This window comes from Lichtheimia ornata (assembly GCF_029851405.1).
Source record: "Lichtheimia ornata isolate CBS 291.66 chromosome Unknown scaffold00104, whole genome shotgun sequence".
NCBI classification, from domain to species: Eukaryota; Fungi; Mucoromycota; class Mucoromycetes; order Mucorales; family Lichtheimiaceae; genus Lichtheimia; species Lichtheimia ornata.
The window spans coordinates 1-66,488 of record NW_026695424.1 but is presented as its reverse complement, the minus strand read 5'-3'; the positions used below and the strand labels follow the sequence as shown (position 1 = coordinate 66,488).

At 43.6% G+C, this 66,488-nt stretch overlaps 28 protein-coding genes across 28 annotated transcripts in view; 13 read left to right on the top strand and 15 right to left on the bottom strand.

The window, feature by feature from the left end:
- O0I10_011924 (uncharacterized protein) overlaps positions 1–960 on the bottom strand; it is a gene marked incomplete at both ends in the record, with an annotated part of 1,312 nt that extends 352 nt beyond the window's left edge. Inside the window, 4 exons of the mRNA XM_058491883.1 lie at positions 1–488; positions 549–712; positions 769–843; positions 903–960. The exon at positions 1–488 is cut by the window's left edge and continues 352 nt beyond it. Of these exons, the coding sequence (XP_058337371.1) occupies positions 1–488; positions 549–712; positions 769–843; positions 903–960 (785 nt within the window). The remainder of the gene's footprint in view (positions 489–548; positions 713–768; positions 844–902) is intronic.
- Positions 961–1,295: 335 nt separating this feature from the next.
- O0I10_011923 (uncharacterized protein) lies at positions 1,296–2,417 on the bottom strand (the record flags this gene model as incomplete). Its single annotated transcript, XM_058491882.1, has 3 exons — positions 1,296–2,036; positions 2,108–2,277; positions 2,360–2,417. 3 exons carry the CDS (start codon positions 2,415–2,417, stop codon positions 1,296–1,298), a joined length of 969 nt encoding a protein of 322 aa, XP_058337370.1.
- A 491-nt stretch (positions 2,418–2,908) lies between these two features.
- O0I10_011922 (uncharacterized protein) lies at positions 2,909–3,586 on the top strand (the record flags this gene model as incomplete). Its single annotated transcript, XM_058491881.1, has 1 exon — positions 2,909–3,586. The coding sequence occupies one exon, from the start codon at positions 2,909–2,911 to the stop codon at positions 3,584–3,586; it is 678 nt and encodes a 225-aa protein (XP_058337369.1).
- Positions 3,587–3,732: 146 nt separating this feature from the next.
- O0I10_011921 (uncharacterized protein) lies at positions 3,733–4,253 on the top strand (the record flags this gene model as incomplete). The annotated part of the gene is made up of 2 exons (XM_058491880.1): positions 3,733–3,933; positions 4,005–4,253. The coding sequence occupies 2 exons, from the start codon at positions 3,733–3,735 to the stop codon at positions 4,251–4,253; spliced, it is 450 nt and encodes a 149-aa protein (XP_058337368.1).
- Positions 4,254–4,437: 184 nt separating this feature from the next.
- Positions 4,438–8,909, bottom strand: O0I10_011920 (uncharacterized protein; the record flags this gene model as incomplete). The annotated part of the gene is made up of 22 exons (XM_058491879.1): positions 4,438–4,581; positions 4,660–4,914; positions 4,972–5,087; positions 5,152–5,428; positions 5,495–5,647; positions 5,712–5,741; positions 5,801–5,979; positions 6,029–6,075; positions 6,137–6,491; positions 6,545–6,600; positions 6,655–6,696; positions 6,761–6,781; positions 6,840–6,877; positions 6,933–7,030; positions 7,219–7,255; positions 7,315–7,516; positions 7,586–7,895; positions 7,971–8,084; positions 8,144–8,246; positions 8,303–8,559; positions 8,617–8,638; positions 8,742–8,909. 22 exons carry the CDS (start codon positions 8,907–8,909, stop codon positions 4,438–4,440), a joined length of 3,024 nt encoding a protein of 1,007 aa, XP_058337367.1.
- Positions 8,910–9,300: 391 nt separating this feature from the next.
- Positions 9,301–10,052, bottom strand: O0I10_011919 (glycine cleavage system H protein; the record flags this gene model as incomplete). The annotated part of the gene is made up of 5 exons (XM_058491878.1): positions 9,301–9,401; positions 9,471–9,602; positions 9,671–9,731; positions 9,815–9,897; positions 9,959–10,052. The coding sequence occupies 5 exons, from the start codon at positions 10,050–10,052 to the stop codon at positions 9,301–9,303; spliced, it is 471 nt and encodes a 156-aa protein (XP_058337366.1).
- A 1,487-nt stretch (positions 10,053–11,539) lies between these two features.
- Positions 11,540–14,813, top strand: O0I10_011918 (uncharacterized protein; the record flags this gene model as incomplete). The annotated part of the gene is made up of 6 exons (XM_058491877.1): positions 11,540–11,783; positions 11,856–12,097; positions 12,168–12,608; positions 12,673–13,034; positions 13,094–14,554; positions 14,609–14,813. The coding sequence occupies 6 exons, from the start codon at positions 11,540–11,542 to the stop codon at positions 14,811–14,813; spliced, it is 2,955 nt and encodes a 984-aa protein (XP_058337365.1).
- A 1,097-nt stretch (positions 14,814–15,910) lies between these two features.
- On the top strand, positions 15,911–16,691 carry O0I10_011917 (uncharacterized protein; the record flags this gene model as incomplete). Its single annotated transcript, XM_058491876.1, has 4 exons — positions 15,911–16,052; positions 16,123–16,158; positions 16,215–16,251; positions 16,313–16,691. The coding sequence occupies 4 exons, from the start codon at positions 15,911–15,913 to the stop codon at positions 16,689–16,691; spliced, it is 594 nt and encodes a 197-aa protein (XP_058337364.1).
- A 3,489-nt stretch (positions 16,692–20,180) lies between these two features.
- O0I10_011916 (aspartate-tRNA(Asn) ligase) lies at positions 20,181–22,109 on the top strand (the record flags this gene model as incomplete). The annotated part of the gene is made up of 5 exons (XM_058491875.1): positions 20,181–20,245; positions 20,310–20,439; positions 20,505–20,562; positions 20,634–21,627; positions 21,710–22,109. The coding sequence occupies 5 exons, from the start codon at positions 20,181–20,183 to the stop codon at positions 22,107–22,109; spliced, it is 1,647 nt and encodes a 548-aa protein (XP_058337363.1).
- Positions 22,110–22,412: 303 nt separating this feature from the next.
- On the top strand, positions 22,413–25,460 carry O0I10_011915 (uncharacterized protein; the record flags this gene model as incomplete). The annotated part of the gene is made up of 11 exons (XM_058491874.1): positions 22,413–22,471; positions 22,542–22,728; positions 22,796–22,995; positions 23,058–23,324; positions 23,399–23,698; positions 23,762–23,808; positions 23,861–24,127; positions 24,181–24,329; positions 24,381–24,716; positions 24,778–25,347; positions 25,413–25,460. The coding sequence occupies 11 exons, from the start codon at positions 22,413–22,415 to the stop codon at positions 25,458–25,460; spliced, it is 2,430 nt and encodes an 809-aa protein (XP_058337362.1).
- Positions 25,461–25,700: 240 nt separating this feature from the next.
- O0I10_011914 (uncharacterized protein) lies at positions 25,701–26,194 on the bottom strand (the record flags this gene model as incomplete). Its single annotated transcript, XM_058491873.1, has 3 exons — positions 25,701–25,850; positions 25,928–26,074; positions 26,138–26,194. The coding sequence occupies 3 exons, from the start codon at positions 26,192–26,194 to the stop codon at positions 25,701–25,703; spliced, it is 354 nt and encodes a 117-aa protein (XP_058337361.1).
- Positions 26,195–26,425: 231 nt separating this feature from the next.
- O0I10_011913 (uncharacterized protein) lies at positions 26,426–28,716 on the bottom strand (the record flags this gene model as incomplete). The annotated part of the gene is made up of 6 exons (XM_058491872.1): positions 26,426–26,656; positions 26,714–26,887; positions 26,956–27,576; positions 27,651–27,752; positions 27,817–28,191; positions 28,258–28,716. 6 exons carry the CDS (start codon positions 28,714–28,716, stop codon positions 26,426–26,428), a joined length of 1,962 nt encoding a protein of 653 aa, XP_058337360.1.
- Positions 28,717–29,036: 320 nt separating this feature from the next.
- O0I10_011912 (uncharacterized protein) lies at positions 29,037–29,949 on the bottom strand (the record flags this gene model as incomplete). The annotated part of the gene is made up of 3 exons (XM_058491871.1): positions 29,037–29,180; positions 29,242–29,740; positions 29,828–29,949. The coding sequence occupies 3 exons, from the start codon at positions 29,947–29,949 to the stop codon at positions 29,037–29,039; spliced, it is 765 nt and encodes a 254-aa protein (XP_058337359.1).
- A 2,057-nt stretch (positions 29,950–32,006) lies between these two features.
- O0I10_011911 (uncharacterized protein) lies at positions 32,007–32,757 on the top strand (the record flags this gene model as incomplete). The annotated part of the gene is made up of 4 exons (XM_058491870.1): positions 32,007–32,009; positions 32,179–32,242; positions 32,319–32,669; positions 32,738–32,757. 4 exons carry the CDS (start codon positions 32,007–32,009, stop codon positions 32,755–32,757), a joined length of 438 nt encoding a protein of 145 aa, XP_058337358.1.
- Positions 32,758–32,863: 106 nt separating this feature from the next.
- O0I10_011910 (uncharacterized protein) lies at positions 32,864–34,156 on the bottom strand (the record flags this gene model as incomplete). Its single annotated transcript, XM_058491869.1, has 4 exons — positions 32,864–32,918; positions 32,976–33,204; positions 33,264–33,936; positions 33,992–34,156. The coding sequence occupies 4 exons, from the start codon at positions 34,154–34,156 to the stop codon at positions 32,864–32,866; spliced, it is 1,122 nt and encodes a 373-aa protein (XP_058337357.1).
- Positions 34,157–38,376: 4,220 nt separating this feature from the next.
- Positions 38,377–39,081, top strand: O0I10_011909 (uncharacterized protein; the record flags this gene model as incomplete). The annotated part of the gene is made up of 4 exons (XM_058491868.1): positions 38,377–38,410; positions 38,467–38,552; positions 38,637–38,775; positions 38,834–39,081. 4 exons carry the CDS (start codon positions 38,377–38,379, stop codon positions 39,079–39,081), a joined length of 507 nt encoding a protein of 168 aa, XP_058337356.1.
- Positions 39,082–39,390: 309 nt separating this feature from the next.
- O0I10_011908 (uncharacterized protein) lies at positions 39,391–41,403 on the bottom strand (the record flags this gene model as incomplete). The annotated part of the gene is made up of 2 exons (XM_058491867.1): positions 39,391–40,757; positions 40,821–41,403. 2 exons carry the CDS (start codon positions 41,401–41,403, stop codon positions 39,391–39,393), a joined length of 1,950 nt encoding a protein of 649 aa, XP_058337355.1.
- Positions 41,404–41,814: 411 nt separating this feature from the next.
- O0I10_011907 (uncharacterized protein) lies at positions 41,815–42,345 on the bottom strand (the record flags this gene model as incomplete). Its single annotated transcript, XM_058491866.1, has 1 exon — positions 41,815–42,345. The coding sequence occupies one exon, from the start codon at positions 42,343–42,345 to the stop codon at positions 41,815–41,817; it is 531 nt and encodes a 176-aa protein (XP_058337354.1).
- Positions 42,346–42,569: 224 nt separating this feature from the next.
- O0I10_011906 (uncharacterized protein) lies at positions 42,570–43,981 on the bottom strand (the record flags this gene model as incomplete). The annotated part of the gene is made up of 4 exons (XM_058491865.1): positions 42,570–43,561; positions 43,634–43,787; positions 43,867–43,917; positions 43,970–43,981. The coding sequence occupies 4 exons, from the start codon at positions 43,979–43,981 to the stop codon at positions 42,570–42,572; spliced, it is 1,209 nt and encodes a 402-aa protein (XP_058337353.1).
- Positions 43,982–44,642: 661 nt separating this feature from the next.
- Positions 44,643–48,353, bottom strand: O0I10_011905 (uncharacterized protein; the record flags this gene model as incomplete). Its single annotated transcript, XM_058491864.1, has 2 exons — positions 44,643–47,347; positions 47,411–48,353. The coding sequence occupies 2 exons, from the start codon at positions 48,351–48,353 to the stop codon at positions 44,643–44,645; spliced, it is 3,648 nt and encodes a 1,215-aa protein (XP_058337352.1).
- A 173-nt stretch (positions 48,354–48,526) lies between these two features.
- O0I10_011904 (uncharacterized protein) lies at positions 48,527–49,063 on the bottom strand (the record flags this gene model as incomplete). Its single annotated transcript, XM_058491863.1, has 4 exons — positions 48,527–48,625; positions 48,685–48,713; positions 48,774–48,920; positions 48,973–49,063. 4 exons carry the CDS (start codon positions 49,061–49,063, stop codon positions 48,527–48,529), a joined length of 366 nt encoding a protein of 121 aa, XP_058337351.1.
- Positions 49,064–49,669: 606 nt separating this feature from the next.
- Positions 49,670–52,633, top strand: O0I10_011903 (uncharacterized protein; the record flags this gene model as incomplete). Its single annotated transcript, XM_058491862.1, has 16 exons — positions 49,670–49,717; positions 49,781–49,853; positions 49,909–50,031; positions 50,089–50,192; positions 50,256–50,471; positions 50,536–50,676; positions 50,739–50,809; positions 50,859–50,979; positions 51,042–51,215; positions 51,273–51,707; positions 51,773–51,883; positions 51,946–52,029; positions 52,084–52,215; positions 52,267–52,329; positions 52,387–52,447; positions 52,503–52,633. 16 exons carry the CDS (start codon positions 49,670–49,672, stop codon positions 52,631–52,633), a joined length of 2,088 nt encoding a protein of 695 aa, XP_058337350.1.
- Positions 52,634–52,753: 120 nt separating this feature from the next.
- Positions 52,754–54,945, bottom strand: O0I10_011902 (uncharacterized protein; the record flags this gene model as incomplete). Its single annotated transcript, XM_058491861.1, has 8 exons — positions 52,754–52,972; positions 53,037–53,177; positions 53,229–53,362; positions 53,424–53,743; positions 53,821–54,386; positions 54,448–54,618; positions 54,692–54,786; positions 54,885–54,945. The coding sequence occupies 8 exons, from the start codon at positions 54,943–54,945 to the stop codon at positions 52,754–52,756; spliced, it is 1,707 nt and encodes a 568-aa protein (XP_058337349.1).
- Positions 54,946–55,198: 253 nt separating this feature from the next.
- On the top strand, positions 55,199–56,500 carry O0I10_011901 (uncharacterized protein; the record flags this gene model as incomplete). Its single annotated transcript, XM_058491860.1, has 3 exons — positions 55,199–55,399; positions 55,456–55,576; positions 55,638–56,500. The coding sequence occupies 3 exons, from the start codon at positions 55,199–55,201 to the stop codon at positions 56,498–56,500; spliced, it is 1,185 nt and encodes a 394-aa protein (XP_058337348.1).
- Positions 56,501–59,215: 2,715 nt separating this feature from the next.
- Positions 59,216–60,501, top strand: O0I10_011900 (uncharacterized protein; the record flags this gene model as incomplete). The annotated part of the gene is made up of 6 exons (XM_058491859.1): positions 59,216–59,321; positions 59,392–59,477; positions 59,533–59,593; positions 59,651–59,718; positions 59,801–60,250; positions 60,310–60,501. The coding sequence occupies 6 exons, from the start codon at positions 59,216–59,218 to the stop codon at positions 60,499–60,501; spliced, it is 963 nt and encodes a 320-aa protein (XP_058337347.1).
- A 224-nt stretch (positions 60,502–60,725) lies between these two features.
- Positions 60,726–63,515, top strand: O0I10_011899 (uncharacterized protein; the record flags this gene model as incomplete). The annotated part of the gene is made up of 9 exons (XM_058491858.1): positions 60,726–60,858; positions 60,910–60,954; positions 61,012–61,714; positions 61,791–62,325; positions 62,381–62,641; positions 62,709–62,813; positions 62,872–63,042; positions 63,109–63,321; positions 63,381–63,515. The coding sequence occupies 9 exons, from the start codon at positions 60,726–60,728 to the stop codon at positions 63,513–63,515; spliced, it is 2,301 nt and encodes a 766-aa protein (XP_058337346.1).
- Positions 63,516–63,596: 81 nt separating this feature from the next.
- Positions 63,597–64,866, bottom strand: O0I10_011898 (uncharacterized protein; the record flags this gene model as incomplete). Its single annotated transcript, XM_058491857.1, has 9 exons — positions 63,597–63,859; positions 63,919–64,036; positions 64,095–64,121; positions 64,176–64,271; positions 64,333–64,369; positions 64,434–64,541; positions 64,601–64,645; positions 64,710–64,744; positions 64,816–64,866. The coding sequence occupies 9 exons, from the start codon at positions 64,864–64,866 to the stop codon at positions 63,597–63,599; spliced, it is 780 nt and encodes a 259-aa protein (XP_058337345.1).
- Positions 64,867–64,983: 117 nt separating this feature from the next.
- O0I10_011897 (uncharacterized protein) lies at positions 64,984–65,890 on the top strand (the record flags this gene model as incomplete). The annotated part of the gene is made up of 5 exons (XM_058491856.1): positions 64,984–64,986; positions 65,049–65,192; positions 65,270–65,395; positions 65,451–65,519; positions 65,579–65,890. 5 exons carry the CDS (start codon positions 64,984–64,986, stop codon positions 65,888–65,890), a joined length of 654 nt encoding a protein of 217 aa, XP_058337344.1.
- Positions 65,891–66,488: the final 598 nt, after the last annotated feature.

Sequence of the window (66,488 nt, the reverse complement as noted above, 5' to 3'; positions counted from 1 at the left end):
GCTGATACTTGCAACTTGCCATCTTCTTCTTGAACAACAACAGCATACTTTTTCACCTCCATCTTGTACGTTTCGGCAACAAATACAGTAGACTGGCTCTTGTCACACTCCACGCCATTGGGAAACAATAAACCACCCTTGACCTTGTAAGCTTCTTGCGATGTTGCATTGTAAAATCCAAGACTACCAAGTGGGATACGTGCATAGTTTTCAATGACTTTGGGAATACCACGAATAAAATGGTGGTCGTTTGTAAAGAAAAAGGATCCATCGTTGCCCCATGATGAAATGCTGTTGGGTGTATGGATAAATGGATGACGAATGGTCTGCACATGGCGTAGTGCATCGGACACTATTTCAAACACTTCAACAGATGCAGGTGCATGATGCGCGAGATTGATGATATATAAGCGATCCTTGTCCAAAGTCATTCCCAATGGGTGAAAATCCGAAGATCCTTCAAAAATCTTGCGCACAGTGGGAGGATCCTATATACGGTTTGTTACTATAGGAATAGCGTTGCCATGGAGACACTCTTTATTACTTGCCGACATGTAATCAATACGCCACACGTGACCTTGCTCTTCACGTTCCTTAGGTCGATGTACATCCATCACCATGTTGTCATAGTCTCGTGCAGGATCACAGCTAGTGTAAGCAATACCAGGTGCGGCAATAATAATGTCCTCGCAGTTTCTGAAACCAAGTGGTCCTATCCAACACCCCCATTTCAACAATCGCGAACGAGACAAGGCACAATCAACGTACCCTCAATTCTTTGACATTGCTTATTGTCGGTAGGTTCTATCGTGGTGAGGTATCCCGAAAGATGTATCCATGGGTCTAAAGATATGTATACACTTAAGCGAGGTGTTGATGATGATTTGGTAGTATCAACATACAAAGATGGCTGGCTAACAATGCAGCGCCTACAACCAACAACGCAAGTGAATAGCCCATATGTAAAAGAGAAAGATAACATTAGTCAACAAGCCCAAGTCATTCCAAATAAAGGCACAATAAGGTTACGCAACCAAGTGAACTAGCACTTTTTTTTTAATTTGATTCACAGAAACAAGTAGCAGTAGTAATGGGTTGTAGTAGTAGATATCAACAGCAGAACCAGGTGTGATGAAAAAGAGTGGGTGGGCTTGAAACAATAGGATGATTATGTGAGGTGAGTCGAATTAGGTGTGAAGATTAATAGCAGCGTGTTGTAAATGTAAGAAGATGGGAGGTGGGGAGAGTGCATTAAGTTGGTATGCTGTGCAACATGACAAGTGATAAGAACATGTTTAGAAAAGGAACCAAGCGGCGGCACCAGCCAAACCAGCAACCATAGAGCCGACAACACGAACGGTACCAGCAGCTGAGCTACCAGCACCATTGCTTCCAGAAGCCTTTGCAGAGGAGGAAGAGGAAGAATGAGCAGCGGAGGATTGTGCTGAAGATGTAGCAGCAGCAGCACGAGTGGGTGCTGCCATTGAGCTACCACCATGACCGGAACCAGAAGCAGCAGCGCTGGATGACATACCACCGCCAGCAGCTGATGACATGCCAGCAGAGGCAGCAGCAATCATATCGTCATCTTCAGCAGCTGAGGGAGCAGCAGAAGCGGCATGGTAACCACCCTTCTTTTTGCCACTCCATTCATCATCATCATCATCCTTGTCCCAAGAGGAGCCGCCCTTCTTGCTATCCCATTCGTCATCTTCATCATCATCCCAGCCGCCCTTCTTGCCGCCCTTCTTCTTGTTGTCCCATTCATCATCATCTTCGTCATCCCAATCGCCCTTCTTGCCGCCCTTCTTGCCACCTTTCTTCTTGCCACTCCAGCCTTCATCATCATCTTTGCGATAGCCACCTTTCTTGCCACCCTTCTTGTTCTTCCAGCGTCCTTTACCACCCCAGCTTTCTTCCTTGTCATCATCCCAAGAGGAGCCCTTCTTGTTGCCCCATTCGTTTTCTTCGTCATCCCATTCGCCTTTGCCACCCCAGCTTTCTTCACCATCATCGCCCCAGCCTTCCTTCTTGCCCTAAAATAAGGTACACACACACGTGAGTAAAATGTTACACACGCTGTTACAGCTGCATAATAAAAACTTACAGGGAAGATAGGCTCAACACGTGTGGCATAGGTGGTGGTGTAAACAATCACAGGAGGAAGAGTCTCCACTTCAATGTTGGGATCAGTGAGAGCAGGTCGTTCAACCCATTCATCTTCATTTTCAAAGTCGGGGACCCATTCTTTTTTGCCCTCACCCCAACCATCAGGCTCTGTAATAATAATGATGATGATGATGCAAGGTTATTAAGGTTTGATACATACACAACAACATGGGATGATGATGATACATACTGGCAGAAACAACTGCAGCGGAAGCAGCAGCAATGGCGAGATAGGTAGTAGTCTTCATGATATGTATGTATGTAGTTGTAGTAGTTGTAGTAGAGACACGCGCGCAGAAAGAGTGGAAATATCAAAAACGAGTGTAAAGAGAGTATTTAGTGATAAAGGAACGTAAGAGTGAAGGAAAAAATCACGTTGAAAGACGATGAGATGGGTGGATGGCAACCTGCTTTTTTATCCTGTTGGCATGCAAAATATTCCCGATGGACAGGATCGAAAGCATTCCTTTTACTGCTGGTGGTGGTAACAAACGCATAAGTTCCCGATAATAATCCAGGCCGTAGATCTCTTGGAAACGCGTCTCCCCTTTGAACAACGCTACATTGATGACTAGATGTGTGTGTGTGTATTTGCTTGGTGCATGAATTATATCCGCATCATGTAGCATTTATTGGTGATGTGTGTGTGTGTGTGTCTCAATGAAAGGATGATTTATGCTACACTATACATCACACCTCCGCAGGGCCGCAGCCCACTTCTTTGTATCATCTTTGTTCCATGGGTTTACCACCACCGAAAATGGGTTCCAACGACCTTCTTGCCGAAGCACAACAGCTCATCAAGAAAAAGGACGACATTGAGGCACAATTACGTGAACTTGAAGAGAGTCTCCGCATTCAAGGCGTGGGTATGGATCAACCTCTTGTTGATGCGGGTGGGTTTCCACGATCGGATATCGACGTTGTTGCTGCACGTACCTCTCGTAATCTCATTCATCGACTACGAAACGACCACAAGGATATCATGAAGGAGATTGAACAAGCCTTGCATGCAATACATCAAGCAAGTCGAGAAGAAAAGGAAAAGGCAGCAGGCACCACCACCACCACCACCACCACCACCACCACATCATCATCATCATCAAGTCAACAAGCGTCATCTACTACAACTCCATCACTTGTACCTTTTGCACGTGTCAATGCCGTTGCACCTGATTCTCCAGCCTATGAAGCAGGGTTACGTCGTGAAGACAAGCTTATCAAATTTGGATCTATCCATGCAGCCAACCATGATCGATTACAAGCATTGAACCAATTGGTGGGCCGTAGTGAAGGCATTCCTATCCCTGTCATTATTTCACGAGGTCAAGACAACCAACAACAATCATTGACGTTAACACCACGACAAGGATGGGGTGGACGAGGAACATTAGGATGTCATATTGTACCATTATAATAGTAGTAGTAGCATGTAGCATGTAGCAATAGTTGTTATCATTCACAGCCAATCATTCTTTGCAACATAAAGCGCGCACGCTCACACATTCAAATTCATCTCCCCTCTTTACACACACACACAGCTTTATTATATACAACCCAACCATGACCAAGCACCTGTTCGCCATTGGTCTCATTACATTGTTATCAGCAGCTCATGCTTTTGCAGCAGGCGATGAAGACGTGTTCGAGTTGCAACCCGAGATTCACCACGCGTTTAGACCTGCAGAGTCAATGCCGCCTACATGGTTCTCTCAGCTATTTTCTCTCATTGCCCTTTCCCCATGGATTGTCTTGATGGTGGGCGTAAGTGATAGCTCAACGTATGTGTGTGTATGTGTATAGTAAGCTGAATTTGCTCTTTGCTCTCTTTGTAGTGGCTCGGCGTGGGTGTTACTCCTGTCAAGGTCCTCGGTCAACTGACATCAGGATCCAGCAGCATGCGTCCCGTATCCATCATTGCATTTCTAGCCTCCCTTGCCTCTGTCGAATACCTCTTTTATCTTTATTGGACACGTCTCAACATTTTCGAAACCCTTAGCTACCTTGTCTTCCTACTTGCCATCACCTTTGTCACTGGTCAACGCGCCCTTTCCCAAATCCAGGCACATCGAAAATCCTCTTAATTATCTTTGATGGATGGGGGTGGTTTATTACACACTTTTGGTATAAAAAAAAAGAGAGAAACGATTGCATAAATGGAATGTGCGAACAAAATGATGATATGAATGTGTGTGTGAGAGTGAGGGGGAATATAATGCACAATGCAAGCAAAATACAAAGATGGGATGTAGTGAGAGTGAAAGAAATCTACCGGTCGTTTCGAACATTGACAGGTCGATCGCTATACAAGGTGGCTGTAAATTCACCAGCAATATTCTTTTCATGTGTGGCGAGTACGATAATATAGCCTGTTTGATTCTGGCTTAGAACCACTTCACTGGTAGCCACACCCTAGAAGAAAAGTATACATGAGCAACAATCATGGTTTCCCCCCACCCTTTCCTTCTTAGCAATGCATTTAAATCTTACCTGTACAACATTGGTATATGGGCCAGAGGTTGCCACTTCTCGTCCAAATAAATCGGTTGGGTGTTTCTCGAAGATGGTAACATTGATGGATGGCACAGGCTCAATCTTGTTGGCTTGCAAACGCACCTTGACCGTTGTCAATTCTCGAATCTCCAAGTGATAGCGTGGGTTGTTGCCATAGTGACCGTAGCTAGGACACCCCATGGCACTGTATCCGCAAATCCATTCACCATGTAGCACCTTACGGAACATTCCCTATGTATTCTATCATTAGATTGAAAGCATTGGGTCGTGTCTATAAATAAAGCTTACAGCGCCTTCAGCCGGTATAGCCTCCGTATGGATCTTGGTACTGGATGCCACCGTCAAAATAAATTGTCCAATAAGATCAGGCTCAAAGGTGGACGCTACCACCGTATAACTACCGGCTACAACAATAACATCAACATCAATATCCATATACCCCCTCATCCTATCCCACACACCACTTACGTGCAATTTGAGCAAGCTCACAATAACAAAATCCATGCCGATAAGGTCCTGATTCTGCAAGCACATCGCGTACCGATACACTGGATACTCGCTTGCCACCTTCCACAAGCATCAAATGCACAGCAAATGATTTAGGTGCTTCAAGCATCAATAACAATCCTGCATCCGCTGCGTACTCTTCAGGAACTGGAATGTCGATTTTCCATTGGGGGTTGTTAAGATACGTCGGCTTGGATGCATTGCCACCTGCTGTTTGTTCAGTCCATTGGCCAACAATCTATTTTTTTTCCATTGGGTGAGCCATTCTATCACTTTTCCATATCTCCCCATCTTTTTTCTTTACCTTTTCTTCAATGGAATAGCGCATAGGGACTTCGGCCAAATTGATGGGAGCGAGTGACCAAGCTCGAAGAGTGAAATACAATGATTGAGCCTTTTCATGCTGTGATGCCACAATGGTATATTCGCTAGTGCCAGGAGGAGCATTGAATCGGACCTAACAACCACCATCCATGTTTAGTACACATATACGTCCATGCAACCTGCAAGAAAACACGTACCAAGATATGGGGGCTGTTGACATAGGTACCCTGTAGAGGTATGAGTTAATCTCTTTTGCATTCAAGCTCCCCCCCTTACTTTTGCATACCTCTTTGAAGGGATCTCCTGGATAATAAACACGTTGACCACCGGTGTTATCATAAATGTGTAGCGTGATGTAATCAGTGTTTTCCTCTGTCACCATCACGTGCTTGGACAAAAGTAGCCATACTGCTGCTGGCTTTCTATCAGGGACGGTGATTTGCAAACTGAATTGAGGATTGTAGCCTATGGTTTCATGTTAATAAAGAATGCAAAAATAGACAAGCTCACTTACCCAGATTGTAAACATCCTTCTTGGGACCAATATGGCCATGCCATAACCTAAAATAAAATAAGCAACCTTCTTCATAGGGGGATGTGTGTGCATGATGAATTCACTTACGAATGCAATACATAGCGGTGTGTGAATGGCTCTGGATTCCAATTCAAGTGGATGGATGTAAAATGCGTACACACGGATTCAAAGTCGATCCAAAAGATGCCATCATCATTTTGCTCTGCGATGTAGGGATCATAGTTGAGCGCGTTTTTCAAATCATGGGTCCAAGCGGCCGTATCCAGATGACTAAAGGGGCCTCGCCATCGTTTGTGGCTCCATGGGTTCTTGACTTGCATAAATCGCTTGCCCTGAACTGTTTTGATATCAATGACGGCATAGGCATGGGTGGGTACCAATCCAAGATGATCCGCTTCGTCTTCAGACATTTCACCCGTCGCAATCGTAACGAGAACATCGCCTATACATACCATTAGACATTCTTTTCAATTACATTCTCGCGGTCACACTTGCCATATTTTGATCCTTCAAGAATCCGATCCCATACTTTGTCTGATACGAAATGTTTGCTATGGCCCACTTTAGTGTCATGAACAACCTTATTTGCAAGATGACCTACTTACTCATGGATGAAAATATGCTCCGGAATCCAGCCAGTGAGTGAGCTAATGAATTCATGTTAGAATAAAAAGTAGCCTCTTGGTCATAACCTTGTTTTGAGATACTTGCTACAAGTCAATCCCTGAGTTCCTATAAACAAATATGAGCATAATTATAATATAAACCATGTCGCGTCCAATATACGTACGATCCAGGGAAATCATATCCGCCCATGAGTTTCATATACTAAGAACTCGCTCAATCACATGCACAAAAGTCGTTTTGAGTAGAAGATGCTTACTGCTTTTTCAATGATGCTGGCCCATAATTCCTCCTTGTGGGTAGAAAACGTGCACATCAATGTTCCATCACGTGACACCGGTAGTAAATCATCCACCACTGTAGAAAATTGTAAACAAGGGATCGTCATGCATACTTTTAAAAAATCTGCATACCAATCTAAAAAAGTGCCCCCAATCAGCAACAATCAACAACCCTTGTTTCTGCAATCCACCTTACCTTTCGATGAATTCCATTATGGAATAACTTGATGACATATTTTCCGTTAGGATTGTAGCAGGGCTGACCATTGATGTCTTGTGGATAGATGCAGGAGGTAATCAACTAAGGAATGGGCCAGCGGTCAATCGCACACATACACACATCCAATGAGTATGATTTACCTGTTGTTTGTATTTGCGTTCATAAGCTGCAGCGACACACAATGATGCGACAAAGGAACAATCGGTGACAACATCTTGAACAATGCTTGTGCTTGAGATCAATCGGATCAATTGTGGGTTCTTCATGAATTCAGTGGGTCGTTTCCATCCTCCAAATTTTGCCATTTGCTTTTCAGAGAGTCGAAGCGTGCCATCCGGATCACTAATATCAGGGTATCTGTAAATAACTTTTTTTCCCTTGTGTAATCTACTACGCCTCTCTAGCACATACATGAAACGATTGGGGTATGCAAACTTTTCTTTTAGATCGGTATCATCAATCCATGGAAGGAAAATGTTGTTATTGACATTGGAGCTGTATTTGAGGACTTCGAGTTCTGCCGATGATAAACGCTGTGCAAGTAGATCACCACCCGTTGTACTATTGCTGCTCTGTGGGCTGTCACATGTTCCCGTTTTGCCGTTAGGGTATGAGGAAGACTCGATGGATACGGCGGATCGATTGGATCGAGTGGATGATGTCGAAGAGGCACGATGTCTTCCAAGCACAGGCCTCGTATGCGCTTTCTCATTTCGAACACCTGCATGCAACCACGTTTAATTGGATATAGCTCTACCATCATCATCATCATCATCCCATGTGCCGCCTCACATACTTAGCAATTGTGTCTTTTGATGCATCGTCATTGCCTTGAGCTCCTCTGCCTTATCCACAGCATTCAGACACATGTTTTTTGCAAAGGCTCGACGCTGAGGATCATGACCAAGATCTATGATAATGATGATGTTGTTATCAGCTATTCCAAATCAACCTGTTTTATGTATATACCTTCGTATGCCTTTTTGTACCAGTCAGCTGAATCCATGTAGTACTCCAACGCCTCCTCGACATGTCCCTTTTTATCATTCACTTCTCCTTGGATCATGGAAAACTAGATCAACATGGATGTAAGTTATCTTGCTGCTATTCCCCTTTGTCAATGTATACCTTGCCCTTTTGAAGATGCCAACGAATTAAACGGGCCTCATCATCATCCTCGTCATCCTCATCTCCTTCCACTTGGTGATCATCCATATCATCGGGAACGTTGTACAAGCGATGCATTTCCGCGTCAGGATGGGCTGCTGCTGGGACACCATTGGCGATACCCGTATTGTACCGACTCAATTGCTCACTTCGATGCACGTATTCATTCATCTTTTGTTCAAGCTGTTGTCGTTCAATCCGGACATCTTGATCGCATACTGTCAAGTGGACTCTATTAGACTTTTATCTTTTCCCATCATCCTCGTGATACTTACATTCCATCAAGTCTTTAAACATCTAATATTGCGCGTCGTCATGGATAAAAGTGTGTGAGTGACAAACTCTTTTGACGTTTCAAGGGGAAGGGGGGGTGGAAAGAAAGAAAGAAAGAACAACCAACCTCAATGACCTTTTTGTATTGCTGTGATGCCTGAACGAATTGGCCGAGACGATCGAGTTTGATGGCGAGACATGCTGCTCGATAGGTTTCTGTATACAAGTCGTGGTGATGGGTTGCAACTGAAGACTGGAGACGAGATGCTTGCACAGATCGTCTTGAATGGTTCATGAAGACATGCAACGGGGTTGTGTCAAGTGAAAGGGGTTGTGGTAGTTGTGGTGGGGTATATAATATGATAAATAGGACAAGATAAGGAAGAGCAAAGGAAAAGAAAAAGAAACAGCAAGAAGGGAAAAAGATGTCTTTCACACACACGCACACACACTCGGCACTCTCAAACAAAGCACACACACCCAATATGCAGGAAAAAAAAAGATGATTGCTGATGAGTTGTATTGCATTTTTATACTCAGCAAAGGGGATGCGCGAGAGAAATAGGATGCGGATGGGAACATTTGCGAGATAGGGTGTGTAGTAGTAGGTTTTAAGGGTGAATCGGGAAACAACAATCTAGCACTTGGATACATTAACTACTCATGGTTTATACATAATGGAACGTTTAATGATCCTCTTCAGCAGCACAGTGCTCAGCATAAGCCTTCTCATCCATAAGGCTCTCAATTTGCTCAGGGTTAGAAAGCTTGATCTTGGCCAACCAACCTAAATAAACATGATCATGTCAATAATCCTTTCCCTTTAACTTCCATTCTTCATCCTCCTCTATCATACCTTCTTCTTCAGGGCTGGTGTTGATCAAAGAAGGCTCGCTCTCCAAAGCCTCGTTGACGTTGACAACTTCACCTTCGACAGGGGAGTAAATGTCACTGGCAGCCTTGACGGACTCGACAGCACCAATTTGTTCTATAGAAAGAAAGAACGATGAGTCTTTTACATGTCCCTATGCTTTACACTTTTTTCGGATCACTTACCCTTGGTGCCAACGGTCTTGCCAACAACAGGGGACTCAACGAACACAACATCACCAAGAGCCTATTATGATCAGGAATGCATGAGCTATCGTTTTTACCCCGCATTTACGCTTGCGTGTCGTCGTCGTCGTTGTCGTCGTTTACCTTTTGGGCATAATCAGTGATACCGATGGTACCAACACCATCCTCAACAGAGATCCATTCGTGGTCGTCGGTGTAGCGCTTGGCTATGAAATATCGTTTAGAAACCATGCAGCTATATAAAAACGTACTCTTTAAAACACTTACTGGCATAAGTGCGGAAAGCAGCCAAGTTAGCGGATTGGCGCAAGACAGGAGCGTAAGGACGCATAACACGTGCGGACAAGAGTCTCAAGGCCATTGTGTGAATGAGTAGTTTAATGGAGAAGAAGAAAAAAAGTGGAAACGTGGGGGAGACGAGGTGCCCGGCACACGGCCTTTTTGTATAAGGCTGTTTTGATTTTTTTTGTCACCGAGTCAGGTTGACTTTGGAAGCCGCTATCAAGTAGTTCCCATAAGAGGTGTACTTTACTTGGACTGCTATTCCACCGAGCCATCTATTCACTGTACCCCTTGAAAAAATTATACCACACACCCACTCACTCACGCACTCACTCATACATACATTCATAGTAACAAGCATCTCTTCTTATTACAATAGGCACTGTATAAAGAATGACGTGATACGGGTTGCATCCCATGTTTGTTTGTATATAGAATGGCGTAGGATCTGAGTGATTCATTGTAGAGATGCAAGTGCCTGAGCTGATTCTTACGGAACAAAGCGTCCATTAAAGGCAAGCCGGATCTCCCTCTCCGCCATCACCTATCCCTGTTCGAGTCATATGATTGGATAGATCGTGCTCCAATGGTGAGATCTCTCCACTCTTTTTCTTCGAACATACCATATCCATCCCAATGTGTATATTAGTCGAGAAATCGTGTGAGTTAAGGCTCGTGCAAGGTATTCCTTTATCGCTTTATGGGGCATTACCACAAGAACGAGGATGCTCTTTTTCTCTTGCATGCCTTTTGGATTTACTCTAACCTATTCATGCATCATCGTCATCATCATCATCATCAAGCGGGCTTGGGGTTAAAAAAGTGGGCCCATTAGCTAGTGGTCTTCTTATTATGCAACGCATTCCTTCCCGGATCAAAGCGTTCCTTCACCATCACAATACATACACACGCGCGGATCAGTAATCGTATCTTTGCAATAGATTGACGACTCCCGTTGTAGCTAAAAACCGCTTTTGCTGCGACGACAACAACTCGACATAATAGCACTGGCCTTTATTGTACCTTATAGATAAGAAAATCAAGGATGAAGATCGAGCTTGACAAAAGCATTTGACCATGCATAAGAAGAAACAATGAATAGCCAATGGCTCTACGTACAAGTTTTACCAATGAGCACAAGATGATCGAATTATCGGAGTGTACTACAATCCCCAACACGTGCATGAAAGGTTCTCACAAGGCCAAGGCTGCATTCAAGGATATGGCTACAAGACTCCATAACGTATAATCGCTTTATTAATAAACGTGAGGAAAGCACAAGGCAATGGGTTTGTATATATGTAAAAGAGCTGAGCAATTGGATAGGATTGTAGCATTGGTGGTGGGGTCCTTGATCAAGTAATTGGTAAAGAGGATCAACTCATGGGCAATATGATATGAAAGGGAACAATGGTATCATAGCAACGCATGCTCATCTCACGTGTGTATGTGTATGTATACCAGGAAGACGGGACATTCAAAAAAGTCGGACAAATTTGATGGGAGGGAGTGTGGAGTAGCTTGCTTTCAAATGCCCGCATCATCATATCGTGGGTATCTACGTCCATGTCCAAATACAACTGGGATCAGATCCGTACTCAAGTAAAAGCATTCCGAGCAAGGGCGCATGCCTCCTACCCACTACATGCACTTGCCACTGTCAAGGACTTTCATATTGATGGCAACCAACGCAAGATTTACTTTCTCTCCAACAATCAAGCCATCGATGGCACGCTCACCCGCCACCTCACGCTTTATCAAGTCGACTACCACGACATTGCACCATCTCTGGACGAGCATGAACCCTTAGGCAAGTAGAGAATGCCACGTGAATGGATGATAAACACTGACAGCAGGAACTTTTATTGCTTATCGTCAACAGCATCTCAAGAACATCCCTATATCCAGGCACTCTCCAAACGCCCTATTCTAGAATGGTCACCCGTGTTTTCTCAATACCTGGTTCCAAGCGAGTCCAATGTCCCTGTGGATGCCGTATTCCCTTCTCCTAGTGATGCATCATCAGGGCTGTATCCCATTGAAAGCATCGCACATTATCAAGTGATGGATGATCAAATCTTGTTTTGTTCTGGCAACGCTGTCTATTTGGGTACATTGGGTCAGGTACTATATAGAGAGAGGTATCATGGATATGAATGATGATGTTGGCATGCTAACATCGATACGGTCTTAGATCCCTATTTTATTACAGCAACAGCAACAGCAACAACCGACAAATTCATCACCAGCAACCCTTATTCCTCCTCCTCCTACTCCTGTTATGCAGCAGGGCTCTCCGTCAGAATCACCGCCTTCTCCGAATATGAACGTAGTAGATTCATCGTCGCCAAAGCACCAAGCAACGTATACGCGTCAACAAAATGGTAGCAACAACAACAACAACAACAACAACAACAACAACAACACTACTTCCAGCACGTTGGGCAATACATTTCAATCCCCTGTTCGAAATGATGCAAAGCTCGGTGGCGTCAACAATAATCTCATTGCCTTTATCCGCAATCGTGATATTTGGGTAGCAACAACGGAAGGCTACGAGGTACAATTGACGACAAGTTCACTACAAATGGATGATCCAACATTGTCATCGGGCACTTCAGAGCATGTGATGCAGGTATTTATACATTGTGTAATGATTACATCCACCCCACCCCCTTTACTCACCATCATTGGATCAGGAAGAATTCCAAAGGTACACTGGTTATTATTGGGCACCAGCATCAGCATCATCATCAACCGATCCAATCAATCGAATCTTGTACTTGGAGACTAGTGAGAAGGATGTGGATGTCGTGGTGATTGTGAAACCAAGATATGGGGCAGCCATCCATCCAGAGCGCAATGCAGCTGAACCCGTACGATACCCAAGGGCTGGTACACCCAATGCTGTCAGCGACTTGCAAATTGTTGAATTTGGATCGGTGATACCAGGGACAACTACTAGGATTGTGCGAAAGCGATTATGGCATGGTAGCATCAAGGATGTATTTCCCTGGTGCGAGTACATTGTAAGGTTTGGTTGGCTACCTGATGGACAAAGGTAATTATTGTGAGTGTATGTTTGTGATAGAGGTTGCTTATCCTTTCTTCTTTTATTAGTGTATGGGTTCAAATTTTATCGCGTGATCAGAAACGCATGGCTGTATTGCGAGTCGCTTGTGATCAATTTATCACTGAATCAGATTATCGACAACAACAGCAACAACCACACACAACCCAATTCGAGATACTTTGGGAAGAGACATCTTCAATATGGATCAATGTAGCCGACGCCTTTTATTTTCTCAAATCTTCTACACCCGAATGCGTTGAGTTTATTTGGCATTCTGAACAATCAGGCTTTCGACATCTTTACTATATATCAAAACGATCCTCGGCTGCCGCCTCATCCATTACTCAGTTAACAAGTGGGGACTGGTGCGTCACGGATCATCCAATCTATGTTGATGAACAACGACACCTTGTTTATTTCATGGCCAGAAAAGATACACCTTTAGAATCTCATTTATACGTCACCCATTATCGTCGACAACATCATCATCATGATCATCAACAGCCCCTTATTTCTCGACTTACACGACTCGGCTTTAGTCATAGTGTTGCTATGGATACATCGGCGGGTGTTTTCATTGATTGCTTTTCCAGTTTACATCACACACAAAGTATCATTTTGCAACATCTCGAATACCATGACAACAACAACAAATTACCCACCGTGGCGGAAGATCTTACAGCGCTTGTGTTTGCAATACCCCATACAAAGGAAGATGTTGCATGTTGGATGATGGAAGATACTGAGCACACAATACGATCCTCTCCTCGCGTCCTTGCGACACCCACACCCTCTGACGGGAGTGGTCGTCGCCATTCATCGAATAGCGGCAGCTTTGAATATTGGCATGCACTTAAATCAGGCAGCTTTGGCATGTATGATGCAGAAACACAAAGCGTTCCTGCTGGTGAAATCTTCTCGTTTATCAATGCGGATGGTGTGCGGCTTTATGGTTATCTTTACAAGCCAAGGTACTATGAACCAGGCACAAGTTACCCTACCATCTTGTACATTTATGGTGGACCCAAGACGCAAATGGTGACGAATGATTTTCGACTGGCAAGGTTACAACGTTATCTCATGTCCGTGCACTTTGGATTTGCTGTGGTGGTGATTGATGGGAGAGGATCTTCAGATCGTGGGCTAGCCTTCGAATCGCATATCCACCGTCGACTTGGCAGTGTTGAGATTGATGATCAAATCCAGGGTCTTTATCATGTGCATGATGCCAAAGTGGGTGCCGAAGCTACCTTGGATGGCAACATTGTCAGCGTCATTGATTTGGATCGTGTGGGTATTACTGGATGGTCCTATGGTGGCTACCTCAGTCTGATGGGATTAGCACAACGACCCGATGTTTTCAAAATGGCCATTGCAGGTGCTCCTGTAACACAATGGGAATTGTACGACTCGGCTTATACGGAACGGTACCTTGGTCTTCCTGAGACAAATCGTGCTGGCTATAAAGCAGGTAGTGTGCTGAATTGGGTAGACCAGTTTCCCGATAGGTAAGCAATTTCTCCACCATTGCCATTGTCATCATGTATTAATAGATTTTGTAGTGAACACCGACTACTGATTGCCCATGGGCTGATTGATGAAAATGTCCATTTCGTGAATACTGAGGTGCTGGTATCTAAATTGGTCAAGCACAACAAGCCGCATTATCTTCAAGTTTATCCTACTGAAAAACATGGCCTGAGGCATGCGAGCGTAAATGAACATTTTGAGACCTTGTCGTTCTTTTGGTTTGTAAATTATTTGTAATATATACCACCCCACAAAGCTTCGTTTTGTTCTTTACAAGTTGGTGCATGAACCTGTTTCAGGGAATCTATGTATGTGTGTGTGTATGTGCTATTTATGGAGCCTACGCCGATTTAAGTTACCATTGGCTCGTCTATGAGAGTGATCTAATAATGATGATCAACACCCACACAGCGCGTGTATGTAAAAAGCATCCTGCAAATCCAATTATCATTCGCGACTATCCAACTCTGGAAGGACAGGTGACGTACCCATAAAAAAAGTCATGTTTATATGTACATACATACATAGAGCAGCGTTGTTTATCTTGTTGTGCAGGGAGGCTCCAAGCTTTATCCTAGTATAGTTCACACCCACCCACCCACCCACAGCACACCAGCAGCAACCAAGGGATGATTTCGCTTTTCGTTGCAGTAGCAAATACCTCCTGCTGTGCGGTGCTACATAGCGAGGCACACATCATCCATATGCAATAACTCCTTTGAACATGCTATAGTACCGTTCATGTATGAAAATCGTCATCCTCATTGTTACATACAAGAATACATCTCCACTTACCTGTCAAAGCATCAAGATAACATGTTACAAGATGATGATGCACGGCAATCAATAATGGTAAACCGGATTTGGTGTAAGCAAAAAGAGTAAAGCGGGGGAGAGAAAAGATGTGTCTATAATGATCTGCATACCACCCCCCTTTAGTGTAAAAATGATGATGATAATAATGAGAAAGCAAAACCTTGACGATACCCATTCAAAAGTGAACAACGACAGCATCACTCTTTAGCATTATTTTGATAGCAACGATAGTGTTATTATCTTCCCGGCATGAGAGCTTTCTCGCCCAACCACGAACCACCCCCCAACTCTTAGTTGGGAACATGGTGTTGGTGGTAGTGGTAGAAATAGGCTGCTTGGCGTGCAATGCACAGGAGAAACTATGTATATACACGGGCAAATGGCGGGTTTTTGATTTCGCCACACATACACACACACACACACCCATATCTACCTCATTTAATGTGGTGTCAAACCTCACCTTTTTTGCCCTTCTTTATCCCGTTTCCCTTTTTTTTACTTTTCGCTCTCCTTTTGCTATGAGCGCTGGAGTAATGCGCTGGATACGTAACAAAAAGATCACAAAAAAGAACACAATACAGGTGCCTGCCGACACTTTACAAGAGGGTAAAAGCTATCTTCTCAGGGTAACGTCTGGTGCACACATTGCTATCTTTGAAGGTCGATTTTGATCATCCATTTATGCAACGCAGACGTCCATGTTTATCTATTATTGTTCTTTTTTTTATAGGCATCCACGAAGACTTGTATTCATTCTTGCTCTTGCGTAAGATACTATTATCATTGCTTTGGATATGATTCGCTCATAAGGTGAGATTTCAGGTTACACAGGTGGATCGATGCGATGGGTGAATACCAGGTACATTGCATACATTCATATACGTAAAGGTGTGTGCGTGCTAAGAACTTCTTTTTTCTAGTTACTTGGTCGGTGACTTTGATGCATTCGTGGCATTCGACGAATTATCCAATCCATTGATTGAATTATGGTACCAACTTGGCGTTAGTGTTGGGCAACGTTTACCGGTGCAATGGTTTATCATGTTTGAGGAAGCGAATCGAAAACAACGTGAAGCCATCTCGGATGATACGACAAGCGACATGATTGAAAATGCTATACAACCAACAAAGCAAGATAACAACAACAATACGATCAAATCGACTGAACGTCCTCGTCGTATTGGCAAAGCCGATTCAAAGCGTACAAGAAAGAAAAAACTCCATCCCTCTCGTCATAGTGCAGCAGCAGCAGCAGCAGGATTGACGGAACGAAAGAATTCATCATCCTCCTCTTGTTAAACCATCGTCCTTGTTTGCGAATTTGATATACTTTTTCTTTTCCTAATACCTACATAACTAAGCATGAAATATACATATACTCTATGCAACCAACCAACCCCCTCTCTTTTGTGTGTGTGTGTCATCAATCACATGATTATCATTTGGACCTCTTTTTATTAATGATCGGTCATTCCATGTCATCTTTATTATTAAAATAATTGAATGTTGATAAGATAAAGTAATCCACAAAAGGAATAGGAGATAACCAAAAAGGAAACGAAGACCAAAGAGATGACGGAAGAATAGTAAGAGAATGTTGTTAGTATCAGCAACGAAAAAACCACCATACCCAAATACAAATACTTACCCCCACAAGCAAAGCAAGGAGGGAACGCTGGGATGGACCCAGCTGCCGATGTCCTCTACCGGTCAAGGTAGGGAGGCGGGAAATGGCTGTGCCGTTGTTTTATCCCTACTATTGAAAGATGTCAATATAAATCATACATCAGATCCAACTTGAAGACTTACCTTGCTGAGGATGATGGGGAGGGGGGGAGGAAAGTGCGGAGGCGAGTGACAAAGCTAATGGCGTTGGACTTGGTAGCAACAGGTGACAGCAAGACGTTTGGGAGGGTGGCCAACTACAATGACATGGTTGCAATGAGTACATGGAAGAAGCATAACTTGAATGAGCCAGCAATACGAACCCCCGAGATGATGTGTGTATGTGTGTGTGTGTGTGTGGCCAAGAGATAGTTGGAAGATAAAGGAGCGTGAGATAGAGAGCGTGTTCAATATTATATATCGTTTCTCAATGAGCACGGTCCCGCGGAAGGCGCCAGAAAAAAAAAAGTCATCCCGTCATTCATGCGTCAATCCACACAGCATCCGAGAGTGCAGAAAAATAAAACAATGAGTCATCTTTATCGCACCTATGGGATCCCCTCGCAGAAGAACAAGATAAGGATAAGAATGACATTTGTTGGGGATCAATGCATGAATTCATGAGCATCACGAGTGACAAACGGGAGAAAACATGAGTCCAAAAGTATGCCTCGACCTACATGGTCGCGTGTACAAACAAAAAAAAAGTGTCATTGTTGATACTTCATTGGTGTACGAGGAAGAGATAAGCAATGGGTAATACATGAATCCAAAAGTATCAGCAGTGACAAGGTGGGGTGGGTCTCCGATGACCACATCTTGGAGGAAGAAAACCGTTGTTGATGATCCACCATTACTTTGTGAAAAGAAGACAAGCGAGGATGCGTCATTGTTGATCCATTGACGGTTGGCATCAAGGCGTTACAGGAATGTGGAAAGGTCACTGCATGAATCAAAGGATGCCAAGAAAAAAAAATACATTGTGTCAAAATCTAGGGGTCAATCTCCCCCTCCCCACAAACACAGAATCCCAACAAGAAACACTATTGTTGATGTATGAATCCATTGGTTCACGGAGCTACGAGATAAGGGTGGCGTGTCATTGTTGATGCATGAATCCATAGCTCAATGAGTATACGAAAGTGGAATGTGGCGAGGTCATTGGATGTAGTAAAAGTACCCAGAGTAGCGGAAAAAGTTGTATGCGTCATTGTCTGATTCTCGGCCCACATAGCCAAATGTAAGGAAAAAACTATACCTGATGCATGAATGTATTGGCTCATGGAGTAGGAGATAAGGGTGGCGTGTCATTATTAAGTCATGGACTCCAGGCTCATGCATGAGAAAGGGAGAATGTGAGGGGGGTGGTCAACACAAACAAAAATTATCCTGAGTAGGAAAAGAAATGTCTAAATCTACATCTAGACTCACACGGCCCCACATAGAAAAAAAAGCTATTGTTTGTACCTGGAGTATGTATGAGATAAGGGCGCGTCATCTTTGATGCATGAATCCGTAGCTCATTGGGTAAGGGAAATGGAATGTGGATACCCGACAACAACAAGAATAAAGACATCATGTCATTGTCTCATTCTCGGCCTGCACAGCACGCTGTAGAAAAAAAAACTATGGTTGATGCATGAATGCACTGTCCAAGGAGCATGAGATAAGGGTGGCGTGTCATTGTTGAATCATGGACTCCAGGCTCACGCATGAGAAAAAGGAGCGTGTGTGTGGGGGGGGGATCAACACGTAAACCAAATCTATCACGAGTAGCGAGGGAAAACAATAGAAAATGCCTAGACATCTAGGCCCGTATGGCCCTCCAGCAATAAAAGTTATTGTTTATGCATGAGTACACCAACACATGTTATGAGATAAGGTGGCGTGTCATTGTCCATGCATGGATCCCAGGCTCATGTAGCACGAGAAAAAAGAGAGTGTGGGGACAGCACAAGAGTAACGTGGCGGGATAAGAGAAATAACAAACGCGCCCACATAGCCCTTTGTATGTAGCAAAAAAAAACTTGCATCACAATGATGCATCAAATTACGTTTGTTAGCTTCCCTCCTTCCCCTATCGATTAGAAATCGCTATCAATTGAAGAGGATAGCAGCAACAAGCGATGATGGTTGACTCTCAGTGATATTTCAGTAACCGCATTACATGGATCAATGTACTGGAACTGCATGAGCGTGTCAAAAAAAAGGGATCCCGGAAAAGCAGCAGCATCAACATCAGCAGGTGGAAGTCTCAAATGCGGGCGTCTTCTTTTTCATGCTCTCAAAGAAAGGACTCTTTTTAATCCCGTCACAATGACGCATCAGATAGATTCAACTGTTTGCTCCCCCACATTCATCCCTATCGATTCCCAAAGGAAGGATACTTTTTTCTCCCGTCACAATGACGCATCAGATTTACAATCATTGATCACTTACCCTTTCCCTATCGATAATAAATCGCTCTCATTTGAAGAACATAGCAGCAATCAATAGCGATGGATGGATGGTTGTGAATGACATTTCGGTGATCCCATTATACATGATTCAGTGTGTTGGAAGTACAAGGGTGCGTCAAAGGGAGGCCATGTAGCAAGCAAATGAGATGTTACATTGCATGCATGTTCGCGCATAAAGAATCTCTCCTCTCAACGCATTCTTACAAGTATACAAATCTATATTATCAAAATGATTGTGCTCTGTAATGATGTTACTCTTTCAAGTATACAAAAAAAGAAACCCAGATAAGACATCGCCATCGCAGCAGACATCTTCCAGAATACTTCCAAGCGAATCCTTGCAAGCGAATAAAAGCAACATATAAGTCACTATGTAAAAGTAAAGTAAATCTCATTTGGGGATGAGCGGGTCATTTGCAGCACACATAGTGGTAAGCCTTTCCACACAAAATCGACGTTTACGAGCGAAGCGAGCAGTTGGCGGCCTAGTAAAAGTATGTGTGATGATATCCTGATCCCAATGGGGCATTTCATTTCTGTATATGTATGTGAATGTATAAGCAAATCAGCGTGAGTAACAGCCCGGGCCGGACCAGGCGCCACTAACAAGTGTATAAAATTTATTCTAGCGCGTAGCCCCACCTCTCCTTTCGTTTCGTCGACAATGTCAGAACCTACAAAGGACCCCGTTGAAGAAATCACTCAAAAGACTGAAGAAGTTATCCTTGAGTAAGTATAAAACAATACGCCATTGTTGTCCAACCCCATTCGCTAATGCCGTAATGTCTTGTAGCGAGGAAGGCAAACCTCTTTCCAAAAAGGCCTTGAAGAAGCTTCAAAAGGAAAAGGAAAAGGCCGAACGCAAGGCTGCTACTGCCGCTAAGCTTGCTGAGGAGAAGGCTGCTCGTGATGCTGCTAATGTGGTATGTCTCTTGTATTTCAATGAATCCATCATGCCCTTGTACTTAAAAAAAGAAACACGTTATAGGACTTTTCGCAAGACCGTTATGGCAAGCTTCCTATGAACCAATCCCAATCTCGTACTGGTAAGTGCTACATCATGAAAAGAGAGAGGAAAGGTGGGGAATGATATTCAATTGTGTGAGTTCTTTTTTAGATACCAAATATGAGGACATTACTCACATCAATGGGGGTCGTGCCGGTGAATCGGTTGTGATCCGTGCTCGTGTGCACACTTCGCGTGCTACTGGCAACAAGATGTGCTTTTTCGTTTTCCGCCAAGGTGTGTCTACTATCCAAGGTATCATCACTGCCGATGAAAAGACCATTAGCAAGCCTATGGTGAAATTCTGCGTTGGCATTCCTTCCGAATCCATTGTTGTTGTCCATGCTACCATTTCCAAGCCTGTGGATGAAGTCAAGAGCTGCACTATCTCGGATGCTGAACTTGCTATTGACAAGATTTACGTTGTCTCCGAAGTCAAGGAACGCATTGTCTTTTCTCTTGAAGATGCCTCGCGTCGTGAAACGGACTTTGAGCAAGAAGACAGCCAATTTGTTCGTGTCAACCTTGATACGCGTCTCAACAATCGTGTCCTCGACTTGCGTACGACGACCAACAATGCCATCTTCCGCCTCCAATCAGCCGTTTGCTTGTTGTTCCGTGAATTCTTGATTGAAAAGAAGTTTACCGAGATCCACACCCCCAAATTGATTGCTACTGCCTCTGAAGGTGGCTCCAACGTGTTCCGCGTCTCTTACTTTAAGCAAAGTGCTTACCTCGCTCAAAGCCCTCAGCTGTACAAGCAAATGTGTATTGCTGCCGATTTTGGTCGTGTCTTTGAAATTGCACCTGTCTTCCGTGCCGAGGATTCCAACACCCATCGTCACATGACCGAATTCGTGGGTCTCGATATGGAAATGGCTTTCAATGAGCACTATCACGAAGTCGTTGATGTCCTTGATGAAATGTTTGTTTACATCTTCACCAACCTCAAGAAGCGTTACAGCGTCGAGATTGAAGCTGTCAAGAGACAATATCCTTTCGAAGATTTCGAATTCTTGCCAAAGACCCTTCGTCTCAAGTACTCTGAAGGTATCCAAATGTTGCGTGATGCCGGTGTTGAACTTGGTGACTATGATGATTTGAGGTATGTGTGAGATGGGGGATGATTGCCCACATCCATCGATAGATACACTGACACGTAGCTTGTTACACACACATGATAATAGCACCACCAACGAAAAGTTGCTTGGCAAGCTTGTCAAGGAAAAGTACCACACCGACTTTTACATTTTGGACAAGTTCCCTCTCGCTGTTCGTCCTTTCTACACCATGCCCGATGCAGAGAACCCTCAATACTCCAACTCTTATGACTTTTTCATGCGTGGTGAAGAAATCATGTCTGGTGCTCAACGTATCCATGATCCCGATTTCTTGGTTGAACGTGCAAAGGAACATGGTGTCGATATCTCTACTATCCAACCTTATATTGATGCATTCAAGATTGGTGCTCCTCCTCACGCTGGTGGTGGTGTTGGTTTGGAACGTGTTGTCATGCTTTACCTTGCCCTTGGCAACATTCGTCGTACCAGTCTCTTCCCTCGTGACCCCAAGCGTCTTGAGCCTTAAGATCCTCCTTGCAATAGACAATAATAAACCAACACATCAAATGTTTTTTGTATATATAATTTATTGCTATGGATGGGGTACGTGCTTAGGTTTAACATGTGAATCCTGCAAGATGCGGACGTGTGTCAAAAGGGAATTGGAATGCCGTACACACATACACAGCCCTCCTCCTTTTGTTCCTATCTTTTCCTCTCTCTCTCTCTCTCTCTTTATCTTTAACCCCCTTCAAATCGCATCATCATGATCGATAGTGATTTATCCTCTTTACACAGTCTCACACAATCCCATCATATGAACCGACGTATGGGTCGTCCTCGAAGTCTGCTACCCGATCCAGACGCTCCTAATCTAGCTGTCCGATGGTAAACGATTATCCCTTCATGGTACACCATGTACAAGTCATTGATCCTCTGCACCCCATTCCATTGCTAGGTTCCATGCTGTGGATAGCCCAATTTCAGATCCCATTGTGAATCGACGAGCACGAAGCGGCACCAACTCATCACGCAGCAAAGGCACCAGTAGCCCGGCACCACCTGCTTCTCCAAAACGCACACCACCCAAAGATTGGATTCCATTCTCTAAACGTGATTCGAATGCGCTTGAAAAGGCGTATCAGGTACGCGTATAAAGGATGTGTGTTGTATACGCCAAGTTTGGGGGTTAATAATAGTTTTCATTATCAGAACAACGATGTGCGTGCAACCGTATTAGTGAACGAAGATCATTTGTTTGAAGTGGATGTAACACAAAGAACCATCAGCCCTGTGTATTGGGAAGGTCCCGTGTACGAAGTGCGACGTGCAACTTGGTTTATGCAAGGTGATGGCTCCAAATGGGTTCCTTGTGAAGAGAATTTGGCAGAACAAATCGAGCTGGGTTACTAGTAAGTAGTGATTGATTTCCCTCTCTCTCTCGTTTTCTTTGTTAACATGACATCCATTCAAGCAAGCATAAACCTTGGTTGATTACTGAAGATCCACCCATGACACCATCCTCCACAACAACAACAATCAACAACTCATCATCCTCCACCACTACCGATTCAACGCTCAAAGAGGAAGAAGATCTTCAACGATCGGACACTGCCATTGAAGAAAAGAAGCTGGAACAGAAATTGGAACAGCAACCTGTGGAAAAGCAATGGAACTTGTTGGGCCCTTATCTTGGACAATACATGGTTTACACAGGCACCAATACTGCATGGTTACTCTAGTAAGCTCAAAAGAAAACATGTTTTGACATGTGTGTGTATGTGCTCATTGTTTACATGTTTATGTAACAAATAGCAACACAGCGGGAAGCAAAATAGCCAAAAGCATTATCACACGACTCACCAACCGATCCAATTTGGGCGGCACACGCTTGTTGCGAGGATACCCGGAGGTGGAAAAGCAAAGCAAATCAAAGGCAACAACCCATTCACCCAAACAACCAGGAGCAGCAGCACAACAAGAACGTGGCATGAAACCTGACGAGAAGCTTGCAAATGATATGACCATGGCAGAACAAGAAATGGAGGATTATGACAATGAAGATAGTGAAGAGGAAGTTAGAAGTATTGATCATTTGGTCTTTGTGATTCACGGGTAAGTTATCGTTCTCGATGATCATTGCAAAGACGACGGGGTTGTTGACTTGCATATTATTAGCATTGGTCAAAAGATGTCCGAGAGGATGGGTCAAAACTTTACACATGGTAAGGCTTATCATATATACCTGGTAGAATGATGGCTCACTTTTTTTTCTAGATGTCAACATGCTGCGAAAGACACTCAAATCCGCCTATTCCACAGCCATTGCAGCCACTGACAATCCACAACGACCCAATGGCATTCAAGTCCTTCCTATTCTTTGGCGGCATGAAATCACATTTGGCATGGCAAGTGATGATGAAGAAGGCGTGGAGATGGATCTTGGAATGATCGGTGCCGATGATGGTTGTCCCACGCTTGATGAGGTGACTTTGGATGGTGTACCCAATATTCGTCTAGTCGTCTCTGATGTCCTTCTCGATGGTATGTATTATACTTTGTCCTCTTTTATGATGATAACTCATTCCCTATAATAGTACCCTTATACCTGACACAAAAGTACCGAGATCAAATGACATCCATTATCACACGAGAGATCAATCGCGTCTATCGTCTTTTCGTTCGAAGGAATCCTGATTTTATTGAAAGGAATGGCAAAGTGACCCTACTTGGTCATTCTCTCGGCGTAAGTCTCGATCTCTATTTCTGATGGTTGATTGACTAATTTGCCTTTTAGTCTCTCCTTGCATTTGATATCTTGAGCACACAACCAGAACAACCCCTCACAAGAGAAGCTCGTACGCTTTCCATGCTTGATGATTTACAAGCATCCTCCATGGCTATGGACAAGAAGTCACCAGCCTTGTTATTCCCGGTTCGAAACTTTTTTGCGGTGGGCTCCCCTCTCGGTGTGATTCTTTTGTTACGAGGATACAAGATTGCATCTCGAAAGTGTCTTGAAGAGGATATGGCGAATGGCAAAGTGAACAATTTTGGTGACATGTCCAAATCCTCGAGTACGGTGTCCTTTTGTTACCCTGCTGTTGAAAACCTATACAATATCTTTCACAAGGTAAAGTATTATCATCCCTCTCTATTTCCATACACATGAAATTGACCTCTCTGGGATGTAGTCTGATCCAGTGGCGTATCGACTTGAGCCTTTGATTGCACGTCAACATTCTGCCAAATTGAAACCGGTGCCTATCACGTATATCAAGGGCGGCTTAAAGAGCGTGATTGATGCTGGCTTTAGCGTGGGGTCCGGTATTGCCAATCGAGCGGGTGCCATGTATGAATCGTTCAAAATGGGATTAACAGCCAACTTGTTTATGCGTGGATTGGGTCTTTCAAAGCAATTGGAGGATGATATCAATCAAGCAACTGCTGCTTCTGCTGCCGCTGCCACTGCCGCTGCCACTGCTGCCAATCCAGAAAACAACAACAACGAGCTTACTACGGGTAGCAGTGAATCCCTGTCACCTGAATCGGATGAGCAAAATACATTGCGTTCTCGGTCACGGAGTGATCCTTCATTGACAGACAAGTATCGGAAAAGAGCTGCTTCATCGGCAAGTGAGACTTCAGGTGCAGAGAAATTGAGGATGTTAAATCAAACGGGTCGTGTCGATTTTTGTTTGCAAGAAGGCATCTTGGAGAATCCTTATCTAAGCGCATTTAGTGCCCATATGCAATATTGGCAGGTAAGTGAAAAATGGCATCTATAGGTGATTGCTTCATTTATTGACTGTTTCCTACACCTTTATAGGATTTGGATGTAGCTGCGTTCTTGGTGAGAGAAATTTACAGAAACTAAGTGCTATTGCATTCACGAGCCCACACGCACGCACGCAAGTCGAATCACTCCTCCTCCCTCCTCTCCAGCTATGTGTTGCCAGGATACAAAGATGGATGAAGAAACATCGCTGCTTGATTGAGATGATATATATACCTTTAGGATATTAGAATGAATCCACTGTACATTACATCATACATTTACAAATGATTTCCCAACAATGCCAAATGTTTTATACAATCTCATGTAAAATTCTATTATCTACTGCTTGTGAAATGCATTCATGACGCGATCTTGAGCAACGGTTTGGGGATCATACTCTTTGGGTAACTCGAGACCCACTCGCTTTGCTGTCATTTCGAGCTTTTTCTTTTGTTCCATAACAATGGCTGTGTATCGATCACGTAGTTCCTATGCATCATCAAAATCGTTTTAATGATCCCCTTCGAGTTGACAGAAAAAAAACCGCCCATTTGGCAAAAGTATACCTTGTGTTGTCGTGAGCTCTTGAGATAAGTCAACACATTCTCTGCATTGCGATTCAAGCTCATGATGCGTTCGGGATCGGTGACACCCTGGTTTTCACGGTAGATAGTCTTCAACTGCTTTGGGAAAACGTCATTGCTCTTGGCAAACTAAAGTGAATACTTGCATTAGTGATACGATCGCAACCCCCGCTCAATGTAGACCCTATCAACCTGTCGATTGACTTCACGCAAGAGATGTCGGTAGGTGGAAAGTGTGGATGCTTGCATGTCAAAAGGCAAAGGGGTGTGTTATCGTTGCGAAGAATTCAAAGCCAGGCAAAATCCACCGCCCCATTGGCATTCACGTGACCATGGAGACGAGTCACCTGTGGTGGTAGTCATGACAATATGGTTTTTCTTTATAGGAACGATAGAGAATGATATACAATAGATGATGCTGGTAGATGGGGAATGAATACATGAAATAAAAAAAGGGTGGGATTTACAATAGAACAACGACTACAGGCTATCAATATCAATTTGTTTGCCATTGCATAATTCTTTTTCAAGCTCTTTTAACAAATACTCGTCATCATCATCATCGTGCACAGGGCATTGCCAGGAAGAACTAGAGCTGGACGTTGTGCTTGTTTGTGTGCCTTCCATAGTATCTTGTGCCTTGTCGTTTTCAGGTTTCAAGAGTGCTTCCAATGTCCCATTCTCTGCATGTTGAAGGATATCTTCGTACTCCTAAAACACAAATGAGTGAGCCCACTCGCATAAAAGACAATGGATAGGTATACTTACGCCTCGATATTCACCACCCACGAACACTTGTGGTACATGTCCCTCACTCGACCTGTTATTGCCGTAACGTTTCATATGCTCCACGGCCATTTTGCTTGTTGCCACGTCCACCACTTGAAAAGGAATATTATTGTTCTTGAGCAGTTGTTGTATGGTATCTTGATGGCGTTTTACCTATATGTACAACATTTTAGTATACAACTCAAAGAGATGAACGTCTCTCGACGACCAAGATAAATTACCAAGGGGCTACCAGAGACGGAGGAAATGTATAATTGGATCTTTGTATTGTTGGAAGGTATCAAATCAGGTAATGCTTCATCATCATCGTCATGTGCTGAAGACTGGATTTGCTGTGAGTATGCATTGTTGGTCTTTCGAAGAATGGATAATGGTTGCGGTGGTGGCCATGAAACAGCTTCGGTTGGTAAGAAACGTGATGTCCATGGTTGTTGTTTTGGGTGATGATGTTGTGGCGATTTACCCGCTGCTGCATGTTGCATTTTGTTATTATCATCTTGCTGTTGTACTGGATGTGAATGCTCTGCTTGTTCGAATTCCTTCAACACGCGTTCCAATTGTTCTTCCATCATTTGGTCGTTGTTGTTGCCATCCTTGCTGTTGTTGAGGAGCTTCGACTCTGCTTCTTCCAAACGTGCTTTGATATCAGCTACTTCTTTGGCATGGCGTTGTTTCAATAAAAGGATGTTCTTGATCTGATCGGCTTGGAGCTTGGAAATCTCATTCTGATGAGCGTCTTGCATCTCTTTCAAGATGGCCTGGTGCTCTTGCAGGAGTTGATTCTTTTCATCAAGGATGATTTCATGTTGGCGTAAACTTTCTTGATGCTTTTGTTTTTGTTGCTGGATAATAAAAACCATCATGTGTCATTGTCAGGGGGTGTTAAGGAGGAGGCTGTTGTTATTATTATTATTACCTCGAGTTGTTCATTCAAGGCTATAATCTCGGGAGCAAGCTTATCCTGGTGTGTTTTGAGCTCCTTTTCCTTTTCAGTCAAGCGCTGCAAAGCTTGTTTGTTCTAGTATAGGCGAATGAATATCCCGTATGCATATAACAAGTACATAGGCACCCCCCATACTTACCTCCACTTTGAGTTGGTTCAATTGATCCTGGTATTGTTTAAGCATCTCTTCACGTTGTTGCAAATCATTTTCCCTTTCCTCCAATGCTAAACGATGATCATCCTTCACTAATGCATCACGTTGTTGTTTCAACTCCATTCGCAACTGCTCCAATTCTTCATCTCGTTTCATGGTTTGCCGCTCGAGTTCATGCAGCTGGTGTTCAGTTGTTGTTGTCTCATTGTCTTCTTCATCTTTCAATGATGCATGATTGTTGTTGCTAGGTTGTTTCACTTCGGGAGGAGGTGTTGCGGGTTGTTGTTGCTGTGCCAACTGATCTTTGAGTTTACGCAATTCATCTTGTTGCTGAGCAATGACATCCATGTTTTGGTTGTTCTACATAAAGTAGTAGTAGGTGTTAGTCATGCAAAGACAATGAAATACCGCATCATGTTGTGTAACCTGTAGTTTCAGCTTGTCATATTGCTCTCGCATCTTCGCCACTGGTGATAAGGATTTCTGTGTAGCAGGGGACCGAGATGCTGGTAATCGAGTCGTATGGTTAGGAGGTTTGTGGCCACCACTTCTTTTAGACGGGGCGGGTGGCGATCGTGCATGGGGAGAATGGGGCTGGCGTTGACGATTGGGCGCATTGGCTTTTGGCATTGTTGGAATGGACTTGTTCAATGCTGGTTGTTGTTGTCGAGTATTCTTTTTCTCCATGGGACGACGATTTGGCATGGTGTTGTTATTGGTAACGGTCATCCGGGAAGATGTGCGTTTGGTGGTGGTGGGTGTTGATGATGATGATGGTGGGGTTGCATGAACGGATCTTTTTACTGCAGTGGGTTGTCGAAGCCGTGTTGGCTTTGGTGATCCAACATCTACCGATGGATCAAGTTGTTTTGGATGATAAACCATAAAGAAGAGGAAAGAAAAAAGAATGCAAATGAGCTGCTGGTTTATATCATTTGAGGAATGAAGGAGGTGGGAAACGATATCAAAGCAAGATCACATTTTTGGAAACTCGATTTGCCCTTTGTTTTGGTTTCCTTTTCAACTCAATGCATCATTGTTTGTGGATCCACAATAAACCGGAATCATCATCATTCATGTCTCCAAGCACTATCAAATGATGTTTGCCAAGGTGCATTCAAGTTTGCTTGTTACTCATTTTCCCTCCCCACCCCCCACCACCCTATGTCAGTGCCTGCAAGTCGAATAAAATTACAGCTTTATAATTATTTGGGGATAATAACAAGTACATCCTCTTCACCACGGAAGATATCTAACAAGGGTTTATCCATCTGCTTGGAATTGATAGGGATCGTCATCTTGCCATTGTTACGACCAAGCACAAAGTTCTCCGGTAATCCATCCAATTCCTGGTACATGCAATGATAAGTACAATCATACCCATCTTGCCAAAGAAATGCAAACTCTTACCTGCTTGATAGATGCTAACGATGCATCAATCGATTCATTCTTTAAGAAGACGGATCCCATAATCGACTCGTCGTTGCGATTGCCAAGATAAACAAGGATCTCTTTTTCTGCTGCGGATGTATTGCTTTGTTGTTGTTGCTGCTGCTGCTGCGGTTGGGGTGGTTGTTCCATATCCTTACGAGCTTGATGTTGTCGTACAACATTCTCGATACGAGCCTCGGAAAATTCATCCGGCAGCAACCATGATTTCTCCAAGTCTGGTTCTTTCAGGTACCTCGGCACAATGGGTAATGCAGGCTCAGGTTTTGCTTGGTTGGTATCATCACCACCAGTACTAGTGACAGGCTCAAGTAGGCTGACGATCTCGGGATGTTTGTCACGTGCCAAATCAAGGGCTGTTTGATCCTTGTGGGTCTTTACATTGGGATCGGCACCGTTGGATAAGAGTAAGCGCACCACGTTGACGTGACCACGATGGGATGCCCAATGAAGCGCACACCTTTGCTACCATGGAACCGTAAACGAAACACACTTTTGTAAGCACCATTGCAAAAAAGTGGGGGAAGGGTCTCTTCAATGCCCATACCATCCGTTCATTTTGTTTTGTGAATTCAAGTTGACGCCTGAATTGGCGAAATGTTGAGCAGCCTTAATGTTCCCCAAAGCACACACTTCACGAAGGGTTTCTTCTCGTTGATCGGTGATCATAGCTGGACGAATGAGGGGGAGGGGGTTGGTGGCAAGAAAGTGCTGGAAGAAGAAGCCCAAGAGTTTGATCGGTTCTCTAAATGTCGGCTGTCAAATGGGCTACGTGAATTCCAAGGGCCATCCATCACAGGAAGCCTTAGATCTCTCTTTATCATTCATGCTGCCCTCTTTTGGGAAAATGACACTGAATCATCATCCATCTTGCCAATAATTGTAATTTCACATAGCTCAGCTTACATACAATAACGTTGAAGTAATAAAAGGTATTGGTTTTATTATATATGTGTACACAAAAGCGTGGGTCCAAGAGGCCATTTTCAGACATGCGGATGTTGGTTGGCACTTGTTGGGCTTCAAACACGTGCTTGATCAATCGTTTCTTCTTCTTCAATTTAAGTAAATGGATGCAACGACATGGTTTCAATACAAAAGAACAATACCTCTTCTCGAGAGCTTTATCAATGACGATTTGAAACCTACAAAGGATTAAGAATAAGAACAAAAAGAAGAATAGAGGCCAGGTTGGGTGCGCTTTACTCTGATTCTCCTTGCTTTTGTTTCTTTCGTGCTTGTTGCTGTGGCAACCGTAGAGCTGCCATGGAAACACGTGAATAAAGTATTTCTTCTTAAACTTCTATTGTATACTTACCATGTACAGATTGGTAATGATCGTATAGATTGCGCCTGTTGGTTTTAGTTGCTGATTCTGGTTTCGTGGTGTGGCAGAGGTGGCAACGACTTTAACATCGGGACCTTGCTATTTGGACCATGTCAAATGAACCATGTCAATTTCAGCACCCGACGTAGACCATGGCACCGTAACCAAAAGAGGCATCATGGGGAGACAGTTATATCTATCGAAAGTAACAAAGTAGCGTGTATGAGTAGTGACTCTTCAAACAACATGATTAGGCTTTACATTTTTATAAGAATCCAACGTATCACAATGAGGACGACGTCAACAACAATGAGAGCAGGATAACAAGAAGCCTTTTGAATGACCACAAGGATCAGCGCTTATTCACAGGTTGCAAGATGTGATACGCACAAACCTTGGACATTTGGCCTTGTAAGCAATCAAAGAAGAATGACAGAGGAAAGAGACGTGTGGGAGTATGATGGGCGGCGACAACATCCTTTTATTGTGCATTGGGCGTGGGTATTCTGTTTGTTGGGGATGATGCATTGATAAATTGATCCATGATCTGATAAAGTGGGTGGGGCGCATATACCAGGATTAAGTCTGAGGAGCCTAGGTGTAATGTTGTATGTGCATACATGGCCAAACTAGGACAGCTGGTAAAATCAATCAAGGAAATCAATCACTTGTACGCCTAATGCAGGTGATGTAATCTATCAAGAAAATCAGCTACTTGTACGCCTAATGCACATCCCCACTATTAAAAAGGTGCCTTACCATGATGTTGTCAACCTACTTTTAATATTGGTATGCGTGTTCGGTAAAGAGCGAGAATGATTGGATCGCCTTTGATATCAGCAACCAATCCCATGGCATTGCTCAATTGTGCTTCGAGTAAAGGATGGTGCAAATAGCAAAGCCCTTACTATCTTGACGAGCATCATTTTGAGGAAGGTCAACGCTACAATCCGTAACTCAGCGCAGCGATTCGTAACTCAGCGACAACAATCATTTAGCATGGATAACTGTAGCTGATGGGCAAGTGATACTCGAAAAAGTGTAAACAGCTACTTTCTATTTTATTCGCCTTCCCTGAATCCGATTGAGAAATGTGGGCCAAAGTATCCGTAAACTGTCTAACGCCCAAGGAAAACCTAGAAGAAGCCTCAAAGATTGTCACTGCAAAAGAATGCCGTGGTTTGGATTCATCACTCTTGGAAGCATTTTATTAGATGAGGAGCATGTATAAACGTATTCCATTATTAGGGTGATTTTGTGATGGCAGGTGAGGATACATGTTTGCATTGATAGATCAAAATGAGCTATCAGCTACTTGAATGTGTTGCGGAATCCGAAATCTGTACGTGTATTTCCAAACCCAAATGATTGCAGAGTGATTCCTTCTCTTTAAAGCGCAATGGTAAGTAATCCCTGCACTATGTTAATGGGGGTGAACAATAGTGGATATGGCGATTGGATGGATGGATGAATACATTCGACATGTGGATGAACGAATAATCAAAGGATGAACGATGGATGATAATGTTACTCGGCTCTAATCCATTTATTTCTTGTACTTGTTCTTTTAGCCTACCAGACTCCACCACAACAGAAAGAAGCGTGGACACGTTTCCGCCGGTCACGGTCGTATTGGTATGTAGACGACATTGACAACAACATCATGTAAAGGGATATCAAAACTCAATAGGGTGGATTGTTTATTGAATAGGCAAGCACAGAAAGCATCCCGGTGGTCGTGGTCTTGCTGGTGGTCAACACCATCACCGTATCAACATGGACAAGTACCATCCTGGTTACTTTGGTAAGGTTGGTATGCGTCACTTCCACTTGAAGCGCAACCAATACTGGCGCCCTGTTGTCAACCTTGACAAGATCTGGTCTTTGGCTGGTGAGGGTGTCCGTGAAAAGTACAAGAACACCGAAAAGGTCCCTGTCATTGATGCTTTGCAAAACGGTTACGCCAAGGTCTTGGCTAAGGGCAAGGTCTCCCAACCCGTTATTGTTCGCACTCGTTTCGTCTCTCGTCTTGCTGAGGAGAAGATCAAGAAGGCTGGTGGTGGTATGTATTCTTCTTTGTCATATAGAGTGGATAAAAGTAGAAACTAATCATGCTTTCTCTTTTTCTAGTTGTCGAGCTCATTGCTTAAAAACCATGTCCTCATGTACGAAATCACCCTTCACAATAAAGGAAACCATGTTCAAAAATCAAATGCACAGTCTATTATATATACAGCATGAACCGGGGAAAGGAAACTACTCTTTGGAAAACTTGCAGATAGGCAACTTGTAGTTATCGAGAACCCAATATCTAAAAAGAGACGCAAGTTCAATCTCGGATCCGTTGTCATCCTCATAGCACGCTTACCTTTGACGCACGCCATCCCAAACACCTTTTTCATCAGCTGTACCGATAGGCATCTCGACGTATTCAGTATTCAAGCCGAATTCATGCAAATCGATCTCGCTCACACGGCAATACACATCATGGAAGAATCGATTGGTTGCACCGAGACCATTGAACCACGTATAGATACCATCGGTGTTGAGCATATTAGGAACGGCATCATGGAACGCACGTAAATCGTCATAAAACTCTACAAGTTGTTCACTTAGTATCCATGGAAACAGTAACCATGTCCGTATATATATGTACCTCCATAAGTGTCGAAAAAGATGCCATCGAATGTCTGAGTGAGGGTGGGTACCACGTCCTGCCATCGTCCAAAGAGAATAGTGACGCCAGGCTTCTTATCCCATCCAAGCTTCTTCATATGAGCGTAAACATCGGGATGAGCTTCGATAATGTAGTGGTTGCGTGGTTTGTACTTTTGCAATTCGTCATCGATCAAGCCCAAACCAAAGCCGACGTTGAGTACATCCAAGCCTTCTCGAGGACACATAACTTTGGCGTGTTCGACCATCAAAGGTGCTTCCCATCCCATCATCACGGCATCGTTGTTCTCATCCATAAGCTTGTTGTCGTCATAATGCAGCTTTTGTTCCAGGTATTCTTGATTGGGCACCTTGTTATCATCCTCCTCATCGTCGTCAGGAAATGCTTTCTTCAAGGCACGGATCAATAACTCGGCACGCGTTCCTTCGGCAATCAACATTTCATAAATGTCATGGTGTCCATTGTTGTATGCAAGCTCGCCTGCTGTAACGTCCTTCTTATCAAGCAAGTTGTATGGATGTCTTTCGCTGAGAAGCCACTCGACCATTTCCTTCTTTCCATGTTCAGCTGCGTGGTGCAAAGGCGTTCGTCCAAGCTCGTCTCCGTTGAAGCAAATGTCAGCATCGTCAGCCTCCAATGCCTTGGCTTTTTCCTAACCAATCGCGTCAGATCATGTGCATGGGGGGAACGATGCTTGTTGTGCCTACCAGATCGCCAGCAATCACAGCCTTGATAAGTTCAAAGCCCTTGTCCAACTCTTCTTGTGTGTAATCATTATCATTTTCTTGTTCTTGTTCGGCAGCTTGCTGTGTAGTGGAGGGGTCCTCAGGTTCCTCAGAACGCTGGCGCTTGGGAGAAGGTTGATCTGACATGGTTGAAAAGAGAGAGAAAGGGATGTCAAATGTTCCAGTTCCCTTCCCCGCTACATAGACTAAAAATTCTGCACCAGTGTGTTATGCATGCATAATAAAGTTGACAACCCCACTTTTGCTTCTCGCTTTACAATCCACATTGACCTCCTAATATCATATCTTCTTTTTGTCATTTATTTGCCAACCAGATGCAGGTATCACTATGTATGAATGCATGGTTCCTTTAAGCCGTCAACTATCAGATACGTATGTACATGGGATGCATCACGCAACATCTTGCAAGGAGGAAGGAAAGCCATGCTTGTTTGTGCCATTGCCTTGAATACCTTAATCATCCTCTATCCCCATCATAACCTTTATCTACGTCTCTATAAATATAAAAACGAGCACTTCAATAAGTCCGTATTGGAAGGATAATGTTCATAATCACGCGGCGATCATCTCTGTGGAAGAACGCGAAGCTGTAGACATACCATAGCCAAACCACCATCTACGCACTACGCCAGGCCGATCTCTTTGGCGAAAACACTGCATGGTTCACTCAAGGCCGCTTCGATACTGACAAGGAATGACATCATTCGTAGTTGCCCAAAGTCATAGATAGTTGATCTTTCCGATCCTCAAAGGGTACATCCCACCAACAAATTCTCACTGATGGTGCCAAAATCGTCATTACAATCAACGCCATTTTCATTGTCTTTCTTCACTCCACTTGCCTTTTTCTTATACACAAAGACCTTCGTTGTTGGTTACTGAAAACCCGAAAAACCATGGCGTGGTGTAGTCGAGTCGTTTCAAAAGGCCAAATGAGCCAACGCCTTTGCGATCGAATCTTGTTGTCTGTACATGTCAATGGAACAGGTGCTGCTATTACATTGGGCTTGGAATGGACTTGTTGCAACAAGCGTGGAGCGGCGGAACAACGAACAAGAGGAGCAACGATATCACCTTGGCTACGGCAATTGCTTATGTATGTTCAGAACTGTATTAATACCTCACAGCCAACAAGAGCACTTTTTTATAATACATTACCTTGATCGAGATGTCGTGAATGGAATAAGGAAAGGAGGGAGAAAAAGAAGAGAAAGCGTTGTCTCAAGTCGTGGAGCAACCGACCCCAAGTTTAAATACCCTACTGCTGTTACACTGAGGCCACTCAATTACCCTATACACACCATCCACCCATCGTCATCATCACCCTCACGATAGACAATAGTTACACGTAAATAAAAGAAATGATCCTCACGTATAGCAAAAGGGTGTGTGTCATTTTATACTTTACATGATAACGATGATCCAACAACAGCCATTACCTTACTACCAAGGTTACCTCGAATCAAGAAAGTTAAATGATGGGAATGATGGACTGGAGCAAGACAATCGTTCGTATGCATTGGATTGGACAACAAAGATGAATGGGAGGAATGGGCTATCAAATGGCAGTTTACGAATAACTTACCAATTTGATTCTTCTGATATTGGATGATGTTTCTGTGTTTGAGCGTTTTTCAGTCAAATCTCATCGGATCAAGAAAGTTGAATGATGGGCATGCTGGGCTGGAGCAGGACAATCGTTCGTATGCATTGGATTGGACAACAAAGCTAAATGGGAGGACTAAGGTTATTAGCTGGCATTTTGAACTATTCCTAAATAGTGTACAAGAATCATGCATCGCCTGTGCTGAATGACTCAAGTTACACAAACACACCCTCTGCATCTTTTGCTCTATTATAGTCATACTACTTTACATTAAACAAATACCACTTCTCATATAACATCACGGTTACAACATAGTAAAAACATAAAGACGCCTGTAACTCTAAACTTTACAATCAAACGTGGGCTCTTTAACAGATCAACGTGCTCGTCGGGGTCAAAGGAATCTTGTGTCAAAGTATGAAGTTCATCGTGGGCGATCCCAGATTTCGCAATGTCGCTACCAGCCAAACTGGATATGGGGGTCGACCTCTTCGACGACGACGACCAAAAAATATTTTTTGGGCTAGTTGCGACATTGAACGCGAAACTTTCACACAAGGTGCTGTTGGCCAAGCCGAGCCCATTGCTCTATTCAAAACCCCACGTTTCATTGTAAAGTTTGGAGATACAGGCACATTTATGTTTGTAAGTGTGATGCTATAAGAAGAGTGGTCTTTGTTCATTGTCAAGTAGGTGGACACTGGCAGAGCAAAAGATGCAGAGGGTCGTGTTGTGTAACACAGCTACGTTTGCATGAATGAAAGGGTCAATGTATAATTACTTTATGGATCATCTAGGAACAGGCATGTATTGCTAGCTAACAGCCACTTTTATCCAATCATCATTGTTGCGAGATCCACTGCATGGGAACGATGCCCCTTCTCTAGACATTCATTTCCATGATTAAAGTAGGTTGATCCGAGCTGATTTGACTGAGCTACGGTCAAAGAGAGATTACATCACTCTGGACATAAAGCACGCTCGATGTAGCTCAACCGATGTAATCTTGTGTGAGCGTAACTCAACCAAATCAGCTCGGATCAACCTACTTTAATCATTGAAATGAATGTCTAGAGCAGGAGCATCGTCCACCTACAATAGAATGCACAAAAGTGGCTATTAGCTGCCAATGTATGACATAAAAGTGAGGGTTGCGTACCTGTCATGCATTGTCCCTGAAGTCCTGACTTTTTAGCTGAGTTATCCAAAGAGGTCCTTCTGCATCTTTGGCTCTCCAGGGTCTAGCTACTTTACATTAAACGAAGACCACTTCTCATATAGCATCACGCTTACAACATAAAGGTGCCTGTATCTCCGAACTTTACAATGAAACGTGGGGTTTTGAATAGAGCAATGTGCTCGGCTTGGCCAACAGCACCTTGTGTGAAAGTTTCGCGATCAAGCTTGCCGATCCCAGATTTCGCAATGTCGCCACCAGCCAAACTGGATCCGGGGGTCGACCTCTTCGACGACGACGACCAAAAAATATTTTTTGGGCTGTTCGCGACATTGAACGCGAAACTTTCACACAAGGTGCTGTTGGCCAAGCCGAGCACATTGCTCTATTCAAAACCCCACGTTTCATTGTAAAGTTTGGAGATACAGGCACATTTATGTTTTACCTATGCTGTAAGCGTGATGGAGTTGCTTTTTCCTAATGAATGGTGTCGGCTGCATTAACGGAAAGATGAAGAGCTGAGTGAAACCGCACGTGGTGGTTACACAAACACGTCCTTGACAGGTTGCTACAGTACACAAATGGATGATGATGGTGATTGCCTTTTGTAAAGGTACGTAAGTGAAACAACATTCAACCATGAAGGTGTGTCAAGGTATGTGTAAAAAGTGATGGTGTCAATGCCCCATTTCGGTGTACCGGTTCAGGTTGCATAAAGTAGATGCCCACATACACGTCTGATGCCGCTCTTTTGCCACAGTAAGCTACATTGGGATCGGTAAATCACGTCCCGAAACTCAATGACTCAATGGAGGGTCACCTTTTCTCTTAACCTCGACCCACTCTTTACGAATGTATACATATCCATTCCTTACAAGGCCGATAATGGAGCTGCCTTTATTCCATCAAAGCTACGGTATAAATCTACAAGCAAGACAAGAACGGTGTATCACTGGTATTACAAATGAAAAATGGGTGGATGGATATTGGGATAATGCTGCTCTAGTGTCATTGTGTTGTAGTTGTAGCATTGCTTCTGGGATAAAGAACCATTGGAGATACTATATCAACAATGTTGGATTGGAAGTAAGGATTACATATGGAATGAGAGGAGTGAGCAATGTGTCATTTTGCTTTGTAAGGTCCCAAGATCCACGATGCAGATCATATGGTTGGATGTCACAAGGGGTTGGTGTTGGTTATCTTGAACAACGAAAATCTCATATGAGCTACCGTAAGCTCCACCCTTGGAAGCACCATAGGCAAAGCGAGCCATAATAATGCACCATCAGTGTATCCTCATTTTCTACTAAAAGCCCTTTGCATCTTTTTATGACCGCAGCCGAGATGTTCATCCATGTGCAGGCACACCATTACATTATGTTACATGGTACCATCAGGTCATAAGCCCATCAAGCGGCTCTGATGAGGTGCCATTGTCGTCTTAATCAGGTTACTTTTTATTGTGTGAACAACATGAGCTTCATCGGGATTCGAATAAAATATGGCTGCAAGAACGATAGTGCCAATACTCGGCTTTTGCATTGCTACACATCTCATATCATGGCCCGTTTCAACGTCGACCCTATTCTCAAAGGTGCCTATTCTGAAGGATCCCGTATATGCCGACACCGATATTAACATGTATAATAGACGTCGATGAGTTTGGCAATGCTCTTTTCGGCAGTGCCCATGCCCATTTACAAAACAACATTGATGACTTTGTTCGCACATTCGACGCAAGTATCCAGCTTCATACGACACGCGCACAGCTTTATCTTTTTGTAAAAGGTCTTCAATCTTATCTATGCTATTATCAATAGGAAACACATCCTGAAAGCGGCACCCGAGTAGGACCAGATGCATTGGCCGTGGCATTTGTTCAGCTTTCCAACTGCAGTCAGAAGCTCCAGGTGCATCAGAAGCAAGATGATGGATGCTGGGATGATCTTGTCAAGTATTGTAAGTAGCTACCATCGAGGATGATGTGGGGTGCTTGATGACTCATGTAACGTTAAAGCACAGCAAACACGTCAAACCATGGACGACCTGGATAAAACATTGAAGGATGCACAAGAAAAACAAAGGATCCAAGGCCCACCATTCGCAGCTGAACGCGAAGAGTACTTGAAGAAGATTCAAGAGGATCGGCAAAAGTTTGAGCGTGAGTTACAGCGTCAAAGGGACAAGATAGAAGAATACTATGCGAAAAGGACACGTGAATCGACATTGAGCAATCTTGTCGGAGCCAAGCAACAATGGTCCTAGTCTTCTTTAAGCCAACAACAATACCCCCATCCTTCATCCATCATTGTAGCATAAGTCAATTGCACACTTACATAATAAAAAGTCATAAGAATATCACTAGTAATGAAGATGCCCTATCAACCCATGAGATCATCGTCCTTTCTACACATACGGATGTTGTCACCCACACATCTCTTTCTTCCATCCTATCCCACCCTGATTGTTGACACCTCCAAAACCCAAGTATGTAGGTATCATGGTTGATCCACATACTATGTAAACCCTTTACATCTTCCTTCAGCTGTATATAATTTCCATTCTTCTTTATTTTTAATCATGCACTGTTGAATAAACCTTAGGAATTCCAGTCCTTAACACAGGAAATACAACACGAATATCATTCAGACAAGAAATTTCTAGCACTTCTAGCTTACGGCATGCCAAGCAACTCAATGCACCTGCTGCTGATATTTTCTCTGCTGTCACATGTAACTCTTTGAGGTTCTTAAACTGGCATAGGGAGTACAGGACTTTATCCGAAATCACCTCGTCAGCATGTAGGGATAAGGTTGTCAATTGAGGACACGTTTCTGCCGCCTTTTTCAAAGCTTTCGCTGATATTTGGGATACTGTCAATGGGAAATCAGCTCGAACATGCAACTCGCGGAGGTTACTCAAACGTTCGATTCCAAACAAAGGTGCTGATCTCGTTGCAGTTGACGTGGCATGGATGTCAAGCTTTTCCAAAGTCGATTCTGTGCCCAACGATTTGTGATGATCCAAAAAGGTAAAAATGGAAGGTGCCACCTGATCTTCATCCGCATAATCCACCACCAATTGCACGTCTTTCAAATGAGAGAGCTGGGTCATGATTTGCATTGTAGTGGCATCTGCTTGTGTTTGTCGTATAGCCACTCGTTCCACATTGGGTGTATGACGCAAGATAAATCCTGGTAATCGTAAAATGGGTCCCATATCATCATCCACCTCCATTGGATCGGGAAAAATCACCACCAGTTGCTTGACATGGTCCAATCGCAAATATGCATTCGCTCGTTGGGGCGCATCCTCTATTTGGGCTTCAATGGTCAATGCCTCAAGTACAGGGCTATAATGCTTCAGGATCGTCACCAAATCTGCAGCTGAAAATGGATCCTCGGGCATATTTTCAAGTTCAAGCTTCATCTTGCCAGGAGAAAGGTTTCCATAGCGTCTTGCAAATCGAGCCCAGGTATTCTTATCTTTGAGATAAGAGTCATCATCATCATCAGGACTAAGCGCACCAAAGCCCACATATCGCAAGGAGGGACAATGATCCAAGAACGTAGCCAATACCATCTTGTCACTGCAACGATTCATCCAGAAGCTTTCCAAACAAGGCAACTTGCTCAATAGCCGTGTCACCACCTCATTGCTGACAGGTGTCTCATCCAACATGTCGAGTTGCAACATCGTAAGGCGAGGGAATGTGGTAGTAGCTGAACCAGCAGATAAATCAGGATCCACACGCATGATGTTCAATGCTGTGAGATGAGGGCATGTATCCAAAACCGATTGTAAGCAGATTGTAGTTGTTGAAGTGGTGGGGCTCTGATAATGTATCTTGAGATGCGTCAATGTATCTCCAACCATGCGTAATCCTTTCATGATCTCTTCAGGTTCAAAAGGTGCAGGATCATTCATATCGTTAGGAAAAACTAATTGCCATAGTGTTGTAAGTTGTCTTATTCACACACACCCATCCATCCTCCTCTACTTACGAGTGACCGACAACTTTTTCAATGATGGGAATGTTACACCTATGGACCAGAGACCTTGAAAAGGTATTCCCCTTAATGTCAACATGATTGAATTGATGAAAGGTGCCAATTGTATCAGGTTTGAAAGGAAAGTGGGCGTCCAGTCATATACGTCTTCGACCTGAACATGCACATAGCCTGCTTCCAGGAACCGCTGACGCCATATCTTGGATACAAACAAAGGCGCATGATGCTTGGTGAACCTGTTGTCTCTCAATGGGCAACCTTCGTGAATCAGTTGCGGGGCAATATGCATCACGATATCCATGGGCAACATGCTGATAAAGTCGATACGTTTGTTGTCGCGTTCCTCGGCATCGTGTTTGGCGCGTTCAAGTTGTGCATAATATGGATCGGATGGTGATGATAGTGTGGATAATCCTTCATTGAAGACGTTGATAGCCATACGCTGGAAACCTCGTTGTGAATAGGCTTCCCCTTGACGCAAGTAGTCAAGGGGCGAGGAAGGGGTGGTGTTGTTGTTGACAGGTGTCGACGACGACGACTCTTTCATACTACTGGAATCATGGTCTTCTGTTGGCATTGCGAATGGAAATTCTTGGGTGGCTCTCAACTCGTGCATTGTTGTTCCTGTGCTGGATTGTAAAAAAGTGGACCGTGTCGAGTACAAGATTGGTAGTGGTGACTTGCTACAAGGTTTTACATGCTAATGAGGTTTAGCTAAGCTATGTCTCAGATGGCGGGAATCCTACTTACTGTTGACAAGCACCACCAAGGAGTGTCAGCGTACAACCAACACAAAAAAGAGAGAGGAGAGAGGAAGCAAGACGCCCTTCTTGAGTGATCCAAGCGTGTGTGTTTGTTTGTGTGTGACCAGAAAACGATGACTGAGAAAGAAACATGCATAATGGCGACGCGTTGATATGATCCACCCACACTACCTGCAATACATAGAAAGGAAGCTTATAGAATAAACAACTATATTTGTGTACTACTAAATGAGAGACTTGATCATGATGTGATCCGTTTCCAATTTGTTCCCAAGCTTAAAGGTGTGAGCACCAACTTTGTAGAAACCTTGCTTTGCATAAAACTTGATGGCATCGGGGTTGTGTTCGTATACACCGAGCCACATGGTCTTTTTGCCCATCTTGGTCGCCATAGCAACGCATTCGGCAAGTAGCTTTTTACCCAGACCCATACCTGCCCGTTGTTTATCGACATAGATTCTTTGCAGCTCAATGGCATCCTCTGGATGGCCCACAAAGTCGTATACATGCTGGGTTTGTCGCATCTGGCAAAATGCCACAGGTTGGTTACTCTCCTGATCGAATGCCATATACGTGGTCACCGCAGGGTCATTCAATTCCTTGGCTTGAATTTCAGGTCTGTAGGTTGAATCCAGGTAGAGAGCAAGATCCTCGGGCGTGTTGTTTTTGGCAAAGGCATCTGTAAACAAACGAGCACCCAGTTCAGAAAGGATCTTGGCATAGGTGGCATCAAGCTTTACAATTTTGGTATCCATGTAGTAGTGTAAGGAAAAGAAAAAGAGAGCAATCGAAAACGTACGCAGGCTTTCTATAAAAGTTTATTGAGCTGATCGACATCGCCACATTTAAATGATAGCAAATGTTTGTGTACGTAGTGCCACATAAATGAAACGTGTGTCTTGATCATTTGACAAAGAATCAATGGACCTTTTATTGCAAATCATTGGTACTGCACTTGCTACTATTACTACTTTTCTTTTTACTTGAAGATCTTGCCGTCAGCAAAGCCATCGACCTCCCAAGCCATGTACTTGTAAATCTCATCCTTTTTCTCCTCATACTGGGAAGGTTCGACCTTGACAAACTCGTACGAATCATAATCAGCGGCATCGTAAATCTCGTAAGGCACTTCTTGACCACGAATGATAAAGTAACCCGAGATGGCATTGTTGTTGTTGGTACCCGTGACGACCATGGAAGCAAAGGCATACTTGCGAGCACGTTCAAGACGAGCAAAGAAACCACCAATCAAATTGTTGGACATGAAGACAAGTGTCAATTCGTCATTGTACTTGTAAGTGGCCTTCCAAATGGACCATCCTTGAGGATCAAAGTGTTCCCAGAACCATTTCATGGCAACATCGGTATCATTGTTACTATACGTGCGTTTCCAGTCATCAAGGACGAAGCTGCTCTTGGGCAAAAGATCCAAAGCAGACTTTGGTTTGGGAGTAGGTTTGGGAGTATCATCAGCAGGAGGAGGAGGAGGAGCTGCGGCCTTCTTCTTTGGCTTTTCTTCCTTCTTGTTGTCTTGCTTGGGAGGTACATTCTTGAGTGCCTTTTCACAATACTTGAAGTCACCAATGACGGACTTAAAGTGAGGCTTGTTGACGAGCGTGTTAAAGTAGCGAATGACGTTCTTGTAGGGGGCACGGAATTCCTTGTCACAAAGCAAATTGAAAGGTCTCACGAGTGAACACACCATCACAATGTCGGCATAAGTGACATCTTCTCCGACAAGATAGGTCTTGGATTCCAGACTCTTGTTCAAAGCACTCAAAGATCGCTGAAGCTTTTGGATGGAACTCTCGACATTGGGCTTGATGTATTGAGCGTAACCGAGAAGGGGTGCAACCCATCCAGACACATGCTGACTGATTTCATTCTCGGAAAAGAGGACCCATTGCTGGATTTCAGCTTGTTCAAGTGGTGTCTTGCCCAAAAGAGGTGAATCCTTTTGCTGTGCGAGGACTATGTATACACGCACATCATCAATCAGTCTATCACTTCATGCAACAAATAAGGGGTGGGGTGGTTACCTACCATAGAGTGTAATAGCACTTGACTCGAATAGATTGGCCTCTTTGCCTTCAAATACAGGAACCTTGCCAAAAGGGAAACGTTGCCAAAAGGCTTCATCACGTTCTTTCATAATATCAAACGATTGAAAGTCGACCTTGACACCACTATACGCGGCCTAAAGTAATGCATGCGCGTTAATGGACGTCTTGGTCATGGAGGGGAATGAGGGAGTGTGTGTGTGATTCACAACGTACCGCGATTTGAACTTTGTACACGTTTGGATTCTCGGGATAGCTTTTGATAACCTATAAATACATGATAAGCATACATATATTGTTTGTTGTGTGTTATACGTACACCAAGAGACATGATGGTTGATAGACACGAAAGAGAAAGATAGTAAACGACTGCGCATTTCAGCTGCATTTTAGTATTTGAGCGGAGCTGATGATCCGATACCTGTGCCCCCAGCCATCGTTATGCAGATGTCACACATTGGCACAAGGTTTATCAGGCATATTTCAACGATGGACACATTAGAAAACCCACACATGTTTATATTAGCACCTGATCTCAATATTGAGCCATCTCTATTTGTACATTGTTAAGCGTGGGATGTATTGCATTGGACATGACAACCTCTTTTTATCAAGTTGCATCTATCTTTTTGATGCGCAGCAGGTGACCGATCACTGTAGAATGTATGTACAAGAAAAAGGTTGAGCGAGTAATCGTGAGTCATCAAGCCTTGGGTTGGTCACAATACTACAAGCGGTTGTAGTAGCCCATTGTTGAAATGGTCATCATTGTGTCCTTTTTTATGCGTCAGAGTATAATTTGCGCAGCCCCGGAGATTGCTTTTATAGTACAATCCGACGACATGCATAAAATTTACCTTACATGAGCAATACATTGTCATAGTTCATTGTGATTAAGGAGGATAAATGTATATGTGTCTCACAATCAAGCATCCGATGCTCTTTGTTTAGTATTTGACAAGGATTAAGTAGTGTCTATTATAATACAATTTCTATTCTTCAAGCTGCGTATTGGCAAAAAGTATAGCGATACCATGACAAAAAGCGCTAAGTTCTTCGGGATGAGCATCCTGTATCATATCCTGGAAGACATTGGTGGCGACTGCTAGTGAAAATCTGCTCACAACCGATTTGAGTGCTTCGCGTAGAATATGACTGAATGGCCATAGATCCGTCAAGAAGATACCGCCCTCAGTATCTCGACAACGCCGATAGAGCAAGAGCGCACCATTCAATGTATCCATGGAAGAAGGTGCATTTATCAACTCGTTCACAATCCACACTTCACAAAAGAGTCGTAAATCATCGTTGCTGAATCGATCTGCCATCATCAAAAGCTCCACCACGTCCTTCCAACTGTGACATGCACTCATCACCTTATCCACGTCATTTGATACCATTGCATAATCGGCAGCATTTAAATAGACGGCGAATGCTTCATGATCGACATCGGGTAACGGTATAGGATGCTGCGTACTTTCTGCATATTGACCACTGAACAAGGCCGCAAAGTAAGGCGATTGTTGAGCAAGCACGTGTCGATTGGCACAAAGTTGTTGTTGTTGCGATGATTCTTTTGTCACAAAGATCACTTTGTCACCACCATGGGTATCCTTGGAGGATGTCAAAGATCTCCTTGGTCTGGAAGCAAGCGTCTCGTTCAATTTGTCTCTGGTCTGATTGAGCTCGTTGGACCACGTATCAAACAAGTTTTGTGCAAGGACTTCAATCACTTGAGCAGCTGCTTGGCGTCGATAAGGGGCATCTACTACCACCGTTTCCTCTTCTTCCACAAGCTCGTATACCAGCATCCGACATAGTACACCAAAGGCTGAGCTGGATTCCAAGATGCCTGTTTCTCCATCCGCTGTACTGGTAGTAGTTGGCGATAGACCCAGTATGTTTTGGCATAATGGTATATAAGGACAAGCATAGCCAAGTGCCACTGCACACATTTCATGAAATTGGGTCGCATTCTGATCACCCATAGTAAATCGAAATAACTTTGACAAGTCATCCAATCGTTCTCGATGAAGGGAATCGCTGATCATATGCCGTAGCTTTGCTTTGTGCTTGTCAACAAGTGGGCGTTCATAGAGGAGTGGTTTGAATACGGATGTTAACACGTCGCTGCTGATCACGGCTCGCAAGTTCTCTTGGCATGTAAGGACTCGAATCAAAGCACGATAAAGATTGTTGAAGCATAGCGTATCCGTTGCATCGGTCGTTATTGTAGTATGATTCAAAGGTGAACGGCTTGCATCCTCATGATCCTCTTCTTCTTCATCACCATCCAATTTGTCAAGGGCGTATGCATCATCGATTTGCATTGGGATGTAGGGTATATCAGCAAAAGCAGCAGCAGCAGCAGAGGCGTTATCATCGGAAAGAAATGCAAGAAGCGTCGATAATTGGCCCACTGCACGAATATTCCTGATAAGCTGGGAGCCACATTCAACCATGGAGGACAAAAGATTGAGCGAGATACAAGCTGCCCTTACCACAGACTCATCCTGATGCTTGAAATGCGTAATCACTTGGGTATCAGAGATAGGGCCATTGTCATCATCATCAGAAGAAGGGGGACACGGTAAGAGTACAAGTAATATAGCAGGAAGAATCGAAAGACGCCCATCATTACTATGCACCGTCTCAAACCAGTGGGTGTCGTTTTCATTCATGTCATCATCATCAGCCAAAGAGGCAGGCCAAGATAACCATTGTTGAAGAGACATTGGATCGTAACCGAATGCATTGACCACTAATAAACTTCCACGGATGATATGGTTCCAGCCCTCATGTAATCCATCCATGTTTTTGTATTCAGTGATGTTGGTGTTGGTGTAATAGACGCCTCTGCATAAGAGCTTCATCACGAGGGGTCCAATAGGAAACTCTGCTCGCAACTTGGCACGTATGTAAGCCATTTTTGCTGCCAATGCTGCAATAAAATGCATAAAAGATGCGTACACCAAAAGCATGTTCCTAGGTGCATCGTCGAGTTGCCGGGTATAATCCATATCCACCAAGAGTTGTAGCACGCCCGCCTTATCCAACTTTTCACATGCCTTGACGTGGTGTGTAGCCATCCTTAATGCTGTGAATGCTCGCTTTGCTCTGGAAAGGGTGGTATCTTGATATTGGCGATCGCTCAAACCAAGCTTAGCGTGCTCAAGAGTGGGTAGCCAGATGACATTGTTGAGACAAGTGGGTGCTGTGGAAAACATGTCGATGGCTTCGTGATAATGCAAGAAAAACATGACGAGCTTTTCAAGCCTTGATCGTAGCAGACCATTCTCATCACCTCCATTCGTAGTAGTATCCAGCTTGTGGTTATCATTGAGTGCTGTCAGCATGGCAATGATGCAAAAGGCCGCACGTGCTGCTATACTTTGGACAAGTTGTTGTGAAGCGACTTGAACGTGTTGCATGAAACATTCCAACAAGGCGATACACATGAGCTCATGCTGTGTAAGGATGTAGCCTACATGATCATCCACTTCGCCATGCCACATTTCTCGTGTTGCCAATGCCATGGTCCCAATGCTATCAATATCTTCAGGCTTCACAGGTCTCGGTATGATGACCAAAAAGAAATTGACAATATCTCGTGCAATGTCGCCTGCTCTCGTCTCATCCTCTTTGCCAGCCAACGCCATGTTCAGTGCAATCTTGCATAGCCGTGTGATCCTAGTAGCTGTATTTCCCAATATAAGCACGATCATTTTAAATAAACGTTTACAATGACATCGACACCTACCTTGAATCGGTTTGATCTCTTCTTGTTTCTGAACAAGCATTGCAAATGCTTTCATATCTTGAGCCAAAAGCGTACGCCAAGAACGTCCAGGATCAGCTGTATTGATATAGTCTGCCACGGGTATTGGAGCCATCCCAATGCATCGAGAGACAATGTGTGAAAGTGAATCGGTGAGCTTTCGATGTTGCAATTCAAGGGACGTTTTCCATGCATTGATCATCATGACAAACTGAATCGACTCGGTGAATTGAATGAGCTTGGTTCGCACTTGCGGTACTCTGCTCTTGCTTGCATGCTTGACGAGATTCTCAAGGAATTGGCTGATTCGAATGCATAGATTGATCTCTTCACTGCCCCCTTGTTGTTGTTGAAGGACGATGGGGATACGGCCCATTTGTAAAACAAGCACCCAAAATCCATCGGCTAATATGATATCATCTGCAAAATAGTGTCCTTTGGCCGTCAAGGCTCGCAAAGCACAGCTCCGTAGTTTTATATCCCATGTGGGTGCAAGCCAATCGAGGATGGATGTTACATGGATGACGCTGAATAGGGATGCATTGTTGTTGACTGAGGATTGCATTAAGCTGCCAATCAAGTGCAATCCAGCATAAGCTGTGGCTGTAGACTCCCCACTAGTAGTACTAGTAGTAGTACTAGAATCCAGCAAGTGTTGTTCAAATATAAACTTGACGCAAGTTCGAAGCTTGGATGAACCAAAGTTGATAGCAGGTGCGTGTGTGATGATGTAATCGAGACAACGTAATAAACGTCGTGGTGGCCAGGTGTCGGTTGGATGATGCAGGTGATGAACGATACGATGCACAAGACGATCGATATGCTGCGGATCGGTCGTGTGCAATGCTTCACGTAAACGAGATGCTCGTGCTGGCTGTTGAGCCGCTTGATAGATGGCTGTGAGACTCAATTTGGGATCGGGCATGCTGATGTTGACGATGGGTCCAAAACGAGGAGGAGTGTATGTGTGTGTGTGTGCATAAAGTTGTGTCCACCAACGGTGCTTCAAGTCAAATAATACATTGCCAAGGCAACCAGCAAGGAAATTGTCTCGCATGGGATAATCATTTTATGTATCAAGCGAATGGGACTTCTAACCTAACACATGTAATCGAGAGCAATCAAGTCTTCAAACATATGCTTGTACTTTGTCAAAAAGCCTTGATGGGCAGGATGCTCGGCATACACGGGTAAATCCTATATTCAATATCAATGAGAATGATCATCATCATCATCATGCTGTTCCATGAACATACCTCTTTCTTCTCAAGCTCAACGACCCATCCTATACATAATGTATATTAGACATGTTTCTTTCATCCTTTCTATTCAATCTATACATTACCCCATTCATATCCCTTGCTTCTCTCGGTGAAAGTCTTGCCTGCAGTACACGTCAGGATCTGAGGAATATCATTCTTGAGGCGGAGAACATGGTTACAAGCTTCTTGACGAATCTCTTCGCTGATTTCAGGCTTGAACTTGGCAATGACTACGCGCTGTTAGCTATTTTCTACCGTGGGTCAAAGCCATGTCACCCTTACCAATGTGAACGAGCTTCATGATGGCAACAAGGTTGAAAGAAAAAGTACGCGTTGTCCAATCTCCAGTCGTTGAAATTCCTGTGTAACCCATCATCCAGCTTAGGTCCTGCATGTGTACGCTACGAATCAGTGTATGGCGTCGTCTTCATTCAAGACAACTCTTACAAGTGCTAGCAACATGGATTCAGCTGTCATTGTCATTAAAGCCTTTGAATACAACAACCTTATGCCCTTGGATACTCTCGAGAACAAAGAAACCCCACTTTGTCGATGATGGTGCCAGCCAGGATTACTTTTATTTCGAGTTTATGCTAGCTAGGGGTTGTCTATACGATCGTAGGAACCAAGCATTGGTCATTTTATACTAAACATTGGCTTCTTGTCTAAATCTATTTATGCTTCAATACCCATTGTGATGTGAAATTCAAAGCAACGGTATCCTTGGGAGATGGTAGCTAGGCAACGCGTTGACCATATCTCGAGTTAGCATAGTATACCATGCTGCAGGGTGTGGTCAATCATACCTTAGCTCGAGTATACTTTGATTGATACGCGGATGCTCTACTTTATGCAGGTTTTGGTGTCAGTGGCACAAGGCCAGTGTTGCAAGCCTCCAGCCAATGAAGGCATTTTCGGGAAGCAAATCCCACTCGCCCATTTCATTTCATCCTCCTTCCACACCTCCACCACCAGCACTATGCCAAACGCCAAAAAGAAACGCCAAGCAAAGAATGAAGACTTCAAGGCATGTAGCCAATGCAATACCACTTTGACTTTACTGACATTTCACGGGTTCACATATATGCAGAAAAAGAAGCTCAAGGTTGGCAAGAAGAAGGCGTTGCCCGACAATTATACAGACACCACGTTCAGATCAAAAAGTAAATCGGTCGATCGCCCCCTTGTTGTGCTGTTATTAACAATGGATCTTGAAAGGCATTGCACTTCCCAACCAAAGCATTACCGAGGACAAGTCCCGATTCGCTACGACGAGCCGCAACCTGACACTCAACGACGTCTTGTCTCAGTTGAAGCACTATAATGCTGGTGTACGAAAAGGTATCAAACGTCCGCTATTGCTTCTATCATCATGTGCTCATGTTGTTGTTTTTATAGATGCCATCAGTGGTCTTGAAGAGCTTTATCGTAGCCATCCAACGCTGATTACTGCTTCTCTTGGCCAAGTGGTGAATGGTATCCTGAAATTATTGATCGATGATGTGAGTGTTTGTGAGGATGGCTGAGGGATCAAAAGACATGCATGTATCTAATGTGTGAATTAGGATCGTGATGTTCGGAAAGCATTGCTTGGATTTTTGCAAGAGACATTCCCTTCCATCAAGAAAGCAGATATCCAGCCATTCTTACCGCTACTTATCATCTACACGTGTTCAGCCATGTCACACATCTTTGAGGATATTCGAAATGATGCAGTCAAATTGATGGATTTATGGGTATCGCTTGCACCTGAAGTGGTTGTGTCAAGGTTTTGGAATCGAGTAAGTAGTGGGATCATTCCTTGCCAAAAGTCACGTGACCTCTCACCGTTATCCAATTGGCTAGGTGGTGGGTATCTACATGAGCCTGCTTTCGGTGTCGTCGACCAATGACCATGCTGGTTCCAGTATCGCTGGAGGATCAAAAATCACTAATGCTGAATCAGCAAAGGCAGCTGCCGCCAAATCACATTTGCATTTACACAAGGTAGCTATTACGCGCGTTGGGTATGATGATGGGAACAAGGCAACTTATATAGATCAATACAGAGTAAACTGGGTCCAGTGGAAAGTTTATCAAGATTTTTACAAGCTGGATTGGCACAAAGGGATCAAGACAAGTAGGTTTCAAAAGATGAGTTATATCTCTCTCTAACATGAATGATTAAGATTATGGTTCCTGGATGCATTTTTGGATCATGTACAAGCAAAGGAAGGATTCAGGAGGAAGATAGAGCAATTCAAGTCATGTTCGACACAAAATCTGGTTCGATGGGATACAAAGAAAACGGTTCGTGATGAAATGAGAAAAGAGAGTAATGTTTTATCTAATTGACAATGGACTTTTTTCAGACAACGTGCCAAATCACGCATCCCAAATTGGTATCCTATGCTCCTTACTTGTCCAATTCAGCTCTCCCCACTTTGAACCTTTTCGAATCTGCTGGTCCCAAGAATGCTAATAACAAGGAAACTGACGAAGTCCTTGGCATGGATTCAAATGAGGATGGTAAAATGAGGGTCAAGGTAAGAACGAGATTACTCGAGTACGTGTGTGCTACGTGCTAACAAAAATATCATTAGCTCCTCATTGAGACTTTTCAACCGGTTTTATTAAGCACGTGGCTGGATGCTGCACCTACCGTATTTGCAACGAGCAGTACCATCACATTGACACCAGCACTACAGCTTTTGAGTGCCGTCCTTCATTTGACATTGGTGCTATGGCGAGCCTTAGTAAGCAGTGACGAGCTTCACTCGGTGGATGATGCCTGGATTGAGAAACACTGCCATCACTTGTTGAAACATTTCGTGGTGTATTTCCCCTATGGTGCAGACGTTCTTGGTGATGGTGGTCCCAAGGCCAATGCGTTACTCCGACAAATGAATATTGAAACATGCGAGTTGACCTCGTTGTACATGCTTGCCAAGTTAGCACGAGGAGGAAAAGAGAGCCTAGATCATTTGGAATGGGTCGACAAGGTGGTGGATCATGTGCTAGGTCTTTTGGGTTATGAGGTAAAGTTTGAGCTCCTGGGGAAGGATATTGAAAAGAGAAAGGCTGATCTTTTTTCTTTCAATAGGAGGAAAGGACATCGTCCAACTTTAAAGAAGATGATTTATCTGCACTGCTACCCGCTGTATGGGGCTTCTTGAATGGTCTTGATAGGAAAAACCAATACACTATGTTCAAGGTCGGTATACACAATTCATGCAAATCAACAACCGAACTCACACTTGAAGTGTATATATATAGACATTTATGGATTATTATCAACGCTGCCATGCCCATTCAGGGTTGAAACGAACGGCATTGGAGTTTTTGATTGGCACATACCTGGTAAGTCTTATCATTGATTATGTAAAGGAGTAGTCGTATTTACATGGAAAGCAGGTCCAATCAAGTCCTAGTTATAACGGCCGATTTGTGCTTGATGATCGTTATCGTACCCTTATGAACAACTGGATTTTCGGATTACCAAAGACACTTTGGCAGCTAAAGACAAGCCATCCTGAAACAAGTGCTGTAAGTAAAAAGACCAATGTTGTGGATTCCTTTTACTTACACTATTGCTAGGTTATCGTTAACTTTTTGTGTGAAGCTGCCAAACGCAGTGATCAAGATATCTTTGAGAAAAAGGTAGGTGTGCAAACGCGGTTGAAATGTATGCCATGTTGTTAACCAATCCGACTATAGTCTCTCGAAGCAACTGAACTAGCCCTGGTACCCTTCTTTTACGTGAACATTGCAAGCAAAGGTAAGCTTGGATCCAGCACCACCATGATCGTCGTTCTTACACATTGCTTTTGTAGGAGAACTATTTGGACCCTTTATTGATTTACCAAAGGAAACCCAACAACGTGCACTCGAGTTTGTCTATTATGTTGACAGTGGGTCGGCCAAGGTTGCCAATGCCATTGAAGCATGTAAAAAGCGTAAGTGATGCAAGAAGAACTTTTATTGGAACAGAGCTCCTGATGAAGAAATGAACAATGATGTATATGTAGGGCAAGGATAAAAAAAGAGAATAGAATTACTATAGATTAGTTACAAAGAAAGCATTTCATTTTTCACCGGTAGTTTGAGTGCCTGTTCGTGCCTTTCGACTGGTATCCAACCGCATTGCATGATCATACGATTCCTTGCTCAATACACGTTCACCAAAAGATAAAGACACCATTCTTGCGAGACTCACACGCAACATTAAATCATCTTGTGATGGCAATGGGGTTCCATTAGCAGATGCTGTTTTACGGCCGTTTACGAACGTCGTTTGAATATACTAGAGAGAGCATGTGTGTGAGCGATTGAATTGCCTTGTCTATCCAAAATCGTTGTTCCCTTACCTCGGATACTTGTTCTGGAATCTCATATTCAGCATGTCGAAGGTCTTCAATGTACATTCTGAAATAATCCAACATGTCTTCATCCATGGGAGGCAGCTCATCCAAGTTGTATTGGGGTTCAATACGCAAAGTGCAATGATTCTAACAATAAAGAGTGAGTGCGTGTGTTGATAAAAACATGTCATGACATACCGGCAACATGGATTTGCCATGAGACAAGGTGAGTACGACAAGATCAGTATCAAAGTCGAATTGGCTGTATGGGAAGATGTAACTCAAGCTTTGATGATTGATGATATTCGACAGGGCCTGCACATTTCGAACACCTAATTCAATCCATGGTCAATCATCACGTGGCCACACCACCTTGACAATGTATCATATTACCTGTATCACCCAATTTGCCTTCTGTAAGAGCCGTTTCATCGACGAGGACCACTGTACCATTTGTCAACTGAAGCATACCAGCCTCGAGATTCTCATTGACACTCTTTGGAGAAAAGTTGGATTTGTTCAATAAATCAATGCTGAGCGGCAATGCGACACAATGATGCACGAGTGTTTCCAAAAGCGATGCGAGGAGCTTGGTTGCATTGTTCTGAGGCGCGTACATGTTGCTTGCCGACTGTTTTGCCGCCGCTGTATCGGGGAAATTGACAAGATTGAGTGTGAAATGGCCAATTTTGACACCTCGGTTCTTTGCGGTTCTAAAGTGCGAACGGACCCCTATTAGCGCGCGCAGCCACAGGAAGCATGGATGGGATGGGACGGGACGTTTACTTACACGCGTGAGACAAGGGATAACAATAAGAATTCAGCAGCCAGCTTGTCACCACCCAAGACCGTCGATAGGTAATCAATCAATTTGGCACGAATATCATGGTGAGGCAAATCTTGTTGAGAATCAAAGGCCTTTTTCTTCGATCCCTCATCCAATGAACGAAAAGTAATCGCATGCACAACAGGAATGTTCTCCAAAGATAAATGAGAAGCATCGAATCCAGCTTGTTCAATGGCATCATGCTGCATGGATCCTTCTTCTGGTGCTTCGTGATGGCCAAGAACACCAATGACATCAACAAGTTGACCGACCCTGAGGGAATCAGCTGACGCGTAAAACTTGACAGCAGCGGATACGTGGGGCGTATTTGGAAGTGGATACTTTTTGTGCTGTGGTTGTTGTTGTTGTTGATCTTGTTGAGAAATATGCAATTGATCCATAGCCGATTCAAGACCCTCCTTCTCCTTGTAAAGACGACGCTTCAACCATTGAGTCTCTCCAGGTGGCGATACACAATACACAAGAGTACGCTCGCTAAGATAGTCGCTTGGGATATCATGAATGTCAAACTAGAGAGAAAACGGTTACTGAAAACGATCCAAATTCCGAAAGGGTTCAAGTGATACATACATTGACATCGACGGGATCTTCAGTGTATCGATAACACATGACCTTGTCTTGATCCTTATAAGCTGATACGAACATCTCTTGTCCCAAACCAGTGTCCTGAACCATGCATCGGAAACGCACCAACGTATTTTTAGGAAGTTGTTTCACAGGCGTGTTATTTATGGAAGGAATCTGTGGAATGACATATTCAGCCACTGCTATTCTCGTTTATTGTACGGTCCAAAAGAATGAATAAGGAACTTGCCTGTGAACGTGCTTCCTCATTGGCAAACAGATCGGCAAATGTCTGCGAAGGATCAAACGCATTGGGAGTAGCTGCAGGATCTTGAATGTAGTCGGCTGTTATTGCAATAAAACAAAAGAGAGAGAGAGAGAGGGATCAGGTTAATGCACGTTGCGATTCGAAGAGAGAGAGCGTGGTGTGTTGATTTGTATACCGAACAAGGTGTCGATGACTTTCAAGGGTTCCTTGATAGCTTCAGTTATGGAACAAGACATAATCAAAAGGACAAAGAATAGAGGGGGTTGAGCCTGTCACACACAAATGAACAAGTGCAGCAGCAAAGCAGGTGAGCGGCGTTCAAACCTTGCTGCAGCAAGCCAGGTGATGTAAGATTACAACTGAAAGAGCAAAGAGAGTACGACCCTTTTTTCTTTCCCTTTTCTTCCTTTTCTCCCACTACTTTTTTTTTTCCTTTCTTTCTTACCCTCTCTTTCTTTCTTTCTCTCGTCCTCTTTTTCATTATATTACATGAATCCAAATTATCCATCACTTTGGTCACAACCACAACCATCAGCTGATCCTTTGAAACCAGTCATCGATCCTGCTCCTCCTTATGAAAGCCGCCCGAACAGCCTAGCCGATCTCGGTGTGGCCGATATCCTCGAACGTTATCAGCATGACACTGAACTTTTAAAACACATTCTTATGGCAAAGGCCGAGGAAGACAAAGTAAATACATCCCCATTTCACTCGACTTTGCAACTCATGACAAATACCCCTTATAGCGACGCGCAGCAGAGGAGATACGGTTGGCTGAAGAAGCTCGTTTACAAGCAAAGTACCTTGATTTGCTCGAAGGAAGCAGTCAACATAGTCGTCGTACGAGTGATTTGATTGAAGGATTTGGTAAGTTTATTATCATTGTTATTTCCAGGTAAATCATCTAATCGCTTTTTTTGTTTGGCAGACGCGCTTGGGAATAATGAGGCGCCGCAAGCTTGGTTCAACAACGGCGGCAGCAATCTACCAATGATGTCACAGCATGTCGATAAGACACCTCCTTCACCTTCACCTACAAACTTCATGCCACCACCTTCGCCCTATACAATGTTTGATGTGCCTTTTGAGCAACTGACGATCTCGTCATCTCCTGAACCAAGCAAACAAAAAGCAAATTCGAGTCAACGTAACAGCTTAAATGTGCCAACCATCGCCACTCCCACCACCACCAACAACAACAACAACGCCACCACAACACCCAATACACAAACTACTCATACGGATTCGTTGACGCCACCATCCCCGCCACCACCACCGCCACATGCAGCTCCGCGTGAAAGACCATGCAAAAGAACTCTTTCAAGAACGAGATCACAGCGAAAAGGTCCTCCAAAAACATCCACCAACAAACGAAATAAGCGTGTATCTCAACAACAACAGCTATCAGATGATGAACAGCAACAACAATCACAACAACCACAGCAGCAACAGCAACAACAACCACAGCAACAGCAACAGCAGCAACAGCAAACCACGGCTCCTGAAGAACCACAGCTTGATCATGGAAAGGTTATGGAAGCCCTTCGTGCCAAACTACAAAGATCAGCTGCTTTGCAACCTCATCAACAACAACAACATTTGAAACAGGAACAGCAAGATCAAACACCCAATAGCATGTCACCCACAGGCATCCTTTTGTTGGATTTGAAGAACCCCAATCGTAAATCGTTCCCTACAAGAAAGCCGCATGTAGCTGCAGTACGTCGACCACGACCTTTTGCATCGGCTCACAATTACTGTGAATCCAGTGTCAAAAAGGAACAAGGGTAAAAGAATCTCCGATATCCCATTTCCATCGCAACCATGAATCCATAGCAACCACCACAACCACCACAACCACCCACCCCATCATACCCCACCCCACCTCCCAATCCATTCATCCATCTCACATCTCGTCGTAACTCCCTCTTTTAACAAACACAACCCATTCCCAATTCTTCTTATGTATATATTTTGGTATTTTTTTATTATTCATTCTTTTTCTTTTCCAGATCATTTGATTGTTGAATGCACACATGTTAGAGAGGAGGTGGGTGGAAAGGTCGTCGGCTATTCTTTGTCTGAGAAGAACATGAACATTTATTTGCTTTCCTATACTACTACACCATCAATGAAGAGTATCATGCGTTCGGCCACGTGGACAAAGAAATAGACCTATTCTCTGATTGGATCCTCGTTTATTTCATGTCCTGACAAGCATCAAGCACGTGGTCTTTAATGAATGGCGCGTGTAGTACCTCACGATTTCTCGACACGCGAAGAGACCCAAAGGAAAGACTCCCCTCGATAGCCTTAAGGAAAGAAAAAGGTAAGATCTACAGGGAACTATCATTCAAAGCTTGTCTGATTATGGATTATAGGCATTATCCTCGTCATGACCTAGACTTTTTCGTTCACCCTGACATTCCACGGGAGAATGTTGTCAGCACTGTACCGATCCAATCGGATGGTTTTTACTTTTACGGTTTTCGCGTGATTGCCTATTGGGTGAAAAAAGGGGATCAAGATCAATGTCAAGAGGGAGATGCTCGCTTGCTTACAAGAGAACAGAGACATTTAAATGGCTTACTTCTCGGATGAATTCGTTGACATCGATGGCAAAGCGCACACCAGGTTACTCATTTCTGGAAGAAGCCCAAAACCAATTTCATCGCATCAATGGAGCCATCCTCATAAGTCTTATGAACAATACTGTGGCCTGATCAAAGATGATTGACGGAATTGACCATGGTATAATCGATTGGAATCATGATGAAGGAAAGCAGTGGTTGACAAGGGCCAAGGAGCTGCAAAAACAGCTCTTTGCTCTGATCCACATGACCTACAGCCAACCAAGTCGTAGCGAGGAGCTCGCTCAGCTTCGAGTTGATAATTCGTACAATGGAATGAGCGAAACTTGGGGGTTGCACAAGCTTTTCTTTTTCTCTTGTCCTTTCGTTCGGCCTTTTTGGAGACGACGGGTGGATCATTGAAGGGATCGATAGGCCGTTGGAGCTCAAAAACATCCCAAGCTTTCGCATTGCAGAGTTTGGGTATGCATGCAGATGGAAGGTATGTTTTATTAAAGCATTCTATTGGTATTAGGTGATTTACTGAACCCCTCTATAGGTCAACATCTTTACGGTCTTCCTAGTGCAAGCTTTCAACAACAGTATCCTTGCTGGTATACAAGGCAACCAAGATGTCTTCGTACGCTACATTGGTTGTACGACAGCTTCATCACCACAAGAGCGAGAGCAAACGGATGCTAATGCTATGCTTCAAACACGGCTTGGCAATTTTATGCAAGCTTCTCAAGCAGCAGGCCATCCTTTACAATTTGACGTATACGAGCTGCCTTGTCTTCATATTCCTGGAGATCACGCGCTTGTTGATGTACATGAACAAGTTCTATTACATATAGGAGTACAAGCGTTTTTTAGTAACATGAGGTGACACCCACCCAAGGAGTCCTACCCCAGTGAGAATAAAAGCGCGGCTCAAGAGGAAGCTTCAAATCATTTAATGCCAAAAACGTTAGTCGTCAACAATCACATACAAATCAACCATCCCCAAACGATCCTCAGCGCCAGTTATTATTGTATAACTATCAACCCATATACTTATCAGAATGCCCCCAATAAAGCTGTCATATTTAAGAGTCTAAAGTCACAGCAGTACAACACCTTGCATCTGAGATTGGAGCGAGACACACTGTGGTTGTGTTAGGTACACCACACAATAGTCGTTTTTTATCACCATGAGCCCAACCCAATGCGTCCACCTTTGACGCGGTATATAATAAAAGCTACAAATGGAAAGTGACCCAAAGAGCAATCTCAAGTCGACTTGAGATGATGCATGAGGAGAATTAATAACCTTATTGTCTTTTGTGCAAAGCTAAAAGAAAGATGTTGCAAGACAACCTCTTATCCATTATTGTACCCAACCCCCTTTTTCGTTGCCTACGTTGACCTTGAGAACCCCCCCCCCCACCTCATCCAATCTTGGATATCACTTTGCCGGTTCAATAAATAAAAGCCGCCTTGTTTCTTGTCATGTGCATCTGTCAAGTCGTGCACACGAGGGTATATAGGGTCAGCAGAACAAGAGCATGTTTGTAACACGTCTATGCCAGGACTTTTTTTTCTCGGCAGGAGGAGGATGTGTGTCGTCATTATCATGTTGATCCCATACATTGATGCAACTATGACGCTTCCCACAACCAGCAAATTCGTGGGCTCCCAATAGCGGCATGCGAGCAGGTTTTTATTTGATGAACAACATACAAGCATGGTAAAAAGGTGTTCAAGCAGGTAGAAAACTCCTTGTTTCACCCATCATTATATGGTAATATGTGAAAAGTGAAACCGAAGGGATGTTCGGGGATATTTATGCAGCCGATCACCCATTGATGCCGTTTTTCATTTGTTCCCGCGCGTCATAACTGACATCCTCCTCCTCTTTATTCACGTCTACATACGTCTTTTTCGACAAAAAACAACAATGACAGACTTGTGGATGGTCATCTTTGGCGGTGACGGGGGCCGCATATCAGCCAACTTTACATGGTGGAATGTAGGTGTCGCCTCCACATTTATCTTGGTGAATGGTAAAAACAGCGACAAAAACAAGCCATGCAGCCATTGTTGAATCATGCATTCATGTCATTGATACGATAGTGGTTATTTCGGTCATGATGCAATTAAAATTGGAGATCCCACTCATTATCAGCTCCGTACGCTGTATACTTCAGCTCAGCGTCATGGTACGTTTTACCCATCTCATGTATACTACGCATCGTCCTCATCATCATCAATCAGGGCTTGATTCTTCAAGACGTCTTTGAAGCCAAAAGCCCATACTATGTTGCATTTTTAACGGGTAAGCCATGTATACAATTTCACGAGTAGCTATCCTATTAACTACCGAGGATATCAGCTGTGCTTATACTTCTCAGCACGTATGAAACTGTTTATGACAAGGCTGATCAAGCTTGGAGTGGGATGGTAAGATGGAAGGTCAAATGGGGCGGGGGAAAGAGGGGTTCTCGTGATGCATGAATAATAACAACAACAACAATGCATATAGTTTATGTCCGTGCTTGTCAACACGGCATTCTCGACCTTATTTATCGGGATCGTTGGCACACGCTATGCCATGAGAGAGCAAAACTTTTGGTTACCTGAAGTCTTTATTCCATCCATTGGCCTATTACTAGGCATCACTGCAAGCTCTATGGCTGTTAGCTTGAATGCGTGTTTATCGGAGCTCACTTCAAACCAAAGCCGGATTGAAACATACCTTTCCTTTGGTGCCACACGTTTTGAAGCTTCAAGATCCATTGCCATTGATGCTGTGCGGCTTGCTATGCTTCCTACCATCAACCGCATGTCCATTGTCGGCTTAATCACTATCCCAGGAACCATGACAGGTCAAATTTTAGGAGGAGCACCGATTTGGAATGCGGTGCGATACCAAGAAATCATTTCTTTTATGATCACTGCTAGTTCAGGCATTGCCGTTTTGGGTGTGGTGGCGGTAAGAAGAATGAAATTGTTTGTGCGTACTATGGTGGATTAAAACATGCTTCATTGTAGTCATGCTTGCACGCCGTGATTGATACCAAACATCGATTACGTACAGAGCGTGTAAAGGAAGTTCAAATCCCCATCCTACATGGATTGAAAAAGTGGTCAGAGAGGAAATTTAATCATACCAAAGAGAAACTCGCTGACATGCGATCAAGGTCGACATCAGATGAAAGACGTCCCCTTCTCTCATCCAATTAATAAAACATAGAAAAGAAACAAAAAGGTCGTTGTTGTTAGTTGCATCACGTGCATAGATGGGTTCTTTTAGTGGATGAACAAAGGTTCTGGTTTTTATCATCCCCCTGATTTTGGCGTTACAGCATGCATGCTGCATGAGATGTACATAACACAAAAGTGTCGTATATATAAGGTCTCCTTTTCCCCTTTACAACGCGACTTCTTTCGTTAACTTTGACATTCCTATGCTGCGATCCACTTTGAATGCAAGCCAAATTCCCGAATGCACTACGAATACATGTATACAACTAGGACAATCGCTTTCTGATTATATCAACTATGACGTCGATCCATGCAACGACTTTTATCAATATGCTTGTAAGCACTACAAGGTTACAACGCTATTCGAACGCTAACATTCTTAATAAGGTGGTAACTGGATCAAGCATGCAAGCATACCTGATGGTCGTGTAGGTAACGGCAATGTAATTAGATCATGAAATTATGAGCCATGGATCTGATTTTTACAAGAACGAAGCACGTTTGGCGACATCAATCAGCAAAACTCTCTCATTATCCAAGGGATACTTGAACAAAGCTATGAAGATTTGCTCCAACAAGATATGACAGCTGGTCAATTTACATCTACAATAGAGGATCGTGACATGGATAAGACAATGTTCGAGACGATGCAGCGATTTTATCATTCGTGCATGGATACGGACACGTTGAACGAACGTGGGCCATCTCCTATTTACGACCAGCTATCTAAGCTTGCCAAGAGTATGCCAAGTGGTGATGAAGAAGCAGCATCAGGGACTATGCGGTTCATTAAGCAAGACAAAGATGATTCTTTTGTATCCTCGCCTTCTCCTTTACGCTTGAAATTTTTGACGGATTTGGTTATACAGGCTGCAGAGGAAGGTACAAGTCCATTAATTACGTTTGATGTGGTACCCAACGATGCGAGCCCAAAAGAATACGCCATTGTCATTAGCCAGCCTGGATTGACTTTGGGATCTAAGCGATACTACACCCAACCCGAAAGACTTGCAGCTTATCAGGAAGGATTGGTTGACTTTGTCACACGTGTGCTCTCTCCAGATAAACAACTATGGATCGACAAGGCGCATCAAGTTGATTTACAGCTGCATGAAAATCGAGAGCAAACCATAGCAATGGTGCAACGTGCCGTTGACGTGGAAACGAAAATTGCATCCATGGCAACGGAAGCGTATGTACACAATCCTTCTCCTTACATAGTGGGAAGAAGAGAGCATTACTTTTTCTAAAACCAAGCTTTATTTCAGTGAAGACCTCATGGATCCTATGAAACGGCACAACCCCATGACGTTGGAAGCATTGACAACCAAATATCCCATCATTGCCTGGCAACAATACCTACGTCATTTTATACCTGGTGATGTTGACGTGCCTGAAAAAGTCATTGTGTATGCTCCATCGTATTTGGAACAACTTGTCGCATGGATAACTCAAGACGACCAGGTGTCTGATGAGGCTTTGAAGGATTACTTTTTATTACACCTGATGTTTCGATGGATCGCAGCATTGGATACCGAGACCCAAAAGCTGTTACAAAAGGTTTATGGAAAAGTGAAAACAGGGAATTCAAACCTTAGGAGCCGAGAGGAGATATGTGTGGCGAGAACCAACATTGGCTTTGGTCATCTTGTGGGGCGTTACTTTGTGATGAAGTCGTTTGGTGGTGATGACAAGCGTGCCCATTTTGATGATCTTGTCACTAACATACACAATACATGGATCAAAAGTGTAACGGCTCTTGAATGGCTAGATGAGAGCACACGCAAAGAAGCACTTGATAAGGTAAACCATCATAAAGCGTCCTGCATCATGCCACTGATGATATGACATGTCGTAGTTGGGTACGCTCCGTCATTTCCTTGGATACAACACCATATCCCCAGATATTCGTTCACCATCATCCCTACATGCCCATTATCGAACATTGCATGATGCCATACATGACAACAACAACGACTTTTATGCAGATGAACTTGCAATAGCGCGCTTTTTGCAAGGTCAACGATGGGTGAAAGTGGGCAAGCCGGCTGATCAAAACGATTGGCGTATTGTATATCCACATACTGGCAATGCTTTTCAAATACGTCCTCTTAACGCTGTATGTACATAGGGTCATTGATGTCTTGACGTTGTTTACATGCGCTGAATTTTTCCCCCTTCCATAGATTGTGATCCCTGCAGGCATCCTTCAACACCCGGTATATGACGCAAACGCATTAGCTTCCATCAACTATGGTACTATTGGCGTGTTGATTGGCCACGAGTTGACGGTACGTATAAATGCATACATGGATTTGGAGATGTCACGCGCTAAAGGTATACGTGTAGCATGCATTTGATGATACAGGTCGCTTATTTGACAGCCATGGACAACTTCAACAATGGTGGACGAACCATACTGCAAAAATGTTTGATGAGAAAGCCAAATGCTTTATTGATCAATACAACCAATTCAAGGTAATAGGACCCAATGATGAAGAAGCAAATGTAAATGGGAAGGTTAGTATACTGGATCTCTTTAATCATTACGCACAAGCTCATAACAATGGTTCATTGTATGTATAGCTCACATTGTGTGAGAACGTGGCTGACAATGGTGGTCTGGCTGCTGCATACAAATCCCTTCAAGGGGTATGGGCGGATGAAGCATTGACTAAGAACGAGTTGGATGGATACATCAAACTTCCACATTCAGAGCTCACTCCAGAGCAATTATTCTTTTTCGGTGCTGCAAGAACATGGTGCGCTAAATCACAACCCCAATATGCATTGCATCGCGTGAGTCGATTTAGAGGATATGAACAACATAGGCAGTGGATTAACGTTATGCTGTATAGGCTTATACAGACGCACATGCACCACCCGAGGTGCGCGTTAATGCCGCAATGCAAAACTTCCCACCCTTTGCTGAAGCCTTCCAATGCCCTGTTGGCAGCCCAATGAATCCAAAGAAGAAGTGCACGATTTGGTAGCCATCATTCTAATCCTTCCCCAACATCAATAATGCACAATGTTGTTTGCTGTATTATAAAATTCCAACCACTACTGCTATATCAAGCATCATCGTCTCCTTTTCGTCCTTCTTCAAACCGTGCTTGCTGATCGCGGATAATGCTCTGATACATCTCCTTGGGATACTCGCTTCCTCGGATTTGAAATGCATAGCAAGCTGTCATCATGTCGTGTAAGGTCAAAAGATATAGTGTAATGGATGTTGCTATATACTTGCCTCGTTCAACCTTTCCAACGCTTGCTCGCATTGCTCCCATCTTTTTGTTCAATATCGGTAATGATGATCCGGCAAGCATCTCGCAATCTACACATCATGTTAAGAGACGCTCGCTCCTATATGATAAAATGTATCCTCCGTCATACCTGTGCTAATATTCCGTAACAGCGTGCAGATATCCATGGCATGCTTGTAATTCCCAGATGTAACAGCTGATATAGCGTAACGCATCAACTCGCCAGTGAAATCAGCCAAGCCCAACACCTAACACCAAAGTTAAGTAACATCCCCTTGTGCGAAAATCATGGATCACACAACTCACATAATCTTGGGCTCGTACTTCGATCCACTAAAATCCAAGTTACTAAAGAGAACCAGGTATCCCCACGATTTCACAACTTGCCTGCTTTCCTTCCTCATCCTTGAAATAGTTATCCACTTCCTCTTTAGTGATCAACGTGCCCTTTTCAAGATAATGGAAGAATGCAATGCCTTCGATCTGAAAGAGAAAAGAGTGTGTTGGTCAACTGCTAGAATAAATGAGCTCGCGTACTACTTACAAATTCCTCAAACGCACCAGCGAAGCTCCTGGCATATCTACGTCAATGATACGTACGCATGTTAGTGCATTTTTGGCTGATAGATCCATCACTTTACTCACCTCTCATAATTGGGACCCTCCACTTCAGGTGCAAGTTGTCGAAATAAGCCCATGATCTCATCCTGCTTTGACTTTGCCTCCTTGTAATCGGTACCACGTTGAATAGCTCTACATGATAATTCTTCTTTAGCCGACCTAGAGACGCGTCGTATACCCTTGACCTCTACCTGTGTAAAGCAAAGATCATCTTTTTGCTCTGAGCCGTGATATCTCTATCCATCGTTGTTGAGTACAAGTTCGTGTCGATAAAACCGTTGTTTCGGGATATGTGTATACCTTGACAGTTTGATAATACGTTCACGACGATCATGCTGCAAATGGAAAGCGCAAGGTGTGTGAGTACGCGTGTTGCGCCATCCTCTCAGTGTTGCCGAGCGTTTACATGGGCATCCAATACGTTGCGACAATTCTTAAAGAACTGCTCAATGTCCATTGTGTGGTGGTTTGACGGGTGACAAGAAAGAAATAAAGATCCAACGAGACGAGTCGACCGTGTCTTCTTTGTTCCTACAAACCCCGCGTTCTCCTTGCTCCTGCTGCTGCTGTTGCCATGGTAAGCCCACATGGAACAATGGACAACCTCCATGCGAACTCATTTTAACCTTGCTGATCCAGGCTCCTGTTGCTCTTCTTCTTGTGGATATTCAAAACGACTTTATGGAAAAGGGTTCCCTGGCTGTACCCAACGCGAGTCAAATTATGCCAGCAGTGCTCAGGCTTATCAACGACACCAAGGATCGCATTGTTGTTGCCTCCAAGGTATGTCATCATGGATATATAGAATCACCTCTACGCTTTGAACTTGTGGAATGGATTGTTCATGGCATTGCATATAGGATTGGCATCCATCCAACCATATCAGCTTTGCATCTAATCATGCGGATAAGCAACCATTTGAGCAAATCAAATTCGAGTATCGTGGACGTGAGTCGCAGCAAATCCTTTGGCCTACACACTGCGTGGTACGTTGATCCCTTATATAAAATATCAATGACTCATTTTCATGTATGCATACAGCAAGGATCTACTGGTGCAGAGCTGGCAAAAGACATCCTTAGTGGCAGGATCGATTACATTGTCAACAAGGTATATATATATTAGGTTGTTTTGTTCATCATGATGGTTTCATTGACGAGGTAGGTTAGGGACAAAACCACCATGTTGATTCCTACAGCGCTTTCGCCGACAATGATTATCATGAAATCACCTCCTTAGCAAAGATCCTCTATCAAAACTTCGTGGATACGGTGATCGTCGTGGGATTGGCAGCTGACTACTGCGTCAAGATGACATGCCTCGATGCTGTGAAATTTGGTTTCAAGACCATCCTCGTCAAGGAAGGCACCCGTGCCGTTTCTCCAAACGACTTTGAATCAACAATGCAAGAGCTCCAAGACAATGGGGTCGAGGTTGTTAGTATTGATGATGCCGCTTTTGTTAGCCAGTATTTGCAATAATGAAATCACCTTGTTGCTTTGCAACCTTTCTATCACAACTTTTTCGCAAATGGTAGCGGTTTACATCATATAGCATAATGGTAGTAAAGACATGGGATGGTTTTAATTACACTTGCATGAGAACAATGCTCTTGCTGCAGATATTACTTCCATGATTCAATTGCCTTGATGCGGGCTGATTTGGCTTAGCTACACCCAAACAAAGGTACGTCCGGTGAGATAGCTATGCATGCTGCGTTTATGGGCTGATGTAATCTCTCTTTGACCGTAGCTCAGTCAAATCAGCTCGGATCAAGGCAATTGAATCAGGAAAATAAATGCTTGGAGCAGAAGCATCGTTCACATGCCATTGAATGACCAAAAGTTTGGATTGGAAGGAAGTGGCTGTTAACTGCCAATACGTGCCTGTTCCGAAACAATGCATAAGATATCATCCATTGACGCTTCCAATCATGCAAAACAGGTGTGTTACACAAACACGTTCCTGCACATCTTGCGCTCTATCAGGGTCAAGCTACTTCGCAATGAACAAAGACCACTCTTCATATAGCATCACGCTTACAAACATAAAGGTGCCTGTATCTCCAAACTTTACAAT